The sequence below is a fragment of the Triturus cristatus genome, chromosome 11, assembly GCF_964204655.1.
Source record: "Triturus cristatus chromosome 11, aTriCri1.1, whole genome shotgun sequence".
NCBI lineage: Eukaryota > Metazoa > Chordata > Amphibia > Caudata > Salamandridae > Triturus > Triturus cristatus.
Window position 1 is genome coordinate 1,182,293,699 of NC_140594.1, and position 72,089 is coordinate 1,182,365,787.

Consider the following 72,089-nt stretch of genomic DNA (forward strand, 5'->3'; position numbering starts at 1 on the left):
CTATGGGGTACCATGTTTACAATTCGTATACACCATAAACCTTTGGTCAAAGTTTTAACCACGGAAGGCGCTGAGAAAGCCACGCCGCGCATTGCAAGAATGTCTCTAAAACTATTAGACTATGAGTGCAAAGTTTAATAACTACCTGGCGAGAAACAGAGTGTGGCTGACTATTTGAGTAGGTCACCTGTACAGGGAAGTGACACTTTGGTGAATGGAAATGACTGGGATGACTACAGTGTGGTGTGTGTGGTGGCTGACAATTAAAAATGTGCAAACATTTGTGACAAGAATTTTCAATTTTATTAAGGACACGGAGGTGAGGATTATGCTTCTAATTTCTTTACTACATTCTCAGCAGCCAATCAAAACAAAGTTTCGGAAATACTACAATACCCATGATAGCACCATATCACATGACAAACCATAGAGCATAGCCCTATATAAGTCACAACCAAGGTCTCAGTGTCCTCTTTCTTTAAATAAAATATATAAACGATTAAGAAAGTTCCAACCATGTAACTCGGAACAACGTAGAATCAGCTCCATCCGGTGAACCTTCTCTAGTGAACCCAACCGGGTCCCAACAGGGCTCAAACCACGGTGTCGCATCCGGCAATAACGAGCATCCTACGACTGACCAGCCAAAGATGGTCTGTGTCTCACCAACCCACGGTTTGCTTGCACAAGAAACTTCCCTTTCATAGTCAATTATTTGGCATCCGCACCTGGAAGTGTAGAGGGAAACGCCATCACATTGGTCTCATCTCATATGTCACAAAGCAATGAAAATAAAAGAGGGAGGGAAACATTATGAAATCAGACAAATTACATTTAATGCAATGTAAATAACTTAACATGGGTGGGATAATCCTCGCCTCCGTGTCCTTAATAGAATAGAAAATTCTTGTCACATATGTTTGCAAGTTTTTAATTCTATGTCAGGACCGGAGGCTCCGATTATGCTTGTTCAAAGCTTAGCCACCACTGTGGAAGCCACATCCACAATCGGTTTTCAATAAAAAGTCTTGAAAGTGGTCTCTGATGACCAATCAGCCTCGAGCCGAGTGGGCTCCAAATTTGGAAACATAAATGCCAGCTTCGCCCATAAGCCAACGCATCCATCTTGCCAGGGTGGCTGGAGTCACTGGGCGGAAAGGTTTCTGCAATGCGATCAACAGTTGACCCTTCATGTCTATACAGAATTCAGCTGTACTCACCTCATACGCCTTCAAACATTGTACTACACATAGTTTGGGGTTTTCCGGGAAAGCTGGATGAGAGACCGACGAGGTATTGCATTTAGTTCATCTGGAAATGGAGAATGTAATCCCTCCTGGGAAAAATCAGCGTCCCGCAAATTCTAAAGCGCGGACATCTGACACTTTTTTACATGAAACAAGGCAAAGTAACATGGCCAGTTGGGCAGATAGTTATTTTCTTGATAAATATTTATTGGATGGCCGTGCTTCTAAGAATTGTAGAACAATGGGCACATCTCATAAAATAGAATATTTTGGGCATGGTGGACGGACCATCCGAATGCTCCTCAAAAGTTTGCACACCAAGGGATGTTCTCCCACCGGTTAACCCTCTGCCAGATCGTGACCTGCAGAGATGGCTGACCGAAAATTATTTCCAGTTCTGTAAGCCATCCCTGAGGAAGCAATAGAAGATAGGAAATGTATTAGTTAAGAGAAATGTGCACTAACGGTATTGGCGTCCCTTTCACTGCACCAGCCACACCATCGTTTCCAGGCTGAGGAATAACGTTTGTGGGTATTAGCTGACCAGGCCTCACTGATAAAGCTGTCAGCTTCTTTTGAAAGGCCAGGGATACCCGCCAGGCTACCACATGGAGCTGCCCTGATGCTATCATTGGATGTGGGGAGCCCTCCGGGTCGAGCAAGAGGTTCCATCGATGTGGAAGGAGAATTGTAGACGCACACAACGTTTCTAGAAGTACTGGGAACCATGCTTGTGCCCTCCAGAGAGGAGCAATCAATATCAGCTCTGCTTGTTGACGGCGCATTTGTGCCAATACTCTGGGGATCATTAAGAACGGGGGAAATGCATAACACAGAGCGGAAGACCAGTCCTGGAGAAAAGCGTCCGTGGCCAACGCCTCCGTGTCTGGGAGCCAACTGAAGAATATTGAGGTTTGTCTGTTGAGGCAAGATGCAAACAGATCCAACCAGCATGGGCTCCAATGGTGATTCAACGTCTGGAAAATCCGAGAATGTAGTCTTCAGTCGCTAAAGTCCCATAGATGCCAGGTTTGCCGATCGGCCGTAGTGTTGTTGCGGCCCAGCAGATATTCCGCTACTACGGATACTCTGTGCTGGAGGCAAAAGTGCCAAAAATCCTTGGCGATCTCCGCTAACACTTGGGACATCGTCCCCCCAGCTTGTTCATATAGCGAACCGCTGAGACATTGTCCAATGCGGAGTAAAATACAACAGTCCATCTTTTGTGGTCGGAGACTGCGAATTGCAAAGGAGCCCACCAGGAACTCCAGGCAATTGATATGTAACGACAGTTCGTCCTGGGACCAGCGACCCCCGGGGACATCAGACCGCATCGGGCCCCTCCAACCCTATCGCTACCTCTGGGGTGGAACCAAAAATGGCCTTGCCATTCCAGGCCTCCATGAGATCCAACCACCACAACATCTCCAAACTCGCTTCCTCTGAGAGGAGAATCTGTTCTGCGTAACTGTGGCCTTTCCTGAGATGCTGAATTTTGAGTCTCTGAAGCGCCTGATAGTGAAGAGGGCCAGGAAAAATCACTTGTATCGAAGAGGCCAGCAGCCCCACTACTTGGGCTACTGATCTCAACGATGCAGTCTGCGTGTTCAAAATCAATCTCAATTCTCTCTTGATAGTTCTGACCTTTTGTGTCAGTAAAATCAGTTGGCATTGTCAGGAATCGATCTGGAAACCCAGATATTCTATTGATTGGGTCGGGATCAGAATCAATTTCTGAGAGCTCACAAAGAATCCCAGGATCTGAAGGAGCATGATAGACCATTCGAGATGAGTGACTGCTAGCTGGGAGGAATGTGCCATTATTATTATATCGCCCAGGTAAATAATTAGTCGTACCCCTGAGGTCTCAAAGATTCCACTACTGGCGGAAGGAGTTTTGTGAAACACCATGGCGCCAATTAAAGACCGAAGGGAAGGACTCTGTATTCATAATACACTCCTTGCCACAGGAACTGTAGGAAGCGCCGATGTGGTGCGAAAATGGGAACAGGTAGGTACACGTCTTTCAGGTCCCACCGGACCATCCAGTCCCATTCTCTGAGTAGATCACGCAGAAGATGGATACCTTCCATCTTGAGGTGCAGATAAACCACCCAACCATTGAAATCTTTTGGATTTAAAACTAGTCGAGATCCTCCCCCTTTCTTTTCCACCAGGAAAATACTGCTGATAAAGCCCTTGGGGTGGGGGACCGTGACTACAATGGCCCCTTTTTCAGAAGAGATTGAACTTCGGAGGAGATTAAAGCCTGATCTTGATGGGAAAAATACATCATTGGGGGCAGAGATACTTGCCTGGGGGAATTGTAGAATTCCAATCTGTATCCCTGCACGGTCTCTAGCATCCATGCATCCTGCAAGGTTGTTTACCAGACATGAAGGAAGAATTGAATCCTGCCCCCCAACATCACTTCTGAACATAGAACACCTGTGTTTCCTGAGTCTTGATTTCCTCCCTAGTTTCCTCCGTATCTACCCTTTCTAAAAAGGATTCTGGAATGTCGGGTTGCGTAGAACGAGGGGCTGTTAGGGTCTTGATAACCCCCGCATTGCTGTTGGTATTGACCACGTTGGGGGCTTTGTTGGCAACCCCGGCTGAACGAGTGCCCTCTAAATCATCCGGCCCTGCCGAAAACCGGTTTGGAGGCTCTATGGAGGGATCCTTGAGCCTTGTCTAGGCCGCTAAAGGTAGCCACAAACTTAGTTGTTTGATGAAAGGCTGTCCATAAAGAAGGCCTTGGGCTAGTGGACCCGCTTCAGAAGTGGCGAGTTCAGAGAGCTTGGGGTCTAACTTTAACAGGATAGAGCGCCGCCTCTCACTGGACATGGCGCAGTTCACGTTCCCCAGCTGGGATATGGTCCATTGAGCCGAACCTATAAGCTCCTCCGGATCTATTGCCATGGCCGATTCTTTCGCCCGATAACCCAATTCTAATATTTTAGTTAAGGGGCCAGTCATGGCGAGGAGCTTGTCCTGGCAAGAGCGCCAGGCCCTGTCTATCTCCTTCTTGGGGTCCTTGGAGTACTTCTATAGGTAAGTCACCATAGTGGGGGTCTACCTCCAGGGTGTCAGCTACCTTACCTGGAAGGTCTGGTCTCGGGCACTCGGATCGTAATCTCGCCCAAACTTCTTTGTCAAAGGCCTGATGCAGGTGAGCTTGTACATAATCTGCCATCTATTGGGGTGGTAACTAGGCCATAGAATTGGGGTGTATGATTTCTGAGGGTTCAAACGTCAGCAATTTTGATTGTGCCGGAGGATTCATATGGCGCTCCTTACGTGAGCATTTGCTAGGCCTGGGGGTGTCCTCCTGGTCTGATTTGTGGCAGGACGAGGAGTCCTCGATGTCCTCTATTACAGATTCAGCCGTCGCCGACTGAAGGGTAGCATTGTAATCGTATTCATTGGCCAATCTGGCATAATGTCTGCTACATGGGGGTCCTTGTCAACCTTCCCACTGGGTTTGGTCCACAAAGAAGGGGCGGGGAGCCAGCCCTGTTGCTGTGCGTAGCCACAATGGTGGTGTTTCAAATGCTCTGTGGCTTGGACAAGGACCCTATTAACAGAATGCTGCTCTCCTGCATCTAGTGCATTAACCAATTCTTGCTCCAATGACCCTGAGGGTTCCTCTTCAAAATACTCTTCTTCATAAAATTCTGCCATAGAAAGAGTCTGCAGTGCAAAGTTAGTATCCCAACAACTAAGGACCAATAACCAAAGGGGGAAATAACACCCCAGTTCAGGAGCAATATAGGGGGAGTAGAGCTACCCCAGGCAAGCCAATCAATGATTAATATGTAAAATGATATAAAGGTGGAGGGAGGGCTTGCCAAAACCACTCTAGGCAAAGCCTGTGGCAGATTTATACTACGCTGCTGCAGCTAAACCGACAGGGCGTCAGAGGGAGCAGCCACGAGGTCCGGGATGTAAGAGCCATTAGACGCTGCTCCCACGTTCAACTCAAGCCTCTCCGACACTGAGAGCCACTAAAAGTTGCCGCTGCGCATGTGCCAAATACAGAAAGAAGATAGCGTTTCAGGCAGACGCGCACACTCACTCCCTTCTCTCTCTCCACTGGTAAATAGACACGGGCGCCAGGCGTCCCCCGGGAGGCAATGCGCTCCCAAAGGACAAAATATAGTGAGCGCCGCTCTAGCAAAGAAGACGCATGCGTTGAGAGAGCGATATGAAATTAAAGGGAGTCTGGACTCGAACCAATAATGCAATAAAGCAACAAGCTAGCTAAGAATAACAATGCCTACACGTAAATTCAGGAAAATTTGGTCCCCGTGGTTAAAGTACTACAAGCTCGATTTAGATGTGGAACAGGGAGCCCTTACACTATCTCATGCGAAGGCTGGTTCTGTCTCATAAGAATCGCTTTCCCGCCCTGTGTTTGCGAATAGACCTGTTGGTAGAATGGTCCTATGTATTAGTCGGATTGTCACTGCTGATATATATGAACGATTTATTTTGAGTAACCCTGCTGCGAGATTCACCAACCAGTGCCGTACCTCCATGCCTAAGGTTGATCATCCACCTTGTACTGATGACTTCTTATCCCATCTGTCAGTAGTATTGTTATTGAATTGTATAAAAATAAAAAATAAAGTTTTTAAAAAAAAACAGAATAACAATGCCTATGGCAACCGCATAAACACGGTATCATCTGCAGTAAAAACCGTAAACATCATTAACATCACAAATAAAAATATAGGTGAAGAGCACTTAACTGGCTGCAGAGAAGCAAAGAAAGAGGACACTGAGACCTTGGTTGGGACTTACGTAGGGCTATGCTCTATGATTTGTCATGTGATATGGTGGTATCATGGGTATTGTAGTATTTCTGAAACTTTGTTTTGATTGGCTGCTGAGAATGTAGCAAAGAAATGAGAAGCATAATCGGAGCCTCTGGTCCTGACATAGAATCAGCTATTTCTAAAGAAAAATGGCTCTCAGGGTATGCACAGGAGAAAATAAGGGAGTATGTGTTGCATGGGTGGCCTGACAAATGTCACATTACTGAGGATTGTAGAACATTTTGGGAGCTAAGAGAAAAATTGTCCGTTTCTGACTCCGAATTTAACCTACGGGGTATTAGAGTAGTTCTTCCTTCCGTCCTTTGGAATACAATTTTTGACCTCACACATGAGGGGCACCTTGGCATCATCAAATCTAAGCAGAGGGTGTGGATACTGCAAGTGTGATTACATTTTTGGAGATAACGTTTCTGAGGGAAGGAATTCTTAAGTCACTTTTAAGTGACAATGGTCCACAATTTACTGCGGGGAAATGTTGTAACTTTTTGTTGAGGAATGGCATGAAGGAAAAGAAAACCCCTGTCTATCACCTGGCCTGCAATGGTGCTGTTGAGAGATTTAATAGAGTAATCTTGGGTAGGATCCAGACCGCCATCAATGCAGGCAAGAATTGGGAAGTAGAGTTAGACAAGTTAGCGTGGGCTTGCAGAATTACTCCCTCTATTACAAGTTACAGCCCCTTCAAAATATTAAGCGGTAGGGAGCTATTTACAAAAGATAATTCAGTTTGGATGTCCCGGGAATACCAAAGCAAATGGTCACCTGATGTGGTCAGGAATCATTTAGAAAAGGCTCAAATGACTTAACAAGATTTGCGAAACAAGTAAATGTTGTAATGCAGTGCCACAAATTTTACATACAGCCTCATCGGTCTACGGAGTCCGTTGATGATTTTGTAGCAAGATTAAAAGAGCTGTCGGCAAAGTGCCAATTTGGACAGATGACAGAGGAGATGATTAGGGACCAATTTATCATCCAATGTCACAGTAAAAGGATTCAGGAGAGATTGTGGGATGCCAGCAATCCTACTTTTAAAGAGGCAATAGCTATTGCAAAGGTGGTGGAGGAATCCGAAAAATGCATGCAGGAAATGAGGATTTCCAATTCAGAAACTAAAACGGCTGAACTTGCAGCTTTGGTGGAAAATGGTGATCTTGTTAATGCAGTAAGGGGCAAATCCCGGCTAGCCATTGGAAATACCAGTAAGAGCGGGACTTGGAAAAACTCCTTAGCTGTGAATGTGCAAGGGAAGTCAGTCTGTTTTAGATGTGGCAGCAATTATCTTTTGGCAGACTCAAAACTATGCCTTGCAGTGGGAAAGGATTGTCGCAAATGTGGGTTGAAGGGACACTTAGCCCGCATCTGCAAGGTGGTGGAGAAGAGGGTTGCTATGGTGGAGGATGAGCAATCCGATTACAGAGTGCTGATGGTACAAGATGGAGTGGTGTTGGGAGGCCATGACCAGGAGAGGAGGTCATCTCGTCCTAAGGCTGACTTTGAGGTCAATGGAACGATAGTATCTCTAATGGTGGACACTGGTTCTCTTTACACCATAAGGAATTATTTAATGTTGCTTGACCTAGTAAAACGATCACCTGAGATGTCGTTCTCAAAGGGTATCAGGGGGCAGACATTGGAGTCTTAGGGTTCATGGGTGCGGACATCAAGTTTGCGGATCGCCAGACCAAAGGAAAAATTCATGTGGCTCCTGAAGGTCCCCTAATTTTAGGTTGGATACACTAGTACGACCTTGGCATCACTGTCAATCTCAGGGACAATAATTAAGTCATGGTGGTGGATGCATTTAACTTTGATGATCTGCTATCTCGTCATGTGGAAGTCTTTTAGGACAGGTTGGGGGAGTTCAAGAACTATGTGCATGAGATAAAATTGAAAGATAATGCTGTTCCTATAAAGCATCCAGCTAGACGGATACCTATGGCTGCAAGGGTGGAAACAAGGAAGATTATCAGGCAGATCTTGGAGGATGGAGTATTAGAAACAGTAGAGGAAACTGAGTGGTTCTCTCCAGTTGTTATTACGAACAAATCGGATGGGTCTCTCAGGCACTGTGTGGACCTTCGCAGCCTCAACCAAAATGTGGTCATAGATAATTTCCCGTTGCCGAATATTATTGAACCAATTTTGATGTTGTCTAGGGGGAAGTTCTTTTCAAAGATAGATTTGCGGAGTGCATATCATCAGGTCATACTCCATCCACACTCTAAACATCTGACATCATTTATTACTTCGGAGGGAACCTTCCAATTCCACAGACTTCCATTTGGGCTATGTTCAGCTGCAAGTGTGTTCCAGCGTTCAATTCAGGAATTTTGTCTGGTTTGGGTAAAGTCATTGTATTCCAGGATGACATCCTGGTGTTTGGAAAGGACGAGGTGGAACACAATTGTATGTTGAATAAAGTCTTAATATTAGAGAAGCGGGTTTATCCCTACGCTGGGAGAAGTGTGTTTTCCGGGTGGAAGAAGTGGAGTATTTGAGCAACATGATCACTGGAAATGGAGTGAAGCCCAAGGAGAAACAAGTGAGTGCAATTGTTAATGCGGAAGTTTAGAGTGACAGAGATGTCCTCCGATCTTTCATGTGATTAGTGGAGTACTACTCCAAGTTCGTGCAAGATTTTGCACTGAAAACTGAACCTCTCAGAGAGTTATTGAGGAAAGGTAGGAAGTTTGTTTGGGGGGAATCACAACAGAGGGTATTCCTGGCCGTAAAAAATGATAGTACACAGGCTGGTGTCCTTGTACAGAATCAGAGTACTTTAAAGACCATTTGTCACGGTGGAAGCCAGTTCAGTAGGTATTGGGGTGGTTTCGTCCCAGGTGCACAGCCAGGAGAAAACCGTAGCCTTTGCATCACGGTCATTAACTGACACGGAACTTAACTACTCTGTTATTGAGCATAAGGCTTTGACTGCTGCTTGGGCCACTACTTATTTCAGGGTGTTCTTGTGGAGAGGGGCGGTTACCCTTAGGACGGATCACAAGCCATTACTGAAAGTGTTAGGGCCTGGAGAACCAAGAACTTCTCTGGACGCTTGGCAAGACTGGCTGCCAGGTTGCAAGATTATGATTGTCGAGTGGAATATGTCCCAGGATGGAAGAATAGGGTGGCTGATTGCCTTTCAAGGCTGCCTGATGGGACCGCCGAACTGACCGAGATGGTCACTGAGGAGGTGGTGGCAAGTGTGGAGGATGTCACGGAAGGCTGGAGGGCTTCCCACTCCAAAGAGGAATAGAAGGAAGCCATGGAGAAAGAATTGATGCTTCAGTGTGTATTAAAGTTGATGAAGGGGATGGTCAGGAGAGAGAGAGTACTTCCACATGCAGCCAAACCATTTTTCAAGGTGGTGGATGAGTTGTATGAGTACCTGTTGATGAGGAATGAGTGATTTGTGCCTCCCAGCTCCCTAAGGCCACGCTTGACCAGCATGGCTCATGGGGACACTTGGTGCAGACCCTGACCACCAAGAAGGTCAGAGAAAGATTTTGGTGGCCGCCCATGGACAGTGAAATTAAGGAATGGATCGTGAGTTGCGGTGTGTGCAAGGATTCTGAGAAGCGGTTGAGAGTAGGTATTGGGAAATTGCAGGAGGAGCAACATGTGACTGATGCTAAGGAAGTGTGGGAGAAAGTATGTTTGGACTTCATTGGGCCATTCTCGTTCTTACCGAAGCAGGATAGGTTTAGAGCTGTTCTGGGGGAGGTTGCATTCATGAGGAATATTACCACCAATTTCAAGGTTGATTTTCTGAGTGATGTTTTCAGAAGGGGGGGAATACCTTTGGTAATCCTCACGGATAATGGTACACAGTTGAGGTTAGAGGAGATGAAAATGTATACAATTCCTGATTGATTGTTCAAGCAAAGTTAGACATAATTGCCATTTATAAATGGTAGATTCTTTTACAGGCAATCTTTTACAGCTACTAGCTTAAACTCAAAACTAATATTTTAACAGAGATTAGGTTCGTCACTTGCCCGGTTTTATAACAGAATGACCGGTATTTTAATGTCTTTGCAGCTCAAACGTCACAAAAATCACCAAATGTTGATGTTTTCCCAGGGCTTTAAGTGGGCCGGGTCTAACCGGTGCTGAGCATCGGCAGTTTTTTAAAGGAGGCCTCAAAACGGGTCTCTAACGGGCTCTGTTTTGTGCCCTGGCACAAGCGGTCCATTTTTTCCGGAATGCAGTGACGGCAGGCACATCATGTGTGCGTGCTCACACTGCTCACTTCTCACTGGCGGAGAAGTTACGGCTTGATGTCATTCCAGGTGAGCCTTATAGGGGACGGAAAATCCTTTAAAGAGTGTAATTTTATCTCTAGATTTCCCTTCTCTTTTTAAAACTCAGGAGCAGCAACATTGTAGTGGTGTCACCAGGGCTTTAGGTGGAAGCTTTTTCAATATTATATACACGCCATAGTTGCTGCTTATTTATCTTATGCAACTCACAACCATCGACAAAGCCAATAGTCCTGACTTGTTGTAGGTATGATGTTACTTGTTGCATCATATATCTGTATGCAATGACAGAAACAGCAAAATACTAGTCGAGTGGCACACTATGCTAAGCACTGATTTTTAGCTTACATGTTTGTAAGACCTGGGGTCACCGGGCCCTAAGGGGGTAACGTGACTCGAGCGGCTGGGCACCCGAAGGCTTATGTGTAAAGCGACCATACAACACACACATCCCCTGAAGCAGGAAACACACACAATAAGGGACGCCACACAGTAGGATCAATGCAAATCAATCAAGTTTTATCTAATCAAATGATAGGCAAGCACAGTTCGTTAGATGGCAATGGGCATCACTTGAACACATTAGTAGTGGATTCACCAGCATTTCATTATGGTCAAATAGGCAGTACCTGAATACCTTAGCGTCAGATTCACCAGTACTTCATTACTATGCAGTAGGCCACTCCTGTATACCTTAGCGTTAGATTCAAAATTTCTTCACCACAGCTCCAGTGGCAATACCTGGCGAATCTGGGGGGAGCGGTAAACACAGCGGTTAACCAGAGCGCTGCGCCCCTCCCACCACTAGCGTTTCCCTCTGCCGTGGGTACCACGCGCGGTATGCAGCAATGATCAGCGCTGCGAAATAGGGCTGGGAACGTAGCGCCACCTCAGAAAACTAATAGCGCTTCAAGGCGGGGCTTGTAATAATATCGTTACCCTGGGCATTACTAGCACTTCGGAGCAGAACCTGCGAACACAGCACTACTCGTAGTCATAAGGCATTCCACATTTCGGAGCAGAACTGGAGAACACAGCGCTACTCGTAACCATAAAGCATGAATCACTTCTGAGCAGAACTTGAGAACACAGCGCTACTCGTAATCATAAAGCATTAATCACTTCTGAGCAGAACTTGAGAACACAGCGCTACTCGTAATCATAAAGCATTAATCACTTCTGAGCAGAACTTGAGAACACAGCGCTACTCGTAATCATAAAGCATTAATCACTTCTGAGCAGAACTTGAGAACACAGCGCTACTCGTAATCAACGGGCCCTCAGCAAGCGGTCCCCTTATACGCGGCAGTCTCAAGGCAAGGGGGCAATCCCACGGAGGGGAATCAAAGTCTCCGATGCAAGGGGGGAATCCCACAGAGGGGAACCAGAGTCTCTGAGTGCGGTGCCGCTCCCGATCGACAGGGGGCGCACCGGGTCCTCCACCAGCCTCCCGTGGAGCAGGGGGGTGAGTCCCAGGCCTCCGCACGGCCACGCTACCTCCCAGCCCCCGGGGGTTACCTTGATCTCGGCGTCCTTGGGGTCGGGCAGTTGTTCGGGGGTTCTTCACCTCTTCAGGTCCCGCAGTCAGTGCGCTCAGCGGCGGGGGCAGCGACGCGCAGTCCGCCCTCGTCACGTGGGTGCCGGGGGGCGGCTTCACGACCTCTCACGCCTCCTGCAGACGCGGCAATGGCAGCGACGGGACCCCGGGCTTCTCCGCGGGCCCCAGATCAATGGGGGCAGGCTTCTGGTCCCCGCACCAGGGGGGGGTGACAAATTAAGCGAGATGAAGGAGCGATCAGCGCTCCACGGGGGACTGGCTCAGGGGATCCCAGGCAAGGTCGGGGAGCGCAGGGGTCATAGCGCTAGTACCTGGTTGATCCCCAGCAGTCCAGCAGTCACTTTCAGCTTGGGTTTCAGTATTCAATTTCAGCGTTCAGTTTCAGCTTGAAGGTTCAGCATTCGATTTCAGCATTCCGTTTTAACATGAAGTTTTAGCATGAAGTTTCAGCAGTCAGTTTCAGCTTGCAGGTTTAGCAGTCTTAATGGCGCAGATGTCTCTGGCGCCCTTGGGGGTTCTGTTCCTTGGGGAAAGGGATTGAGTTGGTGACTAGCTCCCTCCTAGTCAAGCTTGGCAGATGGCCCCTGGATTCTCCTATCGCTGGGATAGATCAGGGGGCTGTACAGGATCCCTCACTCACTTAAAAGGCAGTACCTAAGTCCTGTCACTTTCAGAGGCATAAGTCCCTGGCTAGGCCCTACTGCCTACAACTCCTGCGTGGATCCCCCAGGTCTGCTTTACTCCAACGGGCCAACTAACTAGAAAAAGTTCCCTCCCTCTGTTAATTAGCCCTAGGTCAGGTGACCACTATCCAAGGCGGCAAAAAGTAAACCACACCTCCCTTCTAGAAGGTTCCAGCACATTCCAGGAGCTTCCCCATTCTACCTATGGGACAAAAGAAGGCGGGCTGGTGTCGCAACATTGTTGTGGGGTTCCAGCCAGCTCCTGGCAGCTAGGGTGCTACTAGAAAGACCACTCTGCAGTAGCAGGGGCCTGTGGCAGCCATCTTGGGAGAAGGGAGCACCTGCACCTTAACACTGGTTATTTGCATCTAACATGCATTAAAAAAACGAAAAAATTCAGGGAAAAGGGCCAAGTCCAACACAACCCCCTTCCAGCCGAAAGCCAGGATAGACCGATCAATGCCTTGATGGGCTTCCCTGCTTGGGGCGAGAAAAGGTGGACGCAGGCCCGCAACTGCAGGAGCACCGGCAGGTTCTCCTCCACTCTGGAACCCGATGGTTCCCTCTCAAACCTCCCTGGACCAACAAAGCCACCCCACTGGGGCTCCCTGGCTGGTTGTGGCCAGGACCGGCCCCTAGGCCATCCAGATGTCTCTGGCCCTTGTGGTCTCGCAGAGTGGGGGGCAGTAGCCCCAGGCCTGTAGTGCCCGTTGACCACTCTCCTCCTCCTCCTTGCAGTCCCAAACTGCCACTGGTCCTTCCACCTGGGGTCTGCACCCTCAGGCTGACCAGCCATCAGGGGCGAGGCTCTCCTCCCCCTACCTCTCCTTCTGGGGTTCCTCACCCTACTCCCATGCGAGGCACCCTCAGACCACCACTCTCTCCCCAGTCCAGGGCCTTGACTCCTCAACTGGTTCCCCAGCCTAGGGTCTAAACCCTTAGGCTGCACCGGTGCTAGGGGTGAGTCCTCCCTCCCCCTGCACCCCCTCCCAGAGTTCCGCACCCTCCCACCTGGAAAAGTACCCCTGGAAGACAATTCTGGGGGGACACTGCTAACAGATGTCCCACCCGCCAGGTCAGGCAGTACCCATCCCTGGCCTCCCAACCCAGGATCTAAGCCCTGTGGCTGAGCCAACCCCAGAACCTCAGGAGCTCTGATTACAGATGCCCCGGGTCCTCCTGACACTAGGGGCTCCCCCTCACCGGGCGGCACATCAGGACAGCCTAGGCTCCCAACCTGGGGCTCCCTTACGGAACTCTCCAGGCCCTGAGACTGCGGTTGGGGCACCTCGGGACACCTCCCCGTCTCACTCCTTCCTATGGATAGGACGTGAGGCCCTACAACCCTCTCTCTTCCCGGGGACCTAGCTGGGCTATTCGCGACCTCTCCCACCTCGCTGGGTTGGAAGATCCCTGCACCACCCCCTTCAGGGTCACTCCCCAATGCCTCCTCAGACACCCTGGTGATATCCTCCTTGGGGAAATAGAATTTTGACTCTTGGGGATCTCTTGGTACGCTGCCACCATTGTCCTTATTGGACGCATTTAACTGGAGGGCGCGCAGCTCCAACTCCTTCAGCTGAAGCTCGTGCGCCAGCTTCTTTTCTTCCATTGCCCATCGCTTGTTTTCTCTCTCTTGTTCCAATTTGGCCAATTCCCTTTCTCTCTCTTGTTCCAACTTGGCCAGCTCCCACTTTAACCGCCTCTCCTCCCTCCTGTCCTCATACTCCTCTGGAGACACACTCCTCCTAGACCCTGTCCTACTGCTGGCCCCAGAACGTCTCCCTGGGGGCACATTTTCAGACACATCTACATTTAGTATGTCTAGTACTTCCTGGCCGCTCTCCTCCTGAGGTGCGTCTGGCGCCTCCTGTCCCTCATCCTCTCTCCCCTCTGGGTGGGCCTCTACCCATGCCCTTAAGGCGGTACGGAGTTCCGGTCCTTTGGCCCTCCGCACTCCAGGCACCCCCATCCCCTGCCCGAATTCTCTCAGCTGCCTTACAGTGTACCCCTCGAGGTCGGCTAACCGGAACTCCATCGTGACAGGTGGGGACCTAGATACCAAGGAAGAAAAAAAATTCTAGGATACGGGTGACAGTTGCAAGCTAACCAGGATTTTTACACCCTCAGTCTGGACAGTGGAATGTAATAAATGCAGCAATAAACAGTTGCAGAGCTTAAATACAATAGGCGTTTAATTGTGGCGCCCTCCGCTTCACGGAAGGGTGCTGTATGGTCACAGGTCCTAATCCCACCGCTCGCCAACAATGTAAGACCTGGGGTCACCGGGCCCTAAGGGGGTAACGTGACTCGAGCGGCTGGGCACCCGAAGGCTTATGTGTAAAGCGACCATACAACACACACATCCCCTGAAGCAGGAAACACACACAATAAGGGACGCCACACAGTAGGATCAATGCAAATCAATCAAGTTTTATCTAATCAAATGATAGGCAAGCACAGTTCCTTAGATGGCAATGGGCATCACTTGAACACATTAGCAGTGGATTCACCAGCATTTCATTATGGTCAAATAGGCAGTACCTGAATACCTTAGCGTCAGATTCACCAGTACTTCATTACTATGCAGTAGGCCACTGCTGTATACCTTAGCGTTAGATTCAAAAGTTCTCCACCACAGCTCCAGTGGCAATACCTGGCGAATCTGGGGGGAGCGGTAAACACAGCGGTTAACCAGAGCGCTGCGCTCCTCCCACCACTAGCGTTTCCCTCTGCCATGGGTACCACGCGCGGTATCCAGCAATGATCAGCGCTGCAAAATAGGGCTGGGAACGTAGCGCCACCTCAGAAAACTAATAGCGCTTTAAGGCGGGGCTTGTAATAATATCGTTACCCTGGGCATTACTAGCGCTTCGGAGCAGAACCTGCGAACACAGCGCTACTCGTAGTCATAAGGCATTCCACACTTCGGAGCAGAACTGGAGAACACAGCGCTACTCGTAACCATAAAGCATTAATCACTTCTGAGCAGAACTTGAGAACACAGCGCTACTCGTAATCATAAAGCATTAATCACTTCTGAGCAGAACTTGAGAACACAGCGCTACTCGTAATCAACAGGCCCTCAGCAAGCGGTCCCCTTATACGCGGCAGTCTCAAGGCAAGGGGGAAATCCCACGGAGGTTAATCAGAGTCTCCGATGCAAGGGGGGTATCCCACGGAGGGGAACCAGAGTCTCTGAGTGCGGTGCCGCTCCCGATCGACAGGGGGCGCACCGGGTCCTCCACCAGCCTCCCGGGGAGCAGGGGGGTAAGTCCCAGGCCTCCGCACGGCCACGCTACCTCCCAGCCCCCGGGGGTTACCTTGATCTCGGCGTCCTTGGGGTTGGGCAGTCGTTCGGGGGTTCTTCACCTCTTCAGGTCCCGCAGTCAGTGCGCTCAGCGGCGGGGGCGGCGACGCGCAGTCCACCCTCGTCACATGGGTGCCGGGGGTGGCTTCACGGCCTCTCACGCCTCCTGCAGACGCGGCGACGGCAGCGACGGGGCCCCGGGCTTCTCCGCGGGCCCCGGATCGATGGGGGCAGGCTTCTGGTCCCCGCACCAGGGGGGGGTGACAAATTAAGCGGGATGAAGGAGTGATCAGCGCTCCACGGGGGACTGGCTCACGGGATCCCAGGCAAGGTCGGGGAGCGCAGGGGTCACAGCGCTAGTACCTGGTTGATCCCCAGCAGTCCAGCAGTCACTTTCAGCTTGGGTTTCAGTATTCAATTTCAGCGTTCAGTTTCAGCTTGAAGGTTCAGCATTCGATTTCAGCATTCCGTTTTAACATGAAGTTTTAGCATGAAGTTTCAGCAGTCAGTTTCAGCTTGCAGGTTTAGCAGTCTTAATGGCGCAGATGTCTCTGGCGCCCTTGGGGGTTCTGTTCCTTTGGGAAAGGGATTGAGTTGGTGACTAGCTCCCTCCTAGTCAAGCTTGGCAGATGGCCCCTGGATTCTCCTATCGCTGGGCTAGATCAGGGGGCTGTACAGGATCCCTCACTCACTTAAAAGGCAGTACCTAAGTCCTGTCACTTTCAGAGGCATAAGTCCCTGGCTAGGCCCTACCGCCTACAACTCCTGCGTGGATCCTCCAGGTCTGCTTTACTCCAACAGGCCAACTAACTAGAAAAAGTTCCCTCCCTCTGTTAAGTAGCCCTAGGTCAGGTGACCACTATCCAAGGCGGCAAATAGTAAACCACACCTCCCTTCTAGAAGGTTCCAGCACATTCCAGGAGCTTCCCCATTCTACCTATGGGACAAAAAAAGGCGGGCTGGGGTCGCAACATTGTTGTGGGGTTCCAGCCAGCTCCTGGCAGCTAGGGTGCTAATAGAAAGACCACTCTGCAGTAGAAGGGGCCTGTGGCAGCCATCTTGGGAGAAGGGAGCACCTGCACCTTAACACTGGTTATTTGCATCTAACATGCATTAAAAAAACGAAAAATTCAGGGAAAAGGGCCAAGTCCAACAATGTTATAAGCCACTCCCTTAATTATATAGACCACGCCCCTTTGAGAGACCCCCAGTTTTTTCATCCCACTTAAAGCCCAGTGTTTTCCCCTTATAAGTACATACTTAAACATGGAACTCCAACTTGGAAAAAAATGCTTCGCCAGCTGTTTAGGTCTCGCCTGAGCCAGCGCATGTGCTGCTCTGGCGAGATATTTAGTAAGCGGCTTCTCGAAGTGCTACCAAAGCAGCCACCAGCTTGCGGTCACGCACACAAGCGCGCGTGCCACGCTACGCCTCTCCAATAACTGCTGCGCGCATCCCTCGCGTGCTTTGCACAGAGAGCGACATCGCGATCACTTTCGCTATCACCGCGATCATTTTCACTTTCACGGCCGCGCGGCGTTACTTTTACGGCTGCGCGGCCAATGATTGTTTTCTTTGCATAATTCTCATCTCCTCTCAGAGCTGTGCTTTTTTTCTACAAGGATGAGGTTAAAGAGTGTTTTATTAAGAAGCTGCGTGCCAAAGCTCCTTGGAATCACCATAGGTCTGGCAGCAGGTCTCCGACAGCATTTGCAAATGGTAATTTGAGCAGCGTGTGTCATCTACACACGTTGCCTTGATGCTGAAGCTTATCTCTCTGGTGAATGTCTCCAATATCAGACCACTGCAACTACCCCATTTTCTGCCATCCGCGTTAATCTGTGCGCCTTCTACACATACCCCTAGTCAACTGTAGCATTCACAATGAATTTTGTATTTTTTCTGTAGCATTTGTCGATGCATGATAACTGCACTGGGACTTTTCTTCGCGTAAACTTGTTTGTTTGTATAGCTCTTGCTTACTGCTTTTGAGACAATTTACAGCCCTTCAAAGTTGTACGGTGTGGCGGGGTGGGACCCTATTGTCCATGGTTGAATACTTCCGTCAACGTGGTTGAATATTCTAATCAACGGCAGGAGGATACCCTCATGTCAAACTCAATTTACGAATTGCAGTGCCCACACTGCAAAACCAGTGTGTGTTGCAAACAGAGGAACTGGCAAGGAGTTCTTTTGAGACACACAGAGTAAACAAACACTTTTCACTGCCTATGCAGTGCAGCTGAAAGCATGGACTGGTTTAGGTCAAAGCATCAAAACAGTGCATACCCTATATGTTGCAAGAGTATATTAATTTTTTCCAGCTGTATCCCTCACGAAGTTCTCTGCTCCCTTCATCATGATTCGTGTTCCCCTCCGTTTGTTTTTATCCCGCAGTGCCACTCACTGTTGCTTCAGCAGCCGGTTGCTTTCACACACCTTCGACTTCCCGAGTGTTGCGTATTTCAATGGATTCTCCCTGCACAGATTTTGGAGACATCTCAAACTGGTCACCGCCAGCTCTTGCCCTTCCTACGGGCTGGTCTAACCTGCACCTACCATAGAGCACATCAAAGAGCTGCTTCTCCACTCTGCCTGTTTCCTCTTCAAAACAGCCTGTCTTATGCCATGGGACACACCTCACATAGAACTTCTGCTTTAAACATACCATTAGATTGCATTTCAATTTCACCATGGCTTGCCATTAAGGGCAAAAACAAAGAAATCCCTTTTCAACTAGAATGATTGTAACCGTGATGGATGCCATTAAGGGTCAGTCACTGGGTGTCTGCTGCTAAGAAATATGTAGTAGACTAGTATTGTAGGTCTTGCTGCTCAGCCAGAGTGGAATGTTGGTGCATGGTTAGAATGGAGTGTTGGAATGCCTGAGTGGGAGAATCAGTTGAGGACGGGCTGAGCAGCAAGTGGGCTGCTCCTGGTGGGGCCCCCCCTTGATACTTATCTTCTGATTAATAAAGCATTCTTCATATGCTACATCTCGGCTACTTCCAATTATTTCATCTTATTTCATCTGGCGACGATCTGGAAGAACCTGCCTGTGCTGCCTTAACAGATGGTTAAACAGAAAACTGAAATTTCCTAAGGTAAAGCACCTTTCTTGAAACAGTAATCTACGTACTTAAGGACTTGACACCAGGGGTCCCACCAGTGACCAACATCGGTCGCCCGCTGAAGTGTGTCAGGACTCGTGACTCTTCCTGCTACCTTCCTCACCTACAGTCTGCCAGTTCCTGGGTTATCGGTCACTCTCCCATCAAACCAGGATCGGTATGAGAGCTACCTGAGGAAAGTTCAACAGATAAGGAAAACCAACAGATAAGGAAGAACGGAGCTCTAAGGAGAGTTCAGCTGGTAGAGAGAACTAGAAGCCATGAGAACGATCTCCACTTTTTGACAGGTCAGAGGGATGTATAATTGGTAACAAGCGAGTGTAAATGGATGGTCGCTGCCACCTACTGGAAGTAAAAAGAAGCCTGAAAATGTATTCCCTGTACATCGTAGTACAAATGCTGTGATTCTGCCTAATTCCGTTCGCTGTGGTTTGGCACCCGGGCGAGCAGTTCGTCTGTGAATGCAGTTTGGGCACTTCGTTTTGTGGGAACCTTCGCGCCCACTTTCAACCCTTGGGGTCTTGTGGAGTCATTTTTGGGTCAAAACCGTTCTTTCATTACACCAAACTGCGGTATTTTGGTGACTCTTTATCTATTTATTAAAGCCTGCCGTTACACTCAGCGACATTTGAATTGGTGCCACGGCACTTCAGTGAGAGCCGCGAGACTGATGCAGTCTGTTAGGAGCCTGCCATGCTGTCACAGGCTCACCTTATTGTTCTGTGTTGTCCTGGCAACTTTTCGATGTTTCAGTCCTTCACGTCATTGCCTCTGCATTCCTCAAGTCTGCTGCTCACTGACGCCTACATGCACGGACGTGTTGAGAGCCACCCGGTTCTCCGTTGTGCTGCGTGCCTCCATTTTGGATCTGCACGGTTATTCATGCTCAGCGCTGTTGCCAACCATGTTTGCCTATTACAATTAAGTCGGAGCATTTGCCAACCACGTTTTATTTTGTGTATGCTCAGAACAATAAAGCTTCAAGCAAGCCTCGCCGCACCAAGACACTTCTAGTATCCAGTAGAACTTATCGCCTTACAACATGGAAGTGAAGTGATTTCATTAATCACCCTCGATGCCTACTTCCAACTTTCTGAAATGGCGCTACAATTTTTGGGTAATCATACTACTACCTCAGGCCCATCTAAAAAGTTCATTCAACCATTCATTCATTTGTGTGACATGTTTATTTATTTATTTTTTAAAAGAATAGAAGAGTTATTTATTTTAAAATTGCTGCAATATGTTTTTCCATTTCGTTGGCATAGCAGTCTTTATGGACAAGGGTTTCGTATAGATATTGATCTGTTACATGTTATTAGGTATACGCATGAATAACCTACAGTCTGTAACGAAAATTTTCATTATTTGAGGTATGCATTTCCAGAAAAGTGTGTTGGTTCATAATGTGTAATTGTTCCCTCTTAGGTAATTTATCTGTTACAAGTTCCAGATGGGAATGTTCATTAGTTTAGGTTTATATATAGCCTTCTACTGCCAGTAACAGAATTTCTATGGTATGCATACATTGCCGTGTCATTTCACTTGTACGTGGATATGTCACATACGTTATTACTGTATAGTGTTTTACTCATCTGCATAGAAATAATTTTCATTATTGAAGTATGCACTGGTTCATAACGTGGAATTTTTCCCTTAGCTAAGTAATCTGTTACAAGTATCCTAATGGGAATTTTCATTAGTTTAGGTTTATGTATAGATTGCCTTCTAAATTCAGCCAGTAACAGAATTTTCATGGTACACATGCATTGCCAGTGTCATTTCACTTGTACAAGGAAATGTCACATAAATTATTACTGTACGTTATTTAATTTAACTGCATGATTATAATTTTCATTTATTAAGGTACACACTGTAATAGCCTTCGGCTATGTGGTCTTCCACCGGTACGTGGATTTCCCACCTATTTTTTTTGCATTATTGTGTATCGCTCATAGTGCTTTCTTCGCATGTTTAGTTTAGGGCTTGCCATTTATTCATGTGTACGGTGATATCTACTTTTGCGTGGACAGGTCACTTTCAGGTATACTTTTTGAAAGCCTACTGGCTTTGTGATATTCACTTGTACGTGCAGATATCACCTACTGTGTTTTTACTTCTTATTTCTTTACTTTACTGGATTTATCCATCCACTGTGTGTAGAATCTAAGACTTCTGTTTTTTTGTGGCAGTGTGGTTTTCAATTCTTCTCTTGGTTCTGGTACATGATTCCACCCGTTTTTCTGTCACGTTGGACTTATTTTATAGTTCAACAGGGTGCAGTTTTCACCTTTCTTAATATATTTTTTTCTTCACAGTCTATCCTTATATTCTTATGAATGGCTTGATCTTTCCTACCTCTTTTCTACCATTTGTTATTTCTATCCTTCATTTGCTCCGTTAATGGGGATGAGGCATGCTATGTCTTTTGCTCTTAATTAATGCAATGTATTTTCTTTTATGAATTATTGCATGTCTTTTTCATTTAGATGCATTGTTAGCAATTTTACCCCTATGTTGATTCATATTGTTACTGTACTTACAAAATTCTTTTGTTTCTGTTAAAAGGGGGAAGGTGATGTAGTAGACTAGTATTGTAGGTCTTGCTGCTCAGCCAGAGTGGAATGTTGGTGCGTGGTTAGAATGGAGTGTTGGAATGCCTGAGTGGGAGAATCAGTTGAGGACGGGCTGAGCAGCAAGTGGGCTGCTCCTGGTGGGGTCCCCCCTTGATACTTATCTTCTTATTAATAAAGCATTCTTCATATGCTACACCTCGGCTACTTCCAATTATTTCATCTTATTTCAAAATAGAAGGCAGACTGGGGAAACAATACAATTTTGGAGGGTGGAAATTGCTAGCAAAATGACAGAAGCCAAAGCCTGCATGTCCGTGCACTTTCAAGCCTGCAGCTCAAATCCACTGCCCTTTAGTACAACGCATTGCTCCTTGCATGATTTTTCAGGATTATTCAGTAGCTTTGTTCAGCTTGCAACCTGGCAGTGTCCATGTTGCACCAGTGCCTGCAATAAGGGAACTTAGATGCAGAGATGAGCACCTGTTTGATAGGCTTCAGTTCCTCGTTATTTTCTGCCCTCCACCCCATATTGATTTCCTCACACTTGCTTTATATAAATTATAACACCTAATGTCTTTGTTTTACTTTTTAGTTACTGATCGAACTCTGGTCGTTAGCTAGAAAGGACAAGCATTGGCATAGCCAATAGGTCTCGCCTTATAAGTGTTTAGCCATGCAACAGTTGATGTTTTTGCACTAAGAATATTGTACTGCATAAATACTTATAAGGTCCCAAACGCGAGGCCTATTGGCTATGCCAATGCTTGTTTTAAACTATCCAAACAGGTGGCTTTTGCGTGAAAGCATATTAAACATTGTATTCTACAAAACCCGTAGGTGCTGAAGTGCTTATAATTCACGCCGCCTTAAGTGTCCTTAATCATGTGCAGAGTCGTGGACAGAGAGGATCCTTGGCTACTGAGACCTTGCTACCCGTTCCAAGATGGCGGAGGCGCGGGCGCCATATCTTTCCGTGTGATACCGACGCTGCGGGTACGGGCGGAAGTTGTCGCTGTCTCGCGCGTTGCTATGGTGACCGGTCCAGGGGAGCGGACGCGGACATGTTGAAAAGTTGAGCTTGAGCCGTAAGGACGGGATCTACCATGGGAGAGGTGGAGGTCCCGAGCACCGCGCTGGAGAACTCCTACTCCATCCGGCCCAACTACCATCATAAGTGAGAGGCCCGGGGGTGGGCTCGGGTGCCGCGGCTGAGCTAGAGCCCTGTGCTGGGCTCGTGGGACCGGGACAGGGACAGGTGGTGGGTAGGACTCTGAGAGGAGAGGTTATGCATGACAAAAGAACCCTGAGGGGAGAGGGCTATTCATGCCAGAAGGACCCTGAGGGGAGAGGGCATGCATGACAAAAGAACCTTGAGGGGTGAGGGCTATTCATGCCAGAAGGACCCTGAGGGGAGAGGGCATGCATGCCAGAAGGGCCCTGAGGGGAGAGGGCACACATGCCAAAAGGACCCTGAGCAGAGAGGGCATACATGCCCAAAATGACTCGGAGTGGACAGGGCATGCCTGCCAAAATTGTGGGAGATTTAGAAAAAAAAATCGGGGGGGGGGGGGTTAATTTCTTCTTTGACATACATTGTAGCGTGGGCGTTTTTTGGTGGGATACTGCTAAAAGAAAGCCATTTTGGGCTTAAAAAACGGGAGTCTCCCGCCTCAATCGGCTCTGTTGGCAAGTAGGAAGGAGATTGTGACATGTCCTTCAAGAAGGGCTCTGTATAGGGAGGGTGGGCAGGCGGAAGTGCTTCAGTTTACCAGCACGGGGCATGGAGCGAGGAAGAGTAGGTCACGGCCCTGCATGTCATAGGTTGAGTGGCTAGGATAGGACTCTAACTGGAACTCGTCCCGAAGGTATTGGAGCGTTTACATGAGCACCAGTAACATTGCAGGTCACATTGTATGCATACATGCCAAACTTTTAGAAGAAGAAAGTGGGAGATTTAAAAAATAATAATCAGGAGAATGTATTTCTCCCATTTACTTTTACTGAGACCTGAATCTGGCCTATTGTCATGTATGTGACTTAAAAGTGTGCTGCTGCAGGATCGGATATCAGAAATGCAAATGTATGTTTTTTTTTCCTTACCTGTCAGGAGCTTGGAGAAAGTGCTATAGCAGGAAGAGAGCGTTTGGCAAAAATGTTGCACACTAGCCTGTAGGATTAGGTTATTGGCAGTGCATACTCTGAGTTACACAAGACCAGTCCCTGTTGGCTGAAGCCGGCTGAGGAATCAGGAGAGGGGAGACTAACCTTGAAATCGGCATTCTTCTGCCTGAATCGGGAGGGCTGGCAAACATGTTGTAGGGGGTAATCCGAAAGTGGGCAGTTTCCTATATACTGGGGCAGGATGTGGCCTCTGTATTTTGTAAATGGGGGCCCTGTATGTGAAGTGAAGCCCAGAAACTTTTGCTTCCATATAAGGACAACAGGGCATTACCTGCTAGCATGTCTAGTTGTCTTTACTCGCAGTTCCGATTTCTTTGTATGTTTGCCCGCACGTCTACATTAAGAATACACAGTAACACATCAGAGTGTGCTGTAGTTTCTTTATTCGTGTAAGTCCAAAACAGCCAACTCCCCTCCAGGAGAAGAGATGTTGATATGCGCAGCGAAGGGGCCAACTGACAGTTAAGTGCATGTTCTCATAACTTCATGTAACACAATACCACTCTGGTAGGGGCTGCCCGAATAAATGGAACAAACTATGGGGCAGTTGGAATTAATACAGGGGAGGCTTGTGTGAGCCCTTGGCTGACGCTGTAGATTGATGTAATTAACACTAAAATGCTGTCTTGTGAAACTTCCATGCCACGGTTTATTAGGAGCATTGTTTATTTATTTGGTCCCTATCCGGAGCTGTGGCGGTCTATTTTGTTGTTTTGATACCTGATCTGCGACAAATATGACGTCACTGGTGTTGATTTTGTAGGATTGTTTAATAAAAAGATTTTAAAAAAACATGTAACACTCAAAGAATAATGACATTACACATACCTTGCAAGAGAAAGGACAAACCAGATATAACATGCCTCCCTCTTTAAAGGGGACACTGCAGAATACAAGCCATTTCCTCCAGACACAGGACGAAAATCACACACAACATGTAACACATGTCCTTTGTCTAAGACCACAAAAACAGAAAGCTCATTTGAATCTTCTCACATATTTAAAGCATCACATAATTAAAAGAAGACAACCTTGCTTCCTGTACTCTTCAATTTCAGTAAGGACAGAGCAATGTGTAGTATAGTGCGTTATGGGTAAGTCAGTTCCATTAGTAGTACCAGAACCTTGCTATTGTAAATGTTGCAGAATGTTCCAGAATTGTATGCTGTAGTAGTATGTGTTGTAATCTGGTCCTTTTCCCGTTGTTCCTTTCCCCCCCCCCCCCCTCTCCCTCCCCTAATGGGCTCGCCCAGGCTTAGAATGTTGGAGCTGAAGCTCCGCTTAGAATGTTGAGACCACTGTGAGAGGCTGGAGGATCCTATCGAATAAACTACAACCTCTATCTATTACTGCATTCTTGAGGTTATTTACTACATTTATTTGGCGACGATACAACTCACCGTACTGGGGACGGTCCGGATCCTTCCCCCAGTATTCTGCTGCCTCTCATCGGACTTTCCTGCTGGTTGTCGCCCCTCTGCATCCCGTTCTACCTCACTGGCCGCCTCGTGAGGGATTTGTATGCGGTATACACCTTCGACGCTGCGGACCCCGTGTTGGAGAGTTTCACTGTGAGACGCCTGCGCTGGTTTCCTCGAGTCCCGTCAGCTGTGGTGATCGATTTCCTGTTTTCTGCCGCTCCAGTTTGGGACGCCTCCCCAGCTTCCCTCCCGATGAACCATACTACGGTGGTATGAGGTGATCGGCGCTGACCTGGCATTTATTGCGCTACTGTTGGTGTTCGGCTGGTATCCAGAGCAAGCTGCTGTTGGTCCCCGCTTTCAGCGCCACGTCGTGAGAGAAGCTGTGTGCCAATTACGCGTGAGCTGCCTTTCCTCAGCGATGAGGTCTCCTTCTGATTTCCTGTCTCGTCAGTGTAGCGTCCTTCGTTCCTCCTAGTGCCGGTGTCTCCGCCCTCCTCTGACTGAACTCCCCAGAGGCCGCTCCGTGGAAAGACACTGCTCTTTATTTTCTTCAGGACTGCTCCCCCTGCTGGAAAAGATTAACTCTTTTTTTCTAGTTTTTCAAGATCTTCTAGCCTGCCTCGTTTTCGCTGACAGGCTCAGCACACGCAAGTTTCTGTTTCTTCTGCATTGGGTTTTCTCCTTGGGTCCTTTCCTATTACACTTTGGGGTGTACAACTGGTTTTGTAACTTATTCCCTTATTCCTTATTGTCATCCAGTACCAGTCTACCACCCGTTTCTTTCGTTTCCTCACCTCATTTTTCCCCTCTTCTCTTTCTTTAGTCCCTTTCTCCCCTCTTCTACTTTTCTCTTCCTCTCTGATCTTCATAATGTCTGCATTTGCCATGTCCCAACCCCCTCCATTCCTGGATGAGAGCGGGGATCCTACTATTCCCTGGAAAAAATGGGTAAACCTGTTTGAGTCCTACCTTATTGCCATTGGGGGGGACAGGTTTTCTGCAGTGCGTAAACAACATGTCCTACTACACAATCTGGGAAAGCATGGGAGGGATATCTTTGATGATTTGCCTGATGCTATTGTTGAAAATGCTAATGAGGGAGTGGGGGGCGAGGGAGATATCCAACATGATGTATATCAGTTAACATTGTTGAAATTGGAAGCTCAATTCGGAGATAAAATTAATATTGTGTTGGAACGCCACAAATTTTTTATGCGTGTTCAGGGAAAGAACGAAAAGGTGATAAATTACATTGCTGTTCTGAGGGGTTTAGCCTCTACGTGTGAGTTTGGTGTATTAACGGAGTCACTAATTAGAGATCAGCTTGTAAGGTGTACCAGTAACAAGAAGATCCAAGAAAGACTTCTTGCAGAAGCCCCTGATTTAAAACGTGCTATTGATATTGCTAAAAGCATAGAGCATACAGCTTATTGCATGAATGAAATGAAGGAAGCCGTGGAGGTAAAACAAGTTGCGGAGAGCAGTGTACACAAGATCTCCGTTAAAGACCACAAACACAAACCTTCATCTTCCAGTACTGAAGTACATACTGCATCGGGTAACAAGTTGAAATGTTACAGATGCGGAAATCCCAATCATCTAGCAAACAGCGTTAGCTGTCCTGCAAGGGGTGTTATATGCAGCAAGTGCAAGAAAAGAGGCCACTTCTCCAAACTATGCCACAATGCGAAAAACAGTGTCACCCACATGATAGCCAGTGAGCAGGAACAACAACTACCTAGCGAGGATATAGTGTTCCAAGTTTCCAATGGTTCAGAAAGCAACGGCATTTCCTACCCCAAATGTGAAATATTTCTGGACAACGTCAAGTATGAGGTCTACGCTGATTCCTGTTCCCCATATACACTCGTCAATGAAGCCACGTTTCGGGCTAAGTCGGGAACAGGAGTGTATAGTCTGTTAGCTCCAGACATCAAACCAGGGGGTTATAATCAGGATCCTATACCACTGGTAGGAATGCGTCTCATGAACATCAATTTTAAGGACAGATCAACTGTGGGGAAGGTCTACATCACAAAGAATGGTTCCAACCTACTAGGGTGGAAACACCAAAAGGATTTAGGAATCAAACTGGACCCCAACGCGACGGAACCGGTGTACCTGATCGACAGGGCCAGTGTGGGAATGGAAGTCTGCAATCGTTTCCCAGAGGTGTTTACGGACAAGCTCGGACTCCTGAAAGGCTTCCTCCACAAAATCAAACTTAAAGCCAATGCTAGACCCATCATCCACAAACCTAGGTCTATCCCGCTGTTGACGAGGGAACCGCTTAAGAAGGAGCTGGACAGGTTGGAAGAGTGTAAGATCATCGAGAGGATTGAGAGCTCTGAATGGTTGGCGCCCATTGTGGTAGCAGCCAAAGGGGGTAACAAGGGGATCCGTCTGTGCGTTGACCTCAGGGACTTGAACTCTAACATTTGGGTTGACCGACATCCCCTCCCCAACATCAACGAAATGCTGTCCGCCATCCATGGAGCCAAGGTCTTTACTGTCCTAGACCTATCTTCGGCGTACCACCAAGTCGCTCTCCACCCGGATTCGAAGCCCCTCACTTCATTCATAACCCCGCATGGAGCTTATCAGTTTTCCAGATTACCTTTTGGCCTGGCATCGGTGGCAGCGGTGTTTCAACGCGTCATGCAACACATACTACAAGGTTTGGGAAAAGTTCTCTGTTTCCAGGACGACATCTTGATTCACGGTGCGTCAGTTGAAGAACACAATAAAACTCTGGAAGCAGTGTTGACCAGACTCAGTAGGGCAGGTTTCACCACTCAGAAGGACAAATGTAAAATTGGGGTGGAATCTGTAGTTTATCTAGGTCACACCATCTCGAGTGAGGGAATCAAACCCAAATCCAGTCTGGTGGACTCTGTAAAACTAGCCCCTGCACCCACCAACAAGGATGAACTCAAATCATTCCTGGGGTTGGCGGAATACATGTCAAAGTTCGTCAAAAACTTTGCAGATCAGGTGCGTCCCCTCAGAGAGTTACTGAAGAAGGGGGTTGAATTCGAGTGGAAACAAGATCACCAATCAGCTTTCCAACTCATCAAGGAGGCCATTGGTGATGCACCCATTCTGAGTGCCTTCAATCCTAATGCAAAAACTACTCTCACCACTGATGCTAGCGCGAAGGGTTTGGGAGCTTCACTAACGCAGAGGTCTAACGGTCAAGAGAGTGTAATCGCCTTTGCTTCCAGAACGTTGAGAGACGCAGAATTGAACTACTCGACAATAGAAAAAGAAGCTTTGGCATGCTACTGGGCCATAAACCACTTTAAGTATTTCTTATGGGGCATCCCGTTTGTGTTGAGAACGGACCACAAACCTTTACTACCGTTATTCTCCACTAAACGCTTGGAAAATACCACTCCCCGTATCTCTAAATGGGTGCTGAGTCTACAAGGGTTCAACTACACCATGATATATGTCCCAGGAAGTGAGAATAGGGTAGCGGACTGTCTTTCCAGACTACCAATGACCAATGGGAACCCGATGCAAAACCCACCGGAGGAGACAATTCTGTTGTTTGAAATTCCTGCAATCAATCGAGAGGAGTGGGAGAAATCCATAAGTGATGACAGAGATTTCGCTACACTCAGGAATTGGATAAGCAAAGGTTGGCCTGCTAACAAACAGGAGGTGCCGGAATCTATGCGCCGTTTTTGGCCAGTACAAGATGAATTATCTATTGTTGATAACCAAATTTGTAGAGGAAGCAAGATCATTCCTCCGAAAAACATGTATGAAAGAGTAGTACAGATTGCCCACGAGGGCCACCCAGGGAGGAGCAAGACGAAAAGCAAAATCAGACAACACTATTGGTTTCCCGGAATGGATTCACTAGTGGAGGATCAAGTAAAGAACTGTGCAGCCTGTGGTTGTTGTGACAAAACCAAAGTTGTTCGCAAAGCACCGTTAAGCCCGGTGGAAGTCCCCACCGTACCATGGGAAAAGTTGGGTTTGGACATAATTGGTCCCCTAAACCTACTGAACCAATCTCAGAGGTTCATGTTTGTCCTCATAGATTACCACTCTCATTGGATTGTAACGAGAATGGTTTCTTCCATAACCACCGCGGCACTATTGAGTTTTTTGAGAGACGTCTTTTCCATGGAGGGTATACCAGGCGTCATAATAACGGACAACGGAGTTCAATTCGTATCAGAGGAGATGAAGCAGTTCATGTCCATGCTGTCCATCTCACACATCAAGGCCCCACTCTACTGTCCCAAAGCCAATGGACTGGTGGAAAGGGCAAACAGGATGTTAAAGGACACCATCCAGCTTGCTTTGAGCACCCAGGTTCCGGTGGAGGAAGCCATTAGGAAAATGCTGTGGTCATACCATACTTCGCCCAATGCTGTCTCTGGAGTGTCACCGTTTGTTTCTCTCAAAGGCAGGAATCCTGGTTCCAAACTCACCCCTAACTGGCTAAACGGAGGAACTCCGGTGTGGGTGGACAGAGATGTGGTGCTGGAGAAAACTCACAAACATCAACAAGAGTACAAGCGCAGGTACGACAGTCGTTGGGGATCTTCACAGAAAAAATGGAATGAAGGCCAGTGGGTGGTGGTTAAGAGGCCGTCCCTGTCTAAATCCAAGACTTCCTCATTTACCAAACCACTGAGAATAACTCGGGTTAACAACAACACAGTTGTGCTGGAAGACGGAGGCATGTGGAGTATGGACAACATAGCTAGTTGTCCAAGCACTACAGGGGTCAAACCCATGTATGAGAATGAGCGTAGTCCTGTAATGCCCATGAGTGGGGAACCCAAAGTGACAAGGGTGCGTAAACCTCCAACTTGGCAATCGGACTACAAAATGGGACCTTAATTTCCCTGTCCCACTCTCATGCCTTTTGAGGTAGTAGCCTTCAGCTGTAAGGAACTGTTGTAGGTTTACATTGTTCCTGGTGCATTATTCTCTAACTGAAACTGTAAAATGTAACTCTTATTTTTGGCTTGTGGGCTAAGGGGAAGTGTTCCTCTCATATGTTAACTCATGTTTAATTTTCTCTGTTCACAGGGAGATGTGTTGTAATCTGGTCCTTTTCCCGTTGTTCCTTCCCCCCCCCCCCCTCTCCCTCCCCTAATGGGCTCGCCCAGGCTTAGAATGTTGGAGCTGAAGCTCCGCTTAGAATGTTGAGACCACTGTGAGAGGCTGGAGGATCCTATCGAATAAACTACAACCTCTATCTATTACTGCATTCTTGAGGTTATTTACTACAGTATTCCCTTGGGTCATTCTTTGCTTGTACCTTGTTCGTGTTGGATGTCCCTTGATGCAGGGGTTTGGAATAAAGGACCTACAAACCTGATACAGACTGCATGTCTTCAGTAAGATACTACATGTAATTGGCGACGAGGATGGGATTCGAACCCAAGCATTCACAGCCTCCCTGAAAGGCTCATTGTATCACCACTTTGAGACAAACTCTCAAGCAGTAAAAACAAGCTCCTGTCTTAAACTCCTCTTTCTTCATAATTTCATCCAATAGTAACGACCACGCAAGTGTTGGGACAGAAAAGTCCCCATGCATGGTAATGGGCATGCACCCCTGTCCAGAGTTCCCCAGCTCCAGCGATATCTGGCTTCTTGGTACTGCTTGTTCGTCATGAGTGAACATGGATCATGCATATGCGCCATGAGCTTGATATTGCAAGCAGGCAAGTCCTTATTCTGCGCGCTGAATGGAGACTCCATCAAGGCAACTTAATCTTAATGTTTGAAGGATGAGTGACTTCTCATTATATAGTTATGGATGGTCTTGCCCTTGTGATGGTTTTGTTGTTGAGTGTATTGTCAACTTCCTGTCAGATTTGCATGTGGTCTGAGCCAACAATGCAAATTAAGATGGTGCTAGCCATGTTTTTGTTAATGAAGATGTTATAGTATCTGAGCTATGAATAGTGTGAATATGAAAAGACCATTTTATTAACTCTTTCACATATACATCAGATAGGCCATTATATTTAACTTGTATGTTTGAAAACTCAGTGCACCTCTTGCAGGATGTTTTTGCATTGGCTGGTGATTAACTGGGCACCACGTGACACTTGCAAGCCACATTAGTGCTCCAATGAACAAGCCAACAAACCTTGCTTACAGCCAGACAAGCCACAAGAGAATCAAGATGGAAGTTTCAGCTTCTCCACTGAATCGCAGCTTCCTTTGTGGTGGTTTAGTAGATATCACTGTCCTTGCAGAATTTGGAATGAGTCTGAGTTGGTGCATAGATGTTAGTGCTGTGATAAGTAGGAATTTAGTTTGGCTTTGATCTTGCACGCATTTATAGACAGGGCTTCAGGGTTTACTAAGCGTTTTTCTAAAAGTCGGTGTTAATTTATCTTTGAGAACTCACAATACATTCCTTGTAAATCAGGCCGCGAGTCTGCTCTCGGTTGGTATAGCCTTTAGATATTTGCCCATCAGTTTTCATTTTCCAGAGCTCCAACGTAGATGTCAGAGTCCCACCCAGCTTCTCTGTAGTGTTCTTGAGTTAGAATCTGATAGGTGGGCCTCTTGTAGTAGGGCTGGCGCTCAGCTGAATGTTTTAAGTGTAGATCCTTCCTAATATTACTTCACATGTCAACACATTGCAGAAGATATTACTGTGCAGAGACTCTTGATATAGGGTGATATGGTTTATTGTACCAGGTTGAGTTGGTGCATCTCAATAGGAGTTGTTAGCTTGTGCCTTGACTTTCGCTTCCAGGAAGGGTGCTGGGTATGATCTGTGTGATGCTGAGTTTTCCAGGTCTACTCGTGTGTTATTATTGCTCCTTCTGAGAGTGGTCCTTGCAGCTACATATTGAAGAAGATCTTCATCTTCCACAGCATCTGAGGAGGGGTCATGTAAAGCAGCTTGTACCGCACAGCCATCTTAAATCTCCACAAAATTAGAACATCTCAGGCACAATGGTTGCTTGTATCCGGACTGTTAATTTCCTCAGTATTATCACTTTCGAAGTTTATGAAACAGTTTAGGCAACAATGACATGTCTTGTGTTGGATTGAAATATTTACCTCTTCCTTTCCATGGCTTTTCGTTTGCAAAATGGTAGACAGTTAAAAAAGAGCCCTTGCACCAAGTGTGTCATGGAAAACAAGGGGGGGGATATGTATGTTTTGTCAATGGTGGATCATGGAGGTTCTAGGTTGATAGGATTTGTTTTTCTTTTCCCCTATTAGGTTCAAAACAAGTACTGTGAAAGAAATACTTCGTACCATGCTCAAGGCAGAGTTATCCAACAAACTTTATGACCCTACAGAAGTTCCGGATATGACAATATCTCTATCTGAAAATATTAAAAATAAACTGAAAGGTAATCGTTCTTTACTTCAGAGGGCATTATTCACAGGCTTTCTTTGACTGGTATCTATCATGCTTACCGTTGTTTGGTGTGGTTAATCTGAAGTGAAAGATAATCACAGAATCGAGACTTTCCGCTGTTTTCAAAAATAATTTCTGCCTCAAGGTCTTTTAAAAAATATATTTCCATGCACATTTGATCTAGCACCGAGCATGTATGTCTGTGCTGTTGATTTAGGCCTCTCTCCATACTACGCTGTGTAACTCTGTACACCCAAAGTCAATGACCATCTGCAGCCTCTAATAACCAGGTTTAATGGTAGTCTTTGCTGGGCTTCTGCACTTAACAAAACCACTTTCTGAGGCAAGTTTCATATTACTACATTGCAGTGTATATTTGAGAATATTAATCGTGTTTGGAACTGAAAACAATACTGTGAATAGCACTTAACTGCTAAAAAAACAGCTTTTTGTAACCACAGTTTTAAATTTTTTTTTTAAGAGTTAGCCCACTTTCCTAATTTTTGTGGTTTCAACCTACTTGGTGGAAATTAATGCAAAACTCATGGGTGTTCCCAGAAAGCTATACATTTTTGAAAATTAGACCACATTCTCGATTCAGCAAGGGGTCATTTGTATAGATCCCTCAAGGCTTTCACAAAAAACTGTGGATATAAAATAATGAAAATTAGTAGAAACATTCTGCCATTTGTGACTACATTTTCATCTATAACTTATTGTCGCAATGGCAGGTTTACAAAAGCAATATACTGTTATGTCCACTAGACCCTTCTGTCCACAGGGATATATAGGATTTATAGGTTCTACAAGAATCTGAGGGACCCAGAGCCAACACCAGGGGCTCCTTACAATGGCTTTTCATTCTGTACTGACTATTCAGCAATTTATATGGTTAAATAAAAGGAATGCAAGATGGGTAGAATTCCTTTGTATTTTGAGTTTAGGAACAGTGGTTATTTGTACACGTCTGAATTTGGGGTTGCCTTTACAATCCTGTGATTTAGAGGTGTTTTTGCAGAAGGGTTTCTTTCTTTCTCACTACCTTACATTAGGAAGCCACAAATTCAAAGAAATCCAATGTGTAATAACAAGCATTCTACTAATCTGTGTTCCTTCATGTTGCCTGATGAAAACGGTACTCCACTTGTGTGGCTAAGCCTAGCGCCTGCAACAAAAATGCCCAAAAACTCAACCAGGAAACTTCCCTTCAGATTCCACACTTTTTTTTTACAGTATGGGTAGCTGTGAATTTTGGGCTGTAGCTCATCCAGCACCCAGGGAAACCTACCAAATCCATACGTTTCTGCAAAGTAGCCACATGGAGGAGTCCAGGGTGGTATGACTTTTGTGACCCTCTCTAGGTTTTCTTACCTAGAATCCTTGCAAATCTCAAAGTTTGGCTAAAAACACTGATTTTCCTTACATTTCTGTGTAGCAATCTTCTGGTATATGCGGGAAGCCACACATTTTCTACTACCCAGCATTTCCCCAAGTCTCCTAATAAAACCAGTACCTTTCTTGTGTGGCTGGGCCTAGTGCCCACTGCAGGAAAGGACCCAAAACACATCATTGACACCCATGTGAGAACTCCCATGGACCCTGGTTTGATCAGTTCCTGTAGCGTGCACTAGGCCTAGCCACATGAGTGGGCTCGTGCTTTCATTGAGACAAGTGGGAGAATATTGGGTAGTCAACATTTTGTGGATCTATGCAGATTCTGGAACTTTATACCACAAAAAAGGAAAATTTGCTGTTTTAGGCAAAGTTTGACATTTACACACTATTATGGGAACGAAAACCTCAAAGGATCCACACGAGGGGACTCCCAGGGGTGTCTAGTTTTCAGAAATGTCTACGTCTGGTAGGTTTCCCTGGGTGGTGGGCAAGACCAGGCCCAAAAAACACAGTTTCCACTTATGTTGATGTTGCCACATTGAGTTTTGGATCCCTTTCTCTCACAGGCATTAGACCCATCCAAACAGGACAAGTACCATTTTTATCTGCAGACATTTGGAAAAGCAGAGTGGTTGGAAAGGTGTGGCTTTCCACAGATTCCCGTACTTTCACTCACATAAATTTGATTAAAATGTGTGTTTGTTTTTTAGCCAGTGTTTGAGGTTTGCAATGGTTTCTGGGTAACAAAACCTAACGGGATCCACACGAGGCAAACTACTCTGGAGTCCCTTGGTCTCTAGTTTACATGAAAATGTCCAGTGAAGTTAGTTTTTCCCTAGAGACATTGTACACCCTGGCAGTGAAATTCAGGAAATACAAATATTACTGCACAGCCATTGACTACTCAAGTACTCACACATACTGGTTGGGTTTGACACGAGGGTGAGTGGAAAGTTAAATATGTAAATTTTATTAATAAATAATTTCACGAAAATGAAGATTCAGAAATCACTCAATAAGACAATTGAAATGTCAGAATACTGAACCTGTGACTCGCACCTTGTGAGCTGTAAAGACACCGCAACCGCTTTACAGGCTATGTGTCGCGCACCGAAAAATATTCATTTCCAGCCACGTGATCAACATATTACAATTACATCAACAAACTGCACCATTCAAGAGCTCTTCACCTTCATATGCACTCAGGATTGACCCACCAGTCACGCCACCAATCCCCCAGACATCAACCAACTTACAAACACACCAGCAGCAAGACACTACACATACTGCTAGCCAGCCACCACTACACACATCGTCAGTCGACTGCCACTACACCAAACACACATGCCACCAGTGAACCGCCACCACACACATCGCCAGCTACACACCAGTCTACAAACATCACCAACCAAATGCCAGTCCACACACAGCACAATCCAATCACCAGTCCACATCACTGCCAGCCAAACGCTACTCACACATCCCGAAGAAGGTCCACGCCACACATTGCTAAAACTCCCAGAATGAACAGATCACACACACACAAAGCACATGCAGAAAAAAAATAAAACCTTCAACTACAAACTGCACGTTTTTGTTTTCTTTAAATTTAAAATAAACCATCTATAGGTAGAAGATGATTTTTCATCTATGTCTAAAGACGTAACTGAACACATCAGAGTCTTACGTGTGGGACTGCTGGCCCTCAAATACTGTTCTGCATACAAATTGATCAGCTCAACAATATTATCCAAAAACACAGCGAGTATGGCATCTACTGAAATCTTCATCCCCAGCTCAGTTAAGACTTGAGGTTGGCCTCATAGACCATCGTGAGGTTGGGGCCGGTGCCTTCATTAAGTGTGCAATAAGTGGCATAACTCGAGGAAAGGAAGCTTGGAGGCTAAGCTGTGGCAAGAAATATCGTCCAGCCAAGTGGGGCAAAAACACAGACGCTATCTAGAACACTCACTGCAAATGCTTGATGCAAACGAATACTGGGGAACCATCCCACCCCAGCAGACTCTAAAAACATATATCAAAAAAGGAGTCCGACTCTGGTCTTTTCACTCAGACAGGGCACGACTGGCAATAAGAAAACATGCCTGGACGGTCCTATGGGGGTTCAAGCCCGCTGTAGTGGCACCATATCTATCAAGCACTTATGTAGTACTATGGAAAAAAAGATTCTGGGCCCTGAGGATGGGTGAATGGCCTTTCCTGCATCATCTACCGGGCAGCGCCGTTCATGTGTCTATACCGAGTGCAGGGGGTTGCGGGTGCGCCTCTGAGTCGATTGAGCATGTGGTATGTGTCTGTCCCGCCTTACTTACCGACAGAAGGATGCTGCTACGGGGCAAATGGAACAAACTTAGTGTCCGATCCTATCGTCAAGCCATCATCGCAGCCATGAATCCGGAAAACACGATGGTTAACATCCGGGTTACCAAGTTTGGCTCAAAAGCGGAAATATTTTTAACACCGCATGAGTGCCTGTTATCCCATCACCGTTTTTTTCCTTCCTGGGGATACTTGAGACCATACTGGATAGCCGGACTCTTAGGGACTGGTGCTAAGTCTGCTACTTTTTTTAAAAGTGTTTTTAATCGAACCACACCCTTTTAAATAATAAAGTGTTTGTACCTCCCGGCACATGTCCTTTTTCAGATAAGTATGTCATTGGAAAATCATGTAAACTTAAATCCAGGATTCTCTGGCCCAATGTAATTTTTTTAATATCATAGTTTTTAACTATTGTATTAGCGGCTCCTCTTTTATTTTTATTTTTTATTCACTACAAAGTGTTCCCTAATTTTAATGATTTTAAATAATCAAACAATAAAGTTTTTTAAATATTATCCAAAAGCACATCATCAATAAAGAGCTAGAAAAAACTGATTGGCCAAAAGTTTTAAGTATTACCTCTACACCCTACAACACCACTAATGGCAGGCAAAGCAAGCAAAACAGGCTGCGTCATTTTGGGGTAACGCAAGATTCAGCACTCTGAGTTCTTCAGTCTCCATAATTAATGCAGATGAAGTAGAGCTGTGGGTGGGAAGGGATATCAAAACAAATTATTCAGGTCCCCGTAGCCATGTGTAAGAAATAGGGTTATTAGCTCGACCACTAGAAATGTGCAGCAGGGGAGGACCAGAATATGTATCAAGAAAGGGCAAATTATGCTGCATAATGTGGCACATTTTGTACTATCAGTACTGCATTATTCTATCTTTTTTACATGCGGTAACATTGTTTGGGCAAATATTTGACCTCCATTAACAACCAAATTGAGCAAAAGCACCTGAAAGATGACCAGTCAAACTTGGCAAAGAGCCTTTCACTGGGCTGGAACGTGTTTTACTGACCTTTGATTCATTTGGGCTAGAAACAAAGTTGTTATTCAAATCTGCAGATGATGGATTATTTGACAAATGTGGCAAATCCACGATTAAGCAAAAATCATCCCGGAATCTCATGGCCCTGTTTATTAGGAGTGAAGGATTTGAGTCCTTCACAAGCAATAGGTTCACAATTTTGTTATTACTAGGAGCCATTGCCTCATTGGTGAACTCAAGGTGGTGAAGCAGAGGAGTCCAGGGCCTACTCTGGGGAGGTGGTGTGGGCTAGCAACCTCAATTCACTGGCGCCCAAGAACAACCTTCAATAAGTATTGTCCAGTCATTGAACCACGCAAAACTACTCATTAAATTACAAATATGTACATCAGGTAGATGGAAATACCTTTGACACCTTTCTATCACATTTTACTCCTAGTGGGGTCATTTTAAATAAGGCTGAGTGGCAAGCTCTGACCATGGGACGCCAGACTACACATTGGACCACATTCACGGCATCCTACTCCCTGCAGGATGCCTCAAGGGTCTGAAGAAGTATTCCTTCATCAGACCCACACAGCTGGAACTCTCCTGGTTCCCCTTGCCAGCCAACACCATCTTTAAAAACAGGTGCCTCATCCACAAAAACAGTGTGATTGGCAACCCCACAAATCTGGCTGACAAACTCGCTATCTGTGGTGACTATCTGCACACCTGCAATCAGAAGATCACCACAGAGGAGACTGTGTAAAGCACTAATGAACATGAATGAGCAGAAGTTGGGACAAACGGCAACTGGTCGCTAGAGGGAGCTAACGGAGCGCTTTGAGCGAGGATTCGACACTCGGACCTGGTCGGTCGGTCAGGTTGGACGTGGACGTGGACGTTGGACGCGCCCCCGGCCCCGAGGCTGGGTGAGCAGCTGCTGTTGCTGGTGGCGGGGGTGTTGCGGCCTGCTGCGGCCTCTGCCCCTGTTTCCTGTGCCCTGTGCCCTGTGCCGAGCTGAGCGCCTGGAGGACTGGCTGTCACCGCCACCGCCGCTGCTCCCACCCCACCGAGCCTCACGCATTTGGTGGACAAGGTGGTTCTGCGGCAGACGAGGTTGCTGGGGGTTTCTCCGGTTTGTCTGGTTCCTGGTTCCAGGGTGTCCAGGAGGACGCCAGAAGATTTACAAAAGGCGACTGGAATTTGACGCAACGGAAAAAAAAAAGCAGCTGTAAGCAGCTGTAAGGGGAGCATGTATTGAGATAACAGAGCCAGTATTGAGATAACGGAGCCAGGGAGTCGAGCCATCTCCCTTTTCGCCTTGTGCTCGATTGGTGCTCGTTTGGTGCTCGACTGGTGCTCTCATCCGCTCCTCCACTCTCGGTGCTCTCCTCTTCACAGCAGTTCAGTGAATTCAGTGAGTACAATTGTAGATGACTGTGTTTTGCGAACTGTGAATGAACGACTGACTGAGAATTTGCGAACTGAGAACGGTGAACAGTGTACTGTGTACTGAGGGAGCAAGGTTAGTAGTTGAAGGGGAGGAGAAAGGTTTTGGAATAACATTGAAAGTTCTTATGTACAGCATAGATAACCTGTATAACCTGATCCAGGTGAACTAGGCGGAGATAGCAAAGGGTGCCCTCTATCACCAACAATTATTTGAGGTCCTGTGCTACAATTGCTACAGTGTTCGGAGGTAGTGTTCGGTTTCTTCATTCTGCCCTTGTCTCTGCTTTCCCTCCTGGAAGGCAGCTGTCAACTATTACAGGGCAATTGAGCCAGGTAGGCTGAAGGCTGAATGAGAAGTGGCGAGTGGTGTATAATCTGAGCGGTAAACAGAGGAGAGTATATATACCACCCAGTTTATTGCATATTGGGGAAGGGAATCTGTGCATACCACCTTCGCCAAAATCAAAGCTCTCTATAGGAAGAAAATAAGGAAATATGCGTTCTGGCAGAGTGAGAATAACGGGAACAACGGTCAGACGTACAAAGAAAATACAACAGCCAAAGGTAAAAGTGAAGATGGAGGGTGCAAATCAAACTTTAATTTCCCCAATAGCCAGAATGTTCGCAAAATCTGGAAAAATCCCTAATAAGTTTGAATTTATGAAAGACCCTGCTGGTGCTCTTATCACTATGGATAAGGATACGGAAAACGATAAACTACAGACTCCAATAAAGCCGATAAGTACGGAAAAATATAGTAGGCAAATCATCCAAAGTACTCCTCAAAACGGAGATTGCAACCTGCAAAGGAAGGAGCTGGAATTTCAAATTTCGGACCAGGATATCCTAAATATACCCATCCATCCTGATATAAAAAATGAAAAACCAATTGGATTAGATGATTTGGAAATATTGGATATACAGGAGATTAAAAGTGGCACGATGGGATCAAGGCTGCTCCCACCCCACCGAGCCTCACGCATTTGGTGGACAAGGTGGTTCTGCGGCAGACGAGGTTGCTGGGGGTTTCTCCGGTTTCTCCGGTTTGTCTGGTTCCTGGTTCCAGGGTGTCCAGGAGGACGCCAGAAGATTTACAAAAGGCGACTGGAATTTGACGCAACGGAAAAAAAAAAGCAGCTGTAAGCAGCTGTAAGGGGAGCATGTATTGAGATAACAGAGCCAGTATTGAGATAACAGAGCCAGGGAGCCAGGGAGTCGAGCCATCTCCCTTTTCGCCTTGTGCTCGATTGGTGCTCGTTTGGTGCTCGACTGGTGCTCTCATCCGCTCCTCCACTCTCGGTGCTCTCCTCTTCACAGCAGTTCAGTGAATTCAGTGAGTACAATTGTAGATGACTGTGTTTTGCGAACTGTGAATGAACGACTGACTGAGAATTTGCGAACTGAGAACGGTGAACAGTGTACTGTGTACTGAGGGAGCAAGGTTGGGAGTTGAAGGGGAGGAGAAAGGTTTTGGAATAACATTGAAAGTTCTTATGTACAGCATAGATAACCTGTATAACCTGATCCAGGTGAACTAGGCGGAGATAGCAAAGGGTGCCCTCTATCACCAACAATTATTTGAGGTCCTGTGCTACAATTGCTACAGTGTTCGGAGGTAGTGTTCGGTTTCTTCATTCTGCCCTTGTCTCTGCTTTCCCTCTGGAAGGCAGCTGTCAACTATTACAGGGCAATTGAGCCAGGTAGGCTGAAGGCTGAATGAGAAGTGGCGAGTGGTGTATAATCTGAGCGGTAAACAGAGGAGAGTATATATACCACCCAGTTTATTGCATATTGGGGAAGGGAATCTGCATACCACCTTCGCCAAAATCAAAGCTCTCTATAGGAAGAAAATAAGGAAATATGCGTTCTGGCAGAGTGAGAATAACGGGAACAACGGTCAGACGTACAAAGAAAATACAACAGCCAAAGGTAAAAGTGAAGATGGAGGGTGCAAATCAAACTTTAATTTCCCCAATAGCCAGAATGTTCGCAAAATCTGGAAAAATCCCTAATAAGTTTGAATTTATGAAAGACCCTGCTGGTGCTCTTATCACTATGGATAAGGATACGGAAAACGATAAACTACAGACTCCAATAAAGCCGATAAGTACGGAAAAATATAGTAGGCAAATCATCCAAAGTACTCCTCAAAACGGAGATTGCAACCTGCAAAGGAAGGAGCTGGAATTTCAAATTTCGGACCAGGATATCCTAAATATACCCATCCATCCTGATATAAAAAATGAAAAACCAATTGGATTAGATGATTTGGAAATATTGGATATACAGGAGATTAAAAGTGGCACGATGGGATCAAGGCGACTAGTAATACCGATAGAAGCAAATGTGAAAATTAAAAAAAACCTCAGTTAATAGTTGAAGAAATTAAGATCAGATCAACTAATAAAATAACTGATAATGTATACACAAAAGTAAATACCAACCATATATTGGATTACACACTAAGAACGGAACAAAAAAACGTAAGGTCAAATGATAGTGATAGTGATCTGAAAGAGAAAGTAATCCCGGATGTTTGAATAAATTGGGACATATTTTATCAAACATCGACACTAACTCTAGAAGCATTAAAATATCAATCAAACAAGATGGATATTCAGATAGATTTATTAACAATGATGGCAAATGCAGTCACAGGGATAGACAACAAACTTGCACAACTAAATAATTTGATAACTAGAGTCAAGAAAGAACAACAACAAAATGTCATTGAATGTATTTGTACTCCCCTTATGGATAAGCTTTTAGCAATACCTGATGTTTTGCATACCATAATAGAAGATACAAAAAAGGCTATAAAAAGTGAAAATACCCAGGAAGTGAATATAAGGAAATTTGAAGGGGAAGACACGGAAATAGAAAAAAAGGAAGAAAAGAACTGTATGTTAAAAGTGGATAAGGAAGAGATGAAAACATTGAGGATCCCCCAGAAAAAAGAAAACTTACATGATGAAAGAGATATGTCAAAAGAAATTCTACAAATGGACACCTCACAAGAGGAAATAACTAACACAGAAATCAAGCCAGACTATGACTGTAAAGAGCAAGACCTAAACGGTTATATTATGTCAAAACGACAAAAGAAAAAACTACGCAAAGCAAGAAAAAATCAAAAGTCTAATAATAATAAATATGAGGAGTTAACAAAAATGGATGGTACATTAAAAAACAATGAATTACAACAAGAAAAAGCAATGGAAGATAGAACTACTCTAACAACGAAAAATGAACCAAAAAAAGTATTTCCATTATTTGTAAAAGAATCATTACTGAAACAAACAACCATAAAAGGACAAGAAGTGATGAAAAAGAAACAAATGACTACAATTAAATCACCGCTAATTACAGAACCAATAAAGGAAGAAGATGGAATCCAAGAGGACAACGATATGCCAATAACAACAACTATAAATCCACGTGATCAACAACATCAGTATCACAATGAGAATATAGAAGCATGTTTGAAAAGCAAAAGGAATGAGGTAGCAAGTCTGAATATAGAAAGAACAATAGAGCCCAAAACGACATTACCATACTGGGACCACCTGATAATTGAAAAACGGAAAGGAGAAAAACTAATCAGAAATAGAACAAATTATATAATGGAAGAAACTGATAAAGAAAAACTACTGGCAGCTGAGAAAATACAACTTATATTTAAACCTGAATACGAATCTAGAGGTAGATATGACACATTGAACAGAGGGAATATCCTTAGATTATTTAAATCAACTCCAGCTTTAGTCAACATCAAGAATGATGATATTATTTCCATTGAATTTATTGCCGACGAGAATAGTACCAAAGAACTGACTCTGGTCACATTAAAATCAATGACAATAGCAGAGAAAATATTAAAAGAGTTTTCAACATTCAAGGCCTGGGGAATAATTATCAAAAAGCAGGAGCCGAAAGTTTATCCTACTCCACTTATTAGTGAATCAAAACTGCTCCAAATAGAAAAAAATACCATTCAAAAAGGAACAGTATTGAGGAATGCCCGGGGGAGATCCACAAGTACATCAAGAGAGGCATCATCACCTTCCATAATAGAATCATCCATACGAATAAACGAAAAATGGATTACACAGGCCTTGCATAGTAATACAGAACAATGAAGGAATAATATTCCAATCCCCTCAACTAAAGTAACAGAGTTGAGAATGTGTTCATGGAATATAAACGGAGTAGGCGCAAAGATTACCAATGCACAAATAAGGTCCATTCCATCACCGTCTCACATTCTATTCCTTCAGGAAACCTGGGAAACTAACCCCTTTGTATTAGAGAATTATGTTGGATACTTTGAAAATGCAAGTAAAACTCATAGGTATGGACGCCCGAGTGGGGGGTTAGCAACTTTTATTTCTAGTTCTATAAAAGCTGAACACGAGCAACTCACTACACTGAGTAAAAACATACTCATAGTTAAACTAAAATATAAAAACTCAGATCAAAAGGATATGTCATTGATTATGATCAATGTATATATCCATCCATCAAAAACAAGTAGAGCAACCATATGTGCAACCCTTAATACCATACTACTGGAATTAATCCTAGAAAATCCATTGGTGGACTATGTGATGACTGGTGATTTTAATCTTAACTTGTTAATACCGTTTAATAGAGATGATGTCTCTCAATTACAAGACCTTCAGTGGTCAATCCCACAGCAGGACTATCAAGGAGTCACATTTAGCCAAGCACGAAATCAAATCGGTAGAACATTCATCAAGGATATAGAAGCATTGGGATTGCGAGTCCTTAATGGCTGATTTAAAGAGGATATACCCCCTGCACATACTTATATTGCACACAATGCAAGCACTAGGATTGATTATACAATGGTATCACTCAATTTATTTCAAAACATAAATTCATATAGATTACTTAAAGTTGGAGATAGTGATCACTGTCAGCAGATAATAAATACTAATATTAGGCATAATATTAACCAACCGTATCATACTGTGCCGGGGTATATTGGAACTATCAATTATAAAAAACTAATTTGGAATAAATTGAATAAAGACAGTATGAATGAAAAAGTTGAGAACATTATTAAGATCTGCTTTACTGAAAATACAACAGAAACGCCAATTGAACAGTGGGTGGAATTCACTAAGAAAATAGTGAAACCCCAAACCCAGGTTAACTACAATAAAAGGAGCGCAAACTGGAAAGAAGAAGGAAAGGACTCCAATATGAATCTGCCGTATACAATAGCAAAATTAAAACGAGATCGAAATAAGATTCAAAGACAAATAAAAACCACAGCAACAAATGATGAAATTTTGAACAATCTTAAATCTTTAAATCAATCCTTGAAAAAGCTAATATGGAACGAGAAATACCAAGCAAAACAAGAAATGTGGTCCAAATTATTTCATGCAAGTAAACAAGCAAACGCAAGAGAATTTTGGAATATTATAAACAAATTAGTACGGCCGAGCAAATTGGTAGTCTCATCAACACTAACAGAGAAAGAATGGGTTACTTTTCTTGAAAAACATCTAAATATTAAGGGAGCTGCTAAAATGACTGAGAATGTAATAGAGAGTTCTATAGTATGGGATGTGATACAAGAACAATTTATAATTTCGAAAGAAGAATTAGTAAAACTAATAAAGAAGCAGAAAGATGGGGCACCTGGCCCCAATGGGATACCATTTGCCCTTTTCAAAGAAAACCCAGTCTTTTGGTCGAGCTTTTTGGAAAAGGTATTCAACAAAATTATAGAAACTGGTAACATCCCTGAGTCTTGGCGAGGATCTCTAATTTCCCCTATATTTAAGAAAGGCAACTGGGCCCTTGCGGAGAACTATAGACTCATCACACTACAAGATACAGATGCCAAACTTTTCGCAGGAATATTATTAACTAGACTAAATGAATGGGTAGCAGAAAATAAGATCTTGCCATTGAATCAAACTGGCTTTATTAAGGGACTTGGAACAATGACAAACATTATGGCGTTAGCACTACTAATTGAAAAATCTCTGAGAGAAAAAATGCCCCTCTATCTGTGCTTCGTAGATTTTAAATCTGCTTTCGACTGTGTGCAAAGGAATTTATTGTGGAAAAAACTTATTGAAAGAAACATTCCATTTGAACTGTTAAGACTTATTCAATTGTTACACAATAAAACCTGGGTAAAAGTAAGGATGGGGGATGGCAGATCACTAACTAAGGAAATTCCCGCAACAAATGGGTTAAAGCAGGGATGTGTGTTGGCTCCCCTACTTTTTAATCTATTTTTAGGAGATTTACCAGGATACCTAGATGAACTCAATGCACATCCTCCGAAGCTAGGGGACAAGCTGATAACTAACCTAATGTGTGCAGATGACGCCATTCTTCTAAGCCATACCAAAATAGGTCTTCGGCGTTTAATTGACAGAACAGTTTTGTATGCACAAGAAAATGGAATGGTAATAAATGAATCCAAAACAAAAGTCATGGTGGTCACTAGGAATGCAAAACTGAGACAAAAAAATAAATGGTATATGGAAAGCACCCAACTGGAACAAATAGAAGTGTACAAGTATCTGGGTGTACTATTTGACCAAAATGGAAACTATCAATTACAAAAAATTGACATACAAAGGAAAGCTAACTCGCTAACTGCAGCATTCAAGATAGCACAGAAATCGCTTGGAACGCTGACGTATGGGCCGCTTTTGAAAATTATAGGGGCTAAATTGCTCCCAACAATAACATATGGTAGTGAGGCATTAATGGGGACGGATGCAGAACTGTTAAATAAGGTTCTTTCAAAAACATATAAATTCCTTTTTTTATCTCCCGAATAACGCTTCCCCAGCACAAATTAGACTGGAGTTCAGGTTAACTAACCAAGTTATTGCAAGAAAAGGCCAATTTATTAAAACGTGGTACAGGATCAAAAATGACCATGATAATCATATATCTCAGTTACTTTGGCAAGAAATCAATAAGAATACCAAATCAGTCGTAAGGAAATATCTCAACGATGCATTAGAAGAGTTTGCACTAATGCCAATCTGGAACAACACGATAAGCAATGGATCCTTTAAAAAATTAGCAAATCGAACAACTAATTACCTTTCACTTATACAGGATAAAGATACACTAGCAAAAAGAAAACATTCATGGTCAGTAATAAACGGATACGAAAAGAAGAAAGAACAAGAATACTTGGAGACACCTTGGTCTGAAAAAAGTAAACAATGCCTTATGAGAGCAAGATTTGGAATTCTACCAGGCCTTAGTCATGTCCCTCCGTGGAAAAAAGCTAGTAGCGGTACATTGTGCAGACTTTGTAAAAGTGGAGAAGAGAATATTGTCCACCTTTTATGTATTTGTCCAGGACTCCGAAATGAAAGATGCACGTTACTGAAACCTCATTTTAACATGCGTGGAACAAGGACATGTAGACAGGCATTTAAAGTCTGTCTTCATTCGAACGATATAGTCATGAACGTTGCCTTTGTAAAGTTCCTAAAGATTGCATCTATAAAACTGGGAGTATAAAATAGAAAAACAAAAATGTTTTTATGAAAAAAAATTTAAAGTAAAATTTTAGGTTATAATAGTTCTTTTTATATTTAAATGTAATATATTCACTAAATATGTCTTGGTATTGGAAATATTGTAAGATTTTAATTAATCAAACAATAAAGAATTGTCTGTCTGTCTGTGTAAAGCACACAAAAGCAAAGGCAAGGTAGACAAACTTCCCCATCTAAGCAACAATGATGTGGAATGACTTGCCTTTATTAATCTGGGTTTCTCCAAAATATTAAAGGGCAGAATAGACCTCTTTTAAAAAGAAAACTACATTGTTGCACACTTACAGTCCACTTCCTCTATCAGAACCCAGCTACCCTATTGGATGTTTTGGTGCGGTAGAGAGGTTCTGGTTACTCACCCTTCCTTTCTATTCGTAAACTATTGTCCGCGTGCGTCCCTCAGATACTGGATGTTCTAGTGCGGCAGAGAAGCTCTGGTTACTTGCACTGCCTTCTATTGGTAAACTTGAGTACCTTTTCTAAGAAGTTAGTTTAGACCGCTCCTCATACTGGCCCTACATAGTATTGTGATGTTATGAGGAGTCCACTTCAAACCGATAAAATTGCCATTTATTCTCTTATTAACTGTTGTTAGGGATGGCATGAAGGGTTAGTAGATGTTTCCCAACTAATTACCTGTTTACGTAACAACACTACAGCCTGGATTTTATTAAAACAAGTGGCATGAATGGGTAGAGGGAGCTACTATCATAGTTTGCAAAATTTCTGTGTGGCAAGTTGAGCAGGGTAGGATCAGTCTCTATACTGTCAGCTCCTACTGGATTCTAGACCAGCTTACTGTAAAGAATTTGAGGAAGGTACCACCTAGAAATTACTGAGCGGCATTCTGTTGAAACCATATGGTCATACGACCTTGTTGATGTTTTTTCTTTACTCATGCCATTGCTCTTAGACACGTTTTTACCAGCTTGCTCTATTATTCAAACATGCAAATGTATGATCAGCTTTAAAGACCCAGTGTCTGCGTTTCCTTCACAGATATGGGATATGACAGATACAAAATGGTGGTGCAGGTTGTGATTGGTGAGCAGAGAGGAGAAGGAGTGAAGTAAGTTGCTATTTTTTGCCTTCCCCTTGGGCTCTATGCCAACTGTGTGTAAAAGGTGTGTTTCACTTATTGGAAATAAATGTCCACACTGCTTGAGATCTAGAGAAGCTCTCAATATATGGATCATCCCTGGTATATTTTACTGTCCTGTATTGAAAACCTGTTTTTATTTGCCACGTCTCACTAAACTTGTGATTAATTGATAGATAGATTTGCAGAAGGCACTTTTACCAATTCGGGTGTCCAGATGCTAAGCTCCTGTAATTAACTGGTAGTTAAAGTAGTTACCTCCTGCTTGAGGACCTAGCTAAATGCAAACATCTGCATTAACATTCCAAAGTCAGCTTAGTTAGCACGAGAGAGAACACTTGAGCTCCTGCCTCGTCCCACTCCCAGCCCTTTACCCACTTGTGGATCCTTCAGTGCCCAGAATTGTACAAGATCCACTCAGCCATGAGAAGGGCCTGGCTGTCATCCTTAAGAATAATGCTGCAATGTTTGTTTGACGATTCTCCAACACTGCAACTTTTGTAATGCCTGCAGCTTAACAAACAGAGCAACAATACACCCATAGGCCCACGGAAAGAGGCTCACAGACTCCCAGCAACCTCAAAAGATCCAACTATAGTGAAGGTTTTCTAGTTCGAAAATAGAGATCGAACCGTGCCCATCCTCACCACTGCACAAGCATTATGCTCGGGGAAGCTTGACGGGCAGTGTGTCATTCCAAGGGGATAGAAGGACAACAGACGCAGCAAAACAGGAAAGACAACTATTCAATAAAGTGGACGATTGAAAAATATCTCCAGCTTGAAAGCCCATGAAATATAGTGGAAAATAAAATTACCTCTCCGAGAAATCACTCGTTGATAAGGGGGGGACCAATGAACTGACCGGCAGCCCAGTAAATTAACTACTTAGAATTCTTTGCCCAGGATAGTGACTTGTGCACAGAATGCTTTACTTCAAAAGTAAAATTAAAAGGTACATCAGACAAATGTAGGCTTTATATGTGGTTTCATGATGCAGTTTAGGGAAAAGGGATGTTGCAGCAATATTGAGCATCCCAAAACTCGACCAATAAAATACTTGTTGCTAGAAAGTCAAACCTAATCTTAAAAAGAGGGCACTCGCGGTATAGCTATGATGGCAAAGCACTCAGTACTAGGTGAATATTCCATATGTGAAAAGATGTATGCTTTCTCCTTGTCTATTTTGTTTACTCTGCGATATCGCAGGTCTACTAACATGATGTGTCTTGCTCATCGCCATGCTTTATAAATAAATACACAAATTGATGAAAAATCTGGAAAAGCAATGAGGTGAGAAACATGTGGATTAGTCAATTAAAACTTGCAGGGCATGTTAGACAAGTTGTCCATGGAGTTCACAATATATGGAATTGAGGTAGCAGTTTCATTTAGCCTAGTGCAAGTGCTATGAACAGCACATGTTGGAGATAAATGCAGAACATTATCCAGACATTGTGTGACTATAGAGTGAGGCTTACTCTTGCCAAGGCAGTGGCTGAAATAAAATCCACCTTGGAGAACTGATCTTGAGGAATACGTAGAGCCTGATTCACAAAGGTAAGTTATACTTTAAAAAAGGTTACACTCTGTAGTAAATTTACTACTTTTGTAATTTACTAATTTAGAGAGTAAACTTTCTGCAAAAGTGCCAGTTACATGTAGCCACCCCAAGAGTTATACAATTGGCTTATTTTGTGTGGGTGGGTGACGTGCTTCCCTAAACCCCTCCCTGACTCTCCCCAGATGCCTCTTATTCTTCCCTAATCCCATCTTCTTAAGTAGTAAGTCTGCCACTTTTCCCATCCACTCCCCTATGTCACTCCCACATTTTGTACTAAAATCTGTGCTTACATGTGCAGAGACTCCAGAGTCTGGGTGTGACACTCAGCACATAGAAGTATAGGCAAAACTTACATTTTGTAGTATAAAACTTACTACAGAGTGCAGTTTGAGAATCCGGCCCATAAGGTAGAATTTTAGTGATAACGCATGGGCCTTATTTCGGCTCATAATCATTTTAAGTAATGACTAATCATTTTTGGTGTTTATTTTTCTTCAATTTACCTATATTGATTGTCCTTTTGTCTTTTTTGGTCCCGGCTGGCGTTGGAGCGCATGCGCTCCTCGCCTCGAGACTTATAGTAATCAAGCTTAATTTGGAGAAGGGGACTCGAGGCGCGCCCCTCATTTTCATAGGGTAGCGTCAGCGTTTATGTTAAACGCTGGCTTCCCATTGAAAAGGAGGGTTTTAGGTTGCCTCCCTTTGGCTTTTTCAGACGGCCCACTTGGACGGGCTCGACTGCTTTACGCTGGTCGTAAACGTTTTCTTATCTTTATGGGGCCATGTGTTTAAACATATGGCCCCATAAAGACAAGAGATCACCGCCGGAAGTTTAATCGGTTGTGGGTTCCTACGTCACCGCGAGCTGCGCTGGGATTGGCCCAGCGTCACAGGTTGCCTTGCAGCGGAGGGGGGCTCGTCTCGAATCCATGCATGACCAGTGCCTGTGCAACACTTATTTTTTCGTCAGAGAACGACACGCACTGCTGTCTATTTTTTGAGAGTTGGGAAAGTTTTCCGCTTTGCTGCAAACTTCTGAAAGCTCGCAGCACCGACACGCACTGCTGTGTCTATTTTGTGAGTGTTGGGGAAGTTTTCCGCTATGCTGCCTTTTGAAAGCTTGCAGCACACAGAAACAATATAAAATAGAATTGAACATAGCCCAGCCCTTCCTGCCTGCAGCTGAAGCAGTAGCTGTTAAAGCCCTAATTTTCTCCTAGCCGAGGTCTAATTTGGCAGTCACTAGTGTGCAGAAACCTTTTCCGATCTGTGGAGCAGCAGTAAAGCAATGCCCAGTGCGTCCTCAAATTTCCCAACAGATAAATCTGTCTGTTAAACCCCAGAGGGAAGGTCTATACTAATCTTCTGTCGAGCTACAGCATATTCTATTGAAAAACAATTGATCATCTTGCTCTTGCAAACAGTTTCTTTGATTGCGGCAACACCTTTAATCTTGGCAGAAACTTTCCAGAAGCTCTACCGAACATATGCACAACATTGACTTTCTTGGCTATTTGTGTGCTACACAAATGTTCTGTATGGGATTTTAATTCGACCCGGTTTCCCAGTCAATCCCAAAACTCGATCTCTGGCCACCCCTTGCAGTTTGATTCTTTCCTCCTCTTTTTGCTACAATCTCTCAATGGCCAGTCCAGCAAGACTTTCTTCACTTGCTTTACTGAGTAAAGTTGTCTTGTTCGATTTGACTTCATCATTCTATTACACATTGCCTCACCTGTAACTCCTCAAAGTATGTTACTGAAGGAGCAGGAAGGCTGTACATTCTGTATTTGTGTTTAGTAGTTGTTCTTAATAATGTATATTTTAATGTTTCCTCACATTTGGTAAACTGCGTAGTTTGTAAACTTCTACTGTTTATGTTTGCTGAGTCTCTATAGTATACTACTGTGCAGATGACTGCACTGTGAACCAACCCATGCATTTTCTGTCTTCCTCTCCCCCATCAGCTTGGAACTTGCATCTTTGGTCTAATTACAAACCAGTTGTATTTATTGCGATCATGTTCAGTACCTAAGAGCAGCATGTATTTTTGTTTGGCTAGGATGGCGGCTCGGTGCTTCTGGGATGCCGACACTGATAACTATGCTCAAGAGGTTTTCATGAATGTAAGTATTTGGGGTTGGTCCCTCTGAATAGTAGTTTCAGCGCTCCGTCCATCATCTCCTTGTGTTTGCTTTGTTCGTCCTATGTTGGCAGGGTTTGCCCAGACGTGTGTCCCTTGCTCACTTTGCCACTGGATTCAAGCTAGCCTGGCTGAAGAGTGGTGTTACCCAGAACCCGGTCCCAGTATGCTTGTTTCCGGTTCAGGGAAGACCGGGCTTAACATTTCGGGCTGGACTGATTTGCATATAGTGGGGTCTGAACTGAGGTGGCAAAGTGCGCTAAAGAACGATGATAGATTCAACCCAGATCTGTGACTGGGGGTGAGTGTCTGAAAAGTTAAACGCTCCATCCATCATCTCCTTGTGTTTACTCTGAATAGTAATGCCAGCATAGGGCTCTGTGTCTTCATTTTTTATGGGGTTCACTCCTAGCATATTAATTGCCCGGAGTGCTATCGCAAGACGAAATGGCACTCTGGGTAAATATTGATAAGTATTGAAAGGTCCAGTCATTGTAGCTTTTAGATAACAAAACCATGATCTTCAGCCTCAGAAAGGCAAAGTGAACTTGTACCACAGGCGCATCAGCAGGGCAAGCTACAGAACATGTACCTCTTGGGCATCAGCCGTGCCCACTACTCCCTAACAGAAGAGGTCCAACATAGACATAAACAATAAAAGCTTCTGCCCCTCACTCATCAGTTACCTCATGGGCATGAGGAGTACAAGCTACTCTTCCTCAAAGAATAGACACAACATAGACCCAAGCAGTGCCGGTTTTTTCTCCCTCATAAAACAGGTACAGCATCGGCATCAGCTGTGCCAACTGCCCTCTTTCAGAACCCGTCTGACAAGGGCAATAGCAGTAAAAGCTACTCTCCCTCACAGGACAGATACAGCCTCTGCATCAGCTGTGCCCACTGCCCCTTCATAGGAAAAGTACCACATGGACATGAGCAGTAAAAGCGTCTCTCCCTCGCAGAACACATACAACATCGGCATTGGCTGTGCCAACTACCCCCTCACTGAACAGGTACCACAGGGACATTAGCTGTAAAAGCTTCTCTCCCTCACAGAACACATACAGCATCAGAATCTGCTGTACCAACTACCCCCTCACAGAAGAGGTACCACATGGAGATCAGCAGTACAAGCTCATCCATTTCACAGAACAGATACAGCATCGGCATTGGCTGTTCCAACTAACTTCTCACAGACCAGGTACCACAGGGACATTAGCAGTAAAAGCTTCTCTCCCTCACAGGACAGATACAGCGTCGGCATCAGCTGTTCCAGCTACCCTATCACAGAACAGGTCTGATCAGAGCAACGGGCTTGCAAGCTTCCCTACCTCACAGAACTGGTCCTGTGTAGGAATGAGGAGTAAAAGCAGCCCTTGCCCTCACAGAACAGTACAGCTTAGGCGTCAGTATTGGAAGCTGCCTCTCACAAAGCAGCACAGCATCAGCGGTGAAAACTCCCCTCCCTTAGAGAACTCACATGATGGGCATCAGTTGGGCAGATATCTCAGCCCTTCAGAACTGGTGCAGCATAGACATCAGCAGTGCAAGCGTCTCTCCCTCACAGAACAGGTACAGCATTAACCGTGCCAACTACCACCTCACTGAACAGATATGACAAGAGTAACCGTGGTGCACGATTCTACCGCGGAATTATACCACATGGGCATCAGTATGGCAAGTTTACTTCTATCACAAAAAGTACAGCATGGAAATCAACAAAGGTGGCTTCCATCCATCACATAAAAGATACAGCATAGCATGCGCCGAGGCACCCCGCCCACCAGAACAGATGGAGCATAAGCATCAGCAATGCATGCTCTATTGCGCACACTCTAGAGGTGCAGCTTGGGCACCGGCAGCTCAAGCTTGCCTTACTCTCAGAATCAGTACAGAAGAGCTATAACGTGAGCATGAATCATGCAAGCTGCCTTCCCTCCCAGAACAGCTACAGTATGGAAAACATCCCCTCACTGGTCATGTACATCAGCAGTGTACGCTTCTCTCCCAGAACAGGTCCAGTTCAGCCTCAGTTGTGAAAACGTCCCCCCTCACAGGTCATGCGCATCAGCAGTGTATGCTTCGCCCTCGCAGAACAGGTACAGTTCAGCATCAGTAGGGAAATCGTCCCTCTCACAGAAGGTCGTGCACATCAGCAGGGTACTCTTCTGTCCCTCACAGAGCTAGTACAGTACAGCATCATTGTGAAATCTTCCCTCTCACAGAGGTCCATGCACATCAGCAGGGTACTCTTCTGTCCCTCACCGAGCTAGTACAGTACAACATCATTGTGAAAACGTCCCTCTCACAGAAAGTCGTGCACGTCAGCAGGGTACTCTTCTGTCCCTCACAGAGCTAGTACACTTCAGCATCAGTAGGGAAAACATCCATCTCACAGAAGGTCATGCACATCAGCAGGGTACTCTTCTGTCCCTCACAGAGCTAGTACAGTTCAGCATCAGTAGGGAAAACGTCCATCTCACAGAAGGTCATGCACATCAGCAGGGTACTCTTCTGTCCCTCACAGAGCTAGTACAGTTCAGCATCAGTAGGGAAAACGTTCCTCTCACAGAGGTCCATGCAGATCAGCAGGGTACTCTTCTGTCCCTCACGGAGCTAGTTCAGTACAGCATCATTGTGAAAACGTCCCTCTCACAGAAAGTCATGCACATCAGCAGGGTACTCTTCTGTCCCTCACGGAGCTAGTACAGTTCAGCATCAGTAGGGAAAACGTCCATCTCACAGAAGGTCATGCACATCAGCAGGGTACTCTTCTGTCCCTCACAGAGCTAGTACACTTCAGCATCAGTAGGGAAAACGTCCATCTCGCAGAAGGTCATGCAGATCAGCAGGGTACTCTTCTGTCCCTCACCGAGCTAGTACAGTTCAGCATCAGTAGGGAAAACGTCCATCTCACAGAAGGTCATGCACATCAGCAGGGTACTCTTCTGTTCCCACACAGAGCTAGTACACTTCAGCATCAGTAGGGAAAACATCCATCTCACAGAAGGTCATGCACATCAGCAGGGTACTCTTCTGTCCCTCACAGAGCTAGTACAGTTCAGCATCAGTAGGGAAAACGTCCATCTCACAGAAGGTCATGCACATCAGCAGGGTACTCTTCTGTCCCTCACAGAGCTAGTACAGTTCAGCATCAGTAGGGAAAACGTCCCTCTCACAGAAAGTCGTGCACGTCAGCAAGGTACTCTTCTGTCCCTCACAGAGCTAGTACAGTACAACATCAGTAGGGAAAACGTCCATCTCACAGGTCATGCACATCAGCAGGGTACTCTTCTGTCCCTCACAGAGCTAGTACAGTTCAGCATCAGTAGGGAAAACGTCCATCTCACAGAAGGTCATGCACATCAGCAGGGTACTCTTCTGTCCCTCACAGAGCTAGTACAGTTCAGCATCAGTAGGGAAAACGTCCATCTCACAGAAGGTCATGCAGATCAGCAGGGTACTCTTCTGTCCCTCACCGAGCTAGTACAGGTCAGCATCAGTAGGGAAAACGTCCATCTCACAGAAGGTCATGCACATCAGCAGGGTACTCTTCTGTCCCTCACAGAGCTAGTACAGTTCAGCATCAGTAGGGAAAACGTCCATCTCACAGAAGGTCATGCAGATCAGCAGGGTACTCTTCTGTCCCTCACCGAGCTAGTACAGTTCAGCATCAGTGGGGAAAACGTCCATCTCACAGAAGGTCATGCACATCAGCAGGGTACACTTCTGTCCCTCACAGAGCTAGTACAGTTCAGCATCAGTGGGGAAAACGTCCATCTCACAGAAGGTCATGCACATCAGCAGGGTACTCTTCTGTCCCTCACAGAGCTAGTACAGTTCAGCATCAGTAGGGAAAACGTCCATCTCACAGAAGGTCATGCAGATCAGCAGGGTACTCTTCTGTCCCTCACAGAGCTAGTACAGTTCAGCATCAGTAGGGAAAACGTCCATCTCACAGAAGGTCGTGCACATCAGCAGGGTACTCTTCTGTCCCTCACCGAGCTAGTACACTTCAGCATCAGTAGGGAAAACATGCATCTCACAGAAGGTCATGCACATCAGCAGGGTACTCTTCTGTCCCTCACAGAGCTAGTACAGTTCAGCATCAGTAGGGAAAACGTCCCTCTCACAGAAAGTCGTGCACGTCAGCAAGGTACTCTTCTGTCCCTCACAGAGCTAGTACAGTTCAGCATCAGTAGGGAAAACGTCCATCTCACAGAAGGTCATGCAGATCAGCAGGGTACTCTTCTGTCCCTCACCGAGCTAGTACAGTTCAGCATCAGTGGGGAAAACGTCCATCTCACAGAAGGTCATGCACATCAGCAGGGTACTCTTCTGTCCCGCACAGAGCTAGTACAGTTCAGCATCAGTAGGGAAAACGTCCATCTCACAGAAGGTCATGCAGATCAGCAGGGTACTCTTCTGTCCCTCACCGAGCTAGTACAGTTCAGCATCAGTGGGGAAAACGTCCATCTCACAGAAGGTCATGCACATCAGCAGGGTACTCTTCTGTCCCGCACAGAGCTAGTACAGTTCAGCATCAGTAGGGAAATCTTTCCTCTCACAGAGGTCCATGCACATCAGCAGGGTACTCTTCTGTCCCTCACAGAGCTAGTACAGTTCAGCATCATTGTGAAATCTTTCCTCTCACAGAAAGTCGTGCACGTCAGCAGGGTACTCTTCTGTCCCTCACGGAGCTAGTACAGTTCAGCATCAGTAGGGAAAACGTCCATCTCACAGAAGGTCATGCAGATCAGCAGGGTACTCGTCTGTCCCTCACAGAGCTAGTACAGTTCAGCATCATTGTGAAATCTTTCCTCTCACAGAATTCATGCACATCAGCAGGGTAAACTTCATTCCCTTACAGAGACCGTGTAGCACAGACCCCCAGTCGGGTGCAAGGGCTGTGAGACAGCAGCCCGCTGAGGTGAGCATGGCGAAGTGGGCTGTTGGGGGATGGGAGCAGATCAGGGGAGCTGAGGATGGCTTTGCTCCTCTTCTCTGGTAGATTCCTGTGGTGACACGGGAAAGGAGGGCTTGGAGTGAAAATGGGCATCATCAAGGGATGCGACGAGGGGAGCAGGTTATGGAGGAAAAGGAGGAAAAGGATCATTGTGGGGGATAAAATAAGAATGGGGGAGTGTGGTCCATGCAGGGGGTGTGGGGGGAAGGGGTCAGGAGATAAACAGTAGGGCTTCAGCATTCACTGTACTACTGTGTATCCGACACTGGGGCTTTTTCTGACCAAAACTAATCCTAAAGTCATTGCAAGATGAGGACCAATGGATATGAAGCCTTTCCATATCTGCATTGCAATGGAAGCGCGTCACTGTCCATGCAAGGACACACGAGGGAATGTAAGCAGTTATGGCAAACAATCCTTTTGCTTGATTCTTCTAAAGGAGCCATTTCTTGAAAGGATAATCTCAAAAGTTTCCGCTGCTGGTGCTTTGTGCCGGTACACCATTTTTTTTAAATGCCAACGGCCCTCATACCACTTTTGAAATCTGTTCTTCCCTCCTCATTTTCCAGCCTTTCTTTCTTCTAAGGGTCCCTTTCCTATTTTCTCCTCTTTTTGTCCTCGCCTTGTCTCTTTCTCCTCTGTCCCTTCTCTCCCCCCACTACCTCAGCCTGCTCACCTTCCTGTTTTTCTGCCTTTCACTTCTTTTCTCCCCCTTTTCTCCGCTGCGCACATTTCTTTCTTTTGACTATCTTGCTATTGCTCTCACTTGCTCTTTTCACCCATCCTTCCTGCACTCACCCTGCGTTCATAGACCTGTTTGTTTCACACTTACTGTCCTCCGCCAGAGAGAAGATTACAGGAGTCATGGGTTGTACTTCATTGCAGCGCTGTGCAGCGCCGGAAGCGAGTGGTAGCGTGGGTAGAAGTTGGTGAATGAGTTATTTGCAACCCTTGCCAGCAGTGGCAAAGATGAGAGCACTTTTTATGTTTTATTTTTCACATGTTGCGCAGTAGTAGTGTGACCATCACCACTTCTACCACCAAATCTGCAGGTAGCATTTTTTCACTTTAATGTCTAGAATTATAAATGCCACACCAACCATCTGCAGTATTCTTATTTTTATTTTAGTTCATAAGCAGTTACGTATAGCGCAAACGTGACCCAGTGGTGGCGAGACTTTCTTCAAAAGTGTGGGTTTACAAGAGCAGTTATTACTTTAAGGCGTTCCAGTGAAGCTGCGAAGTTTGCACAGCGTCAAAAGATTATGATGTCAGCAGAAGAGCGCGGGAGGGAGCACCATATCTACAGGCTGTGGACCATGGCCAAAAACTACCCAGTGATTTGGATATTGAGTTCTTCACCAACCTTGCTCTTTCCTGCATCGCTCCCCTGCACTCTGTGCTTTCTCTTCCATTATTTTCCCTCTCTACCTTCTTCTCCAATTGCTTCTAACCCTGGTGTTACTTAACTCTTCCATCTCATACTGTAATCACATCGCCTTTGTCCCATGCTCTTGCTATCCAATGAGGTCTTCGCCAACAGCTTGCTCTTTCCTGCATCGCTCCCCTGCACCCAGTGCCTCCTATTCCATTCTTTTCCCTCTGTCTTCTTGTCCGGCTTCTAACCCTGGTGTCCCTTGACTCTTCCATCTCATACTGTGATCACATCGCCTTTGTCCCATTCTCTTGTTATCCTATGAGATCCTCACCAACAGCTTACTCTTGCCTGCGTCACTTGCCTTCACCCTGTGCCTTCTCTTCAATTCTTTTCTCTCCCTGCCTTCTTCTCCAGATGCTTCTATCCCTGGTGTTCGATGACTCTTCCGTCTCATTCTGCGATCAGACCGCCTTTGTCACATGCTTTTCCATATCCAGTTTATATGGTACCCAGAAATGTGTCCTCTTATCCTTCAAAGCTGTTGAAACATTGAACCTCAGCCTGTTCCGCTCAGTGATTGTTCTTTTTCCCTCTTTCTCTGTTTTCCGTGGACCCTCCATCTACCTTCAACTCTTCCATCCTTTTTCCTGTTCGATTCAGGCATTCATTTGTTTTTCCAGCTGTTTCTCACCTTTTGACATCTTCTCACTGCTGGCTCCACATCCCTTGCGTATCTTCGCCTTTCTAACATTTAGGTAGCTTCACTACACTGCTGATGGTTCCCTCTTGTCTCTGCCTAAACGTTTTCCCATAATTTAAGTTCTAATTCTTAAGTAGTGTGCAATATATTCCCCTAAGCGAGCGTGTGCAGGATCACTTGGACTGTGACGACACGAGCCTGTAGCGAGAGCTGCCACCATCCCGCTTCCTACACTGGAGACCAGGGGCGGCTCAGAGCAGGAAAAAGGAATATGCTAATAACATTGTTATCATCATTCTACTTTTCTTCGCTACGGGGCTAGGTTAGGAGTGGTTTGCACATGTATGCATGACTGTTTGGCCGGCAAGCTTGGGTCGCTCAAACAGTCAGGCGCACTTTGCATATTCCCCACTAGACTGTAATACACAGCCTGGTGGAGAACATGCACAGACTTCCAGTCCCTGTTTGAGCACTGAACCACAGCACTCAGACCAATCACAACGCTGAATTGTAGCGTTGTGATTGGCTTAGGGGAGCCTGTGTGCTTCCTGCTTCCGGGACCGAAGCTGAGGAGGGACGGCAGTTGCAGATAAATACATGTTTTTTGTCCACCCCGCCTCGCCACGCCTGTTCCTTGACGGCCGCCACTGCTGGATACTTCATCTAGGAGTTCATGTACAGGGAAGATCTGGCCAGCCTGGATGAGGGTTCCTGTAGAAGTTATACTGTTCTGCTGTGGCAAGACCACTTTGAGTGTCCTTGGTCAAGGACGGTATTAATGAGAGGTATCTGCTTAATGGTGATAGAGATAGTAAGGACCTGGAGGACAGGCAAGGCTAGGGCAGATAAAACCAAAACCCTGTGCTTGCGTTAAATTTTAAACACTTACCCTGCTAGTGGCAACTCCTCTTCTACGAGTACTTGCTAACAGCTGACGTGATCATCTAAACATATTGTATGTGAAGTAAGAACCTGATAGAGAGTAATTTTGTTTGTTCCTCTCCCCACAGGACAGTCTATTCTGTGTAGCTGCTGCGTTTGGCTGTTTCTACTATTAACGAAAAACAATGACGTCATCGGGCCGCGCTCCAAACCCATTTTGGTGTAAACATTTATATATTTATACGTACATTTATATTCTAGATGTTTATTTTGCACTTTCAAGCAGAGGCTTGGCCAGCAGCCTTGTGTCGTCAAGATTTGTCATTTACAAATAGAAGCGGTTTTAAAGTGTTAAAGATGGTTTTACTGTACAGTTAACACAATTCTAGCTAATGTTTCTTGAGGCTAGTGTACAAATGCTTTGTATTTTTTCTCCCTTTTCTCGTCCTTTCAAAATTCTGACACATGTATTTATTCAATGCTCTTGTATCGTGACTGATAAATGACCTAATGATGCGTAATTAAATATTTATCTGGACAGAAAGTTGCTTAAGTCGTGCATCCATGTACATTTTTGGTGAATTATGGTCCTGTTTGAAGTCTGTAAAATAAAAATTTTGTAAACCAAATTAGTAAATTTAGCATCGGAGACCCCAACCTGTGCAGCCCCCTCCGTGATCCTCTGGGAGTTAGTTTACTCTTGCTTGTATATATGTATGCATAAGGTATGAATGTGTGTGTGTGAATGTGTGTGTGTGTGTGTGTGTGTATATATATATATATATATATATATATATATATATATATATATATATAGTATTTCTATTGCACGATCCTAGCCAGCTTTGCTTTGACAGAATCCTCTTGATGGGCTGTGATGGGAGCCGTATGCTTAGTCTCCATGGCTGTCCGCACACCGAAGGGGGATTTTGATGACATACATGTTGTGGTACCCAAAGCAAATCAACCCAATCATTAGAGACTCCTGACAGGCTGTGTACCCCAGTTTAATTGGTACAGGTCTGGAAGGCAAGTTTGTGGAGGGGTCACAGCATGCTGGTAAATGTGGTAGGATCAGCTGTAGCTATAATTAGGTCTGCAGGTGCTCGGACACTGGTAGTCATGCGGGTGAGGGTCCCGCTGCCCCCATCAGCTACGTCACCCACTGGCATCCTTTCATCCTCTGCCCCTGAGAGCACAGCCCCCTGACTCCTGGGGAGTTAAAGGGCACTTACTGACTCCATTGATTGTACACAGCAGGACACCTTTGATGTCCATTTCTCCAAAGAAACACTTTACTCCATTTATTCTCCCAAATATGTGTTATACGACACCTAGCCAGAATAAAATTAAGTGCAGATGGCGCAGTGCTCAAACGTGCAGTGGTGTGCAACATTTACTATGATACATATTTACAGTGGGGTGTCTCAGGGGTTTAAAGACCAAGAAACAGACCAAAGTCTATCCACTGGTTACTGCTTGCAATGTAATTCAATGACAGACAATCCCCTCTAAAAATGTCTATGTTTGGACCCTTCAGTCAATTTACAAGGATCTCCTCAGGACAAAGCGTGCTCTCTAGAACAACACCTCTCTGGGCGAAAATATACAGAGAGGCTAATTTAATATGTATACATCAGACATGTCTGTTTGTTGTTTTTTTTTTTTTTTTTTAATTTTTATTTTTTTATTTTTATTAAAGAGTATCATGACACCAAAATCGTCCATCAAAATAAAGCATCACAAGAAAAAAATATACAAAAAACTAACCACGGCATACATCATCTGTATCATGACTCTTATTTTTACAGTTTTCAGCCCCAAACCCCCCCCCCCCCCCCCTCCCCCCAAAAAACCCACCCAGCCCCCCCCCCCCGGGGTTGCTGTGGACAGGAGATAGACATGAAAAATCCATTAAACAACTAACCAATTATCTCAAAATGTACAACTACATAACACAATATATACAATATATATACATTACTATCATGCTTCACTATTTCAGATATCAATGATTTGCCCGATCCAGCCAATTAATTACTGGTGCCCAAATTAATTCCCCATTTCTGCGGGCCCTTAGACCTCTCTTTCTAAAAATCAAAAGCTCCCACTTCCCGACATTTATAAATTTGCTAAACCACTCATGACCTGTCGGAGGGATAGGATCTAGACAAACTATTGCTATACATAATCTAAGCGTAGCAATGGCTACAAAAAATAACTTCTGCTCTGGAAGCGTCATATTAGCATCCACTACACCCAATATAACTGCCTGAGATGAAAATTGAAACGTACGATGGAACAGTATCTCTAACCATTGTTTAACTTTGCTTAACAAAGGGATTAAATTAGGACAAGAAGAAAACCTATGGATAATATCGACCGCAATCTCCCCACATCTAGGACAATTAACTCCAGTGATCCCACCCCATTGTTGTATACGCTGTGGGGTTACATACAAATTATGCCAGGTTTTAAAGCATTGGACCTGAAGGTTTGCGGATAAGGTGGCAGGGTGACTGAGCCGTAATGACTCTTCGCAAACCTCCTGCCCAGCATGCAATCCAGTATGCCATCGACTAAAATGTTTATATAGATCATCTTTCTTTCTTTCATTTATCATTTTATAGATTGAGGATATAGTGGAATGCCCACCTTTAATAGCATCAACTAATGGGACAGGACTCCAACTAGCAGTTTTCCGAGAAAGAAAATCCCGAATCGGTAAAAACTTTAAAAAATGTTGATTATTGAGATTAAATTTCTGTTTTAAATAATCAAATGTCCTTACCCCATTATCCGAGACTAAATCCCCTAACTTAATGACTCCTTGGGCACTCCACTCTCTAAAATACCCGTCTGCAAAAATTTGAGGCAAAAGAGTATTTCTATTAACTGGCGTATATATATGTATTCTTCCTATATTAAATAGTTTCCGGGTAGATGTCCAGATTTTGAAAGCAGCTAAAAGACCCTTAAACCTCACACGTTTGAAATAGGCAAAATCTATATGCCTAAATAATACCCCTGAAACTTCTTCTCCATAAACAAGTTTATATATTGATTTCTCCGAATCCTCGAAATCTAGACAATCCAGCAACACGGAAATATGCCTGAGTAATTGCCCAATAATATATCTGGAGATTAGGCACAGACCAGCCCCCCCTCTCTCTTGGTAGCGTCATATATTTAAAGGCTCGTCTGGGTCTTTTCCCTGCCCAGACAAACCATGAAACAATACGTTCTATTTTTTTTAAACCATAATGGATCAAACAGTACAGGGATAGCTCTACAGAGATACAATATCTTTGGTAAAAAAAGCATTTTTACAACATTACATCTCCCCATAAGTGTTAGCTGAAGATTATTCATCCTACGGACATCTTTTTCAATTTTACATAACATCGGTTTAAGATTAATCTCCACAATTTCTTCAGGATTTGAGCTTATTAGTATTCCTAGATATTTTGCCTTGTCAGTAACCCTAGGATCCAACAATGAAATCTTATCATTACAGATAATTTGGGGTTTTGCCTCATTCAGATGATATCCTGACAATCTACCAAATTGAGATGTCAGGTTTTGAATTTCTAGCAGTGCACATTCAGGTAAATCTGTTAAAATGGCAAGATCATCTGCATAACCCAATATTTTAGTTTCACCACGACTTAGATCTCACTGGACTAATCAAATTGTTCAAAAGAAATTTTTTAATTAAGGGATCTATATAAATGGCAAATAAAGGAGAACAGGGACAGCCCTGTCGTGTGCCTCTTGAAATATTAATAGTTCCCGACTGGATCCCCATAATTGAGATTTGCGCTGTTGGTTGTCTATACATAATCTTTATTGCGGTAATGAATCCTTCTCCAAAACCATAGTGCCTCAAAACCGCCCATAAAAAAGGCCAGGAGACCCTACCAAAGGCCTTTTCCGCGTCGAGCAGAATTAAGGCCATAGGGTCCCCTGAAACCCTAGCAAAATCAAACCGTGCAATTGTACGACGAATGTGATTAATTGTTTCCCGTCCTGGGACAAAGCCATGTTGATAAACAGAAACCAGCTTCTTAATCACCCCAGAAAACCTCCTCGCAAGTACCTTGGCATAAATTTTGATATCGCTGTTAATAAGCGTAATTGGGCGATATGATCCCATGTCTATTGGATTTTTGTCTTTCTTTAAAAATGTAATAATTCGGGCCTTCTGCCAGGACTCGGGAGAGGGTTCCCCCTTCTGTACTATCCAAAATAATGCCAACATAACAGGGGTGAGTTGAAGCCGGAATATTTTATAAAATTCTCCTGGCAAATAATCTGGGCCAACGGCTTTGCCCCCCGGGAGAGAGTCTATAGCTTGCAAAAGCTCTTCCATACTAATTTCAGCATCTAATAGATCACGTTCTTCCGAAGGTAGTGTATCCACACCTATCCCCCTCAAATACTCTTGTATTTCCACCTGAAGCATATCATTATCCCTGATGTCTTCACTGTACAGACGTTGATAAAACTTCTGGAAGGCAAGCACAATGGCCCTATCCCCGGATACCAGACCGATATCTGGGTCTTGAATGTTTTTAATACGCGTAGCTGTCTCCCTCTCCTTAATTCTTATGGCTAGCATGTGCCCTGCTCGCTCACTATTTTCAAACATTTTTGATTTCCAAATTAAAAATTTGTTGGCTGCCTTAGCCTGAGAGAGTTCAGTTATGGCTGCTTTAGCTAAAATAATCCGGGTTTGAGCAGAGTCGCTATCCCCGCTCATCCGTATCCGAACAACCAGGTTCTGCTCTGCTTCTACCAATTCTGTATATAACCACTGCAATTTAACCTTTTCCTTCCTTTGTGATTCCCAGCCAAACTGTGTTTCACCCCTTACCCCTGCCTTTAGCGTATCCCACACATTCTGAATACCTGTACTGTCAATATTTTCTTCCAAAAACATAGAATTCCATAAAGACATATAATCAACATATTCCATGTCCTTAAACAGGCCACGATTAAACGTTCAAATGTTGGTTTTAGTCCTACAGACTAGTGTATTTATTTCAAGCAGAAGCGGATTATGATCCGACATTACTCGCGGAAATCTAGTAATTCCAGAGCCTTGAAGCAAAACGGGTGAAGCAAAAAAATAATCCAACCTTGAGCAAATTCTATGCGGTGCAGAAAAATATGTAAAGCCAGGATCATCCGGATTAAAAAAAGCCCATACATCAATTAGACTATGCAAATCTAATAAATGCTGTAAAGCATGGTATACCCTTGGCTTTCTCCCAGTATATACACTCCCTGTTTTATTTAAAGTTCCACATTCTATATTAATGTTCAAATCTCCGCAGATAATGAGCGGAGATGGCCATCCTACCAGCTCAAAACTAAGCCAATTAACTAATTCAGGATCGTCCAGTACTGGACCATAAATGGAACAGAGTGTAAAATTTTTGCCCTGAAGTTACCATATACCATTACCCAGAGGCCCAAACTGTCAGCAGAAGAACGCATAATATTAACCTTTCCTCGTCTTGCTAAGATTGTGACACCCCTAGTCTTAGCCTGAAATTTAGTCCAAGAGAGAAGCTGGAATCCCTCAAACTCCAGAAATTTATGCCGGCTGGCTTCAATATGCGTTTCCTGCAGGCAGAGAACATCTTCCTGCAGGAAACGCAGATCTTCCCTGATCCGGCGTCGTTTAGACGGGTTATTAAGCCCACATATATTTATTGATGCAATTCTTATATTAGCCATACAAAAGAAAAGATAATTCCAGTAGCCATTTTTCGACCTTTTGCATATAATCAAATTTAATTAGGCTATCATAAGAAACTTCCAACTCCTCCCATAACAAATCTCCCTCGACAGCTCCCCCCCCTCTAAACCCCAGCCCCCCCCCCCCCCCAATGCAGGCAAAATAGGTCAATAGACCCATATGATGGCTCCCACTACCCGAGTGACTGAAGGTCACTCCCTGTCTCTAAATTATCTATAGAGCATGCAGAATAAAAAGAAAAAGGAGGGGGAAAAAAACAACCCGCCTGGTATACTAGTTAAATCTTTAACCTTCCCCCAGTCCTTTTAAATATTCTTCAGCCTGAAACTCTGATGAAAACACCCGTCCGTATCCCAGGACCAATGAGAAAGTTCTGGAAAAGCAGCTTTAAACAGTTTTAGAACAAAACCTCTAATATCCTGCCCCTCCACATTTTCTTCTACTCCTAATAATCTAAGATTATTTCTTCGAAGTCTATTTTCAGAATCCTCCAGTTTCCACATTATGTCGGCCAGTCTATCATCATTTGCTGTAGTTTTCAAATCGGTCTTCTGTAGACCCGTCTCGAGATCGACAATTCTTTCCTCCAACGCTGCTGTCCTGGCAATAACCTCTGAACATGCTCTTGTATTTCTTCGAATTGTGCCCTGAATCTTCATCGTAGCGAGTTGGGCCCTCTTATGCTCTTGTCGCGCCTCCCCTTGTATTGACTTTAACAGAGCATAAATCACAGAATTGGGCGGAGGAGAGTTAGATTCCTCCTGATCTTCTTTTTTTTTTTTTTCCTTTTTTTTATGAGCACCGGGGCCCCCTAAACCTGCTAGACTAATAGCAGTCTGAGTTTAGTCCCATTGAAGTTTATTACTGACTTCAGAGCCATCACTGTCCTCACCCTCTAAGCCATGATTGGAGACAGACTTGGGGTTGTTGCGGCGAAGAGAAGCCTTCTTAGATGTACCTGCTGTTCTTGGGGGGCTACCAAGCTCACTGCTTGAAGTAGAATTATCATTAATAGAGTCTGCCACGGACTCCATATCTGACTCCTCCGCTACAGAGAAAAAGCTATCCCCATCCATAAGTTCAAGCAGAGGGCCTTTATTCTTTTCTAACTTTCCTCCAATGGGGGTTTGAAAAGTGTGGGAGGTTGCTACAGAGTCATTTGAACCCGCTGGTTTCTCTCCATCGATAGTTTTATCATCATTTATTTGAAGGAATGCAACATTTGAAGAGTCCGATAAAAGTACAGAGTCAGCCAAATCTCCAGCAATTTTAGCCACCCCCTCAAAGTTTTCAGCCATCATAGCCAAGGGACCCTCGTTACACGCCTTTATTGAACCCGCAGGGGAAATTACAGTTACTGATGGAGCCTGTATCTGATTTTTGGCTACCATACTTCTTCCACCAAACATTCCCGGGACTGTTAATGTTTTCCCCTGATCAGAGTTATCCATAACAGAGGGTATCGTTCCTGGCAGGCTTAAAACCTTCGCCTTAGAAGGGTTGCTAGGCGGCGGCTTCTCAACGGCTTTATCTGCCTTATCTCCTTGCTTTCCTCTAACCTGAGCGGCTTTACCAACACTCACCGCCAAAGTTTTTCCAGCCAGTTTCCCCTGCTCCTCCGCCTTGTCCGCACTCTCCACCTTCTCTGCTGCAAGATTTCTCCTCCCCCGGCACCAACGCTGATCGCGGATGACTCTCCAGTCGATTTCACGCCCGCTACTGCGGAACTCCCACCTTTGCGAACAGGCATCCTGGCGATTGCGGGAGCCTCACCGACTATGTTCCTCTCCTCCTCCACTGCCAGCCACACCCGCCAGGCAATCAGGTGTGCACGGCTCAGAAAGGCGGCGGGCACCCGCCGCCAGGGTTCTCAAACGCCGAAGACCGTGAGCATAGATTTATTTTTTTTTTTTTTTCTCCCTCTCTCTTCGTTTTAGGAGCTATTACGGAGCTTGTAAATAATTTCCTTCTGGGTAATCAAGTTATCGACGGTTGTCAACAACAATATAATCCCAAACCAACTGGTATTTCTGCTCAGATATGCATATCTGCTTTCGAACCAAACAGAAGCCGGGAGCGACCTTCACTCGGTAATCAAGCGGCCGCCATCTTGCCCCCGAATGTAGACATGTCTGTTCTAATGAAAGTCTACTAAATAAACCAAATCGTACTTCCAAGCAGTATACATTATTGTCGTGCTGTGGTAGTAAATATTAGTAGGCTTCTGGATCAACACTAGAATGAATAAATGAAAAAATATTAGGGATACAGACATATGGGTAGCACCGCCTTCATCAGCTATCTACAATACCATATCTACAATCTTCATGTTGGTAAAATCAGTATGTAACTATGTCCAATTCATATTTGTTTTTATTATGATTTGGAGCTCCAAAGAGTTCTACATAAAAATGTACAAGAAAGACTCCAAAACACCAAATCATTCAGAACTTAATAACGGGATAAAGTACATGCAAGGACCTAGCAGTTACAGGTTTCATTGAGCAGTACTAAATTCTCAGCACCAAACAAGATGTTGAAAGTGCAAGTGCGCAAATATAAAACCAATCTCACAAATCCTTTAAAATGCATACTAAGTCAGTGCAAATTGGATTGTACCATTAAATACTCTAACAACTTCCACTGTATAATACAAAGACCCAAGATATGAATTTGATTTTGCCCAAAAGGGACCATGTGCAAAATACATGCAGAGACCTAACAGTTACAGACTTTCATAGTACAGTACAAGATTCATAGCAGCATACAGGGGAAAACAACCTTTACAACGCAGTCATTACATTGCACTACCTTTACATAGCAGTTATTACATCACTGGGGCTGCCTGTGCTCCAGCACTTGAACCCCTGCCGCGCCGGCCTCTCTGTGCCTCCTAGAAGTCGTCACATTTGTCTGCTTCCCTTGAAAACCAGAAGCGAGGCATAGAAATGTGCCCGAGCGTCCCAGGACCGGATCATTTGCTGTCCCCGCTCAGCCCTCGAATGGAGGGGGAAGTGTGTTTTCACGAGCTCTGCTATAGTCTGTGCAAGCGCGGGAATCCCAATAGAGCACTCTCAGTGCGCATGCGTCCACAGCGTGCGCATGCGCAGTAGAAGTGGCAGGGTGTGGCCAGACTGGTGCTTTAAGGTTTGTTCTCAGCGTGGCACACCTGTGGCCGTGCGGGAGGATAACAAAATCTGCAACGCGGTGCGCATGAAGGCTGCACAGAGTCAGTAAATACTGCAGCTGTGCTCCCTTTTACCGACATACAATATTTAGGCTGGGTTATTGTGTTCATGGATGCTCCTACAGTTACTTCAAAGCAGATGACTAGGCAGGCTGCAGAAGTAAGGCATCATTTCTTGTTTATGGTCTGATGGTCGCTGGGCTGTCGGCTGCCAGGAGGCATAAAAGGGGAAAAGAGTAGAAATTGGTGAGTTTTAACTGTGGCTGGACTGGGAACCAAAATCAACGCTGGCAAACCTGTCCAGATCAGCCCAGCTCCCTTCCACCACTGTAATTTCTCTCTCTGTCCTCTCTCTTTCCTCTTCTTTCTCCTCACATCTGAAGCACCTGCAGTAATTACCCGGGAGAGCTGGAGAAAGTGGCAGAGGCCTTATCAGCGGCCTTCTGCCATCAGAAACTGGCTGCCCGTGGCTCCAGCCCATCGGGGTAATGCCCGGGGCAATAAACTGCAGCCCAGATCTGGATATAAGAACCCTGAAAACCTCAACTATGCTGTCCTCCTAAGCAGAAAGACACAAGGTCAGAGAAAACTAACTGAGATACTAGTTGTAACAAAATAAGTCTGTTGCCCATTGTGCTTGAGACATGATTTGAAACCTGATAACTGGGTCATTGAGCCAGACCGAGGGAGTATCAGATGTGAGCGCAACTCCCATCACCAATAATCTTCACATATAAAGCGATTCTTTGACCGGTACAGGAACCTCATAGATACAGGTTTGTATACTTGTACCTTTTGAATGGGGATAAAAATCAGATTTTATATACATGGAGATATACACGTTAGATCACATATTTAAAAAAAATATATCATTTTTTAGTCCACTCGTTCAGTGAGGTATCTACGGCCAGGTCTCAAGCCTCTGGATAGGAGAGCGGTATAGGAAGTGTGGTAGAACAGACAGGAAAATCTAGTTCTGAGTTTCTGATGTACATCCCTTGCAAGATACTTTTGCAGAAACCTTCAGGTGGTAACTCACAGATACTGATATCAGCTTTAGGACCTGCCTGGAAGACTTTGTAGATCAGTAAAAATAAATATCTGTTGCAAGGCGCTTTGGCCTAGCTGACTTCTATCTGCAGCACAACTCCTAGTGGCAGACTTTTCACACTCTGCAGAGAGAAAAACCAATTCTAATGCAGTACAAACTCTAGACGGTGCACACCATGAGACAAACTACACCACTGGACGGGGAACAACCTTTACAACGCACTACACTTACAACGCATTTTTTACAACGCAAAATCCATTACAACGCACTCCATTACAACGCATGACTCTACAACGCATTTTTAAAAACTACCTTTACAACGCATTCCATTACAACGCATACTACCTTTACAACGCATACCATTACAACGCATAATATTACACTACACTATCCAACACTTACCCTACTGTTGCACCCCCTGGAGTTAGAATAGTAATTTTTACCCCTATACTATCCAACACTTACCCTACTGTTGCACCCCCTGGAGTTAGAATAGTAATTTTTACCCCTATACTATCCAACACTTACCCTACTGTTGCACCCCCTGGAGTTAGAATAGCAATTTTTACCCCTATACTATCCAACACTTTCCCTACTGTTGCACCCCCTGGAGTTAGAATAGTAATTTTTACCCCTATACTATCCAACACTTACCCTACTGTTGCACCCCCTGGAGTTAGAATAGCAATTTTTACCCCTATACTATCCAACACTTACCCTACTGTTGCACCCCCTGGAGTTAGAATAGTAATTTTTACCCCTATACTATCCAACACTTTCCCTACTGTTGCACCCCCTGGAGTTAGAATAGTAATTTTTACCCCTATACTATCTAATACTTACCTTAAATGCAATTTTATATTATGCGTTGTAATGGTATGCGTTGTAAAGGTAGTATGCGTTGTAATGGAATGCGTTGTAAAGGTAGTTTTTCAAAATGCGTTGTAGTGTCATGCGTTGTAATGGAGTGCGTTGTAATGGATTTTGCGTTGTAAAAAATGCGTTGTAAGTGCATGCGTTGTAAAAGTGTGCGTTGTAACGACATACATCCCCACTGAACGCAACTTTCTGAAAGCCTACATTGCAAAAGGATCAACTTTGCTGGTATCGGATCATATATAAATATGAGTGCTCCTCCTTGTCATCCAGGGGAGAGTCAGATCTCTTTTACCAACCAGATAGGAGCATAAGCTACCTTCTGTGAACAAAACAGCTTAATCTACTTCAGAAAGATTTCTGATCCGCCCAGGGGAGCTCCAATACCCTTCTTATGAACCATCGGTTTCGCTCACAAGGTTTAGATTGACTGGACCATCTTTGAGTACTTTTCATCATTTGTGAGGCCGGGCCTTGACCAAAGTGGCATCTCTGTGAGGAAAAATGCGAACAATTATTGCGTGCGGTGGAGCTCTTTCGAGGGTTGGGAATCTGGTGCACTGTAGGCTCCTTTCATCGAAAAGAGATTACGTATACCCTTTTTTTTTTTTTATTTTTTTTTTTTAAAGAGTTTTATATAGCGCGATCTAGACCCAAGAAATCGGGTATCAGAGGGCTTTACATGAGCACCAGTTTCGTTACAGAAGGACACATTTTTTTTTTGCCCATCTCAGCTAGTCATGTATAAAGCCACGCCTCCATCAATAGTTTGCTGAAGGGCGCTTGGTTTCTTCAGGAAGGTCCATTACATAAATGCTATTCCGCTGAGAGGGACTTTCTGACTCCTTGGGATAGTCTTACAGGAGCATTGCACATGACGCAGCGTTTTCCAGTTGTGATTTCAAGTCGCTGGACCATAACCTCCATTTCAGTCACTGTCGTTCTTGGATCTTAACATAGCAATTCGACTGCCAACCTGAAAGCCTGAAACCTTATTTTTCAGTGACTTCTGCACAGCTTGTATTGAGTCAATCGGCAGTGTTGTCACTCCGGTCCTAGAAGGGGTAAATCTGGGGCAGCACCTGGGGGTTGCTACCAGAAGGTCCCTCGCGTAGGAGTCGATTGAATTTGCTTGCGTTTTGGGACCAGCCCTGCCTTTCACCACCACCAAATCAGCAATTAATCTTTGGCCCAGTACACTTCATAAGAACAGCAAACAAGCTGTGCCAGTGTAAGAAATAGAGGCAAAAGCCATGGAGAGTCAGCCCAGTGTAAAAAGCCAGTCCATCACCTGTAGCTATGGCAGCTTCAAGTGCATTGCCTCCAAGTTTATTATCCAATCAGGTTGGCCCGAATGTTGGCAAGTTACCATGATATAGTTATGTGGAGACAATACTACCCTACAGTCCTGTAAAGTGCGACTGTGCAATGACACAATCACTCCAGGCACCACTACACTGTACACTACTCCAGTCTACGCTGGAGGGACTCTATGCTACTTCACTCTATGCCCCTCCACTGTACTCAGTGACACTGTACGCCACAACACTGTGTGTCACTACACTGTACAATACTACACTCTGATACTGCTGTCTATGCCACTCCAGTCTACTCTGCTCTACGCCCCTCCACTTTACCAAACTCTACTCCACTCTGTCACTCCACTGTACAACAGTGTACTCTAGTCTGTGTCACTGTACAACAATCTAGTCTACTCTACCCCACTCTATTCCACTCTACTCCTCTCAATTCGCTCTACGCCACGCCACCCCAATTTACTTCACTCTACAACACTCGACTGCACAACCCTCTACTCCACTCTATGCCACACCCCTCTACCACACACTACTCTACAACGCTGTACTCCTCTCTTTGTAAAAGGCTGGAGTACATTGCGACAGGGAAGGTAGTAAAACATAGAGGCAAAGGGTAAAGCAGACCCCCCCCCCACCCCCCCCCCCCCCCAGGATTTTGTGACTTTGGGTGGCAAATGTTGTGTCCAAAAAAGCTAAATTTGTAACCTAAAACGTCAAAATTTGCAGACTTTTTGTGTTGGGTAAAAAATGTGTCTGCCTCAAAATACTGAAGGCCTGTGCCCTGCCACTGCTGAAGACTGTGCCCTGCCACTGCTGAAGACTGTGCCCTGCCACTGCT

At 44.9% G+C, this 72,089-nt stretch overlaps 1 protein-coding gene across 1 annotated transcript; it reads left to right on the forward strand.

Moving 5' to 3' along the window:
- Nucleotides 1-22,597: 22,597 nt before the first annotated feature.
- DYNLT2B (dynein light chain Tctex-type 2B) lies at nucleotides 22,598-59,598 on the forward strand. The gene is made up of 5 exons (XM_085635917.1): nucleotides 22,598-22,785; nucleotides 32,438-32,571; nucleotides 47,323-47,392; nucleotides 51,048-51,111; nucleotides 59,183-59,598. The coding sequence occupies exons 1-5, from the start codon at nucleotides 22,715-22,717 to the stop codon at nucleotides 59,228-59,230; spliced, it is 387 nt and encodes a 128-aa protein (XP_085492043.1). The 5' UTR covers nucleotides 22,598-22,714; the 3' UTR covers nucleotides 59,231-59,598.
- Nucleotides 59,599-72,089: the final 12,491 nt, after the last annotated feature.

Bases quoted from the DNA above. Each gene is read 5' to 3' on its own strand.
- DYNLT2B (XM_085635917.1), top strand. From the start codon at position 22,715: ATGGGAGAGGTGGAGGTCCCGAGCACCGCGCTGGAGAACTCCTACTCC. The intron at 32,572-47,322 runs GTAATCGTTCTT...TTTCCTTCACAG, and splicing joins TATTAAAAATAAACTGAAAG to ATATGGGATATGACAGATAC. The intron at 47,393-51,047 runs GTAAGTTGCTAT...TTGTTTGGCTAG, and splicing joins CAGAGAGGAGAAGGAGTGAA to GATGGCGGCTCGGTGCTTCT.